Below are 72,089 nucleotides of genomic sequence, written 5' to 3'. Positions count from 1 at the left end.
CCCAAAGCCTTTGCCCAAACAGGCAGCAGCATCTTGGAAAAACAACAGGTAAGACGTGCACAGCTTGTGTGCCTGGTCAGTCACTAGTAGGTTGGTAGGTGTGAGCATGAGTGTGCGTGCGTGTGCATGTGTGTTACAGTGATGACCAGGGAAGACGATGGCCCTGTGTCAGAGAAGGCCTGTGATTTGTAGAAACAAAGGTGTTAATCACAGCACAAGAGCTCAGAGGCTGTGGGTCCATCAGCCTCGGATTACACGTGATAAAGGAGGACTTGATAAAAGAGTGAGTTTACCAAAGTGACAGCTCATTAATTTAGCCCTTACAGGCAACAACAAAATCTAATTTTTCCAGATAACTTGAGTTACCTCTGTAATTGCTCAAACTTGCAAATTAGCATTTATCAGAAACATTTTTATCCTTTGTTTTAAATTTTTTTTAAGATTTTATTTATTTATGCACACAAGAACTGGGGTGCAGGCCAGAGAGGCAGGGGTGAGAGGGTTCACCAGAGAAAGAGTGGGGAGCAGAACAGGAGGATCTACTGAAATAACTGCTATGAGGAGCAGCAGGAGAGACAGGAGAGGTCTGCTGTGCCATGTGAGTCAGCTCCCTGGCCAGATCGAACTCAGTGGCTGGTGATAGCTTGGTAGGGCTGAGACTTAACCCCTGCACCACCAGAGAGGCCCAACATTTTTATCCTTAACCAAAGTGCTCCAAACACAACTTCATTTTCCTTTGGTGATTCAGGGCCTGCCCGGTGGAAGCTTGGTCACTCCGTGGGTTGTGATCTGGACGGCCCCAGCAGTTCATCCCCAGCTGAAAACAGCTCAGGTCACTGCGTCTTCTGGCCTCAAGTCTACAGTAAGGCTGGAGCGAGCAAGGAACCAAGACCCATGGGATCAATTACAGCAAAACGGCGAAGGTGAACATCATCATAAGCAATTGGAATGCTCTGGCTGAGCTGAGATGTAATCAGTCACATTCTATGGAGTCGGGTTAGAGTTTGCGGAAAAAAGACAGGGGGCTGGAACCAGGCAAACAGGGACACATACCCATCTCGTAACCCTGAGGAGGTGGAGCCAGGGCTCTGCATGCCATGGGCAGCGATAGGTTTGTGCCATCCAACCTTCTAGCTCTGGGAGATCCCCCTGCAAAGCTTGAGAGCACCCCGCCGCTTAGCGTTTCTGGTTGGCTTTTACCCATCACAGTCCCTGGAGGATTTGAGGGGTTCCTGGTGTTGCACCCCTTGCCCACCAGGCAGCCTCTACCTTCCACCTGCTCCCCGGAAGACAGCCTCAGCAGGGAGGGCCATTCTCCATGGAAACACCATCCCTGCAATGCTATGGTCCTGCCCGCCTCCAGGAGTTGGCCAGCGGACAGAGTCCCCCAACCCCTGGCTCCCCATTAGCAGCCTTGATTAAACTGAGCCCCAGCTAGGGTGGGTGTGGGGGTTAAACATTGGCTCACAGTGGCGTCAACTCAGGGCACTGCAAGCTGTGAGAACAGCAACAACTGCTCCTGACAACAATAAAAAGAGCAAAGCTTACGATCATTTTGTTTGTAAATTAAGGGGATAATAAATATCACATGGAGACCACCTATTATGCAGTGTGGTTTTGTTTTATTTTTTTATTTATGCAAGAACCAGGGTACAAGCCAGATGTGCAGGAGGGTGAGAGGGTTCACCAGAGACAGAGTGGGGAACAGAACAGGCAGACTGACGAAATACACTGCTGAGAGGAGCAGTGGGTGAGACAGGAGAGGTCTGCTGCGCCATGTGGGACCCTCGCCAGCTGGCCGGGATCAAACCGGCACTGCAGAGCTGTGGACAGCCTCACAGCGCTGCGCTCAACCGCCTACGCCACCAGGGGAGGCCCTAATGCAGTGTTTTATATAGATTGTCTCATTTGGGTTCTGCATCAACCCAAGGAGGTAGCAGTAGTACCCCCAAGTTATAGATGAAGAAACCAAGGCTTAGCGGTCCCGTGGCTGTATCTGGGGGCAGCTGCTTTCCCCACTCTGCAGCCTGCTTCCCCATGAGCTGAGCCATTCCACTGCCAAGTCTGTCCCATCCCTGGCATCTGGCTCAGGAGAGGAAGAGGCAGTGCCAGCCTGCCCACTGAGCCTGGACTGTGCCCGCCCCCGTGAGCGCCACAGCCCAGCAACGATATTTAAATGTCTGGTTTCGTGATCGGCTTACAAAACGCTTCCATGATCACGACATAAGTCAGCTGAGTTGTTTGCTTTGCTCCTCCCATGTGCGGCCTGGACGGCAGTGCCCATTCCCTCTAGACGCTGTAGCAGGTCCATGGGGACAGGGCAGTCGGGAGCCGCTTTTGGCTGCTGGACAGCGGTGGGGTGAGCGAGCTGGACTGTGGCCTAGGGGTCTCCCACCCTTCTGCTCTGCCATCCTCAGGATGCAACTGGTCGCCAAGGTCATTGCCAGAGGGAGAAGGGAAGGAGCAGACAGAAAGGACATACACTCCTTCAGTAGTTGGTGTCTGTCAGGGTCTAGTGCAAAAAACAAAGCACCCAGAAACTTCCTAGGTATACCAAACGAGAGGGGCATAACACAGGCGGGTAGAAGGTGGGAGGAGAAAGAGCAAATGTGGATGCTCAGGGGACCCTAATATCCTAACTGCAAGCAGCAGAGGCCACTGCCACATGGGGACAAAAGAGACAGTGTGGCTGCAACTAGGAGCTCAGAAGAGGCTGTGCTGTTCCCCTGTGGCAGCAGCGGGGCCCCACAGCAAAGGCCATGCTGTCCTCCCACAATGGGGGTTCTCCGTGGCATCTCCTAGGACAGCCAACACCAAATGATGGCAGACGGGAGCAGGGCCCGCTGAGGGCTCAGCACACCAGGCATGAAGATGCTCCCTTGGCAGCGAGCTAAACAGCCACCCGACTGGGTGCCTGCCATGACTTTGGCTATTTTAGGTCAGTGAAAAAGGGAGTGCAGGGGGCTGGAGGTTCCTCCGTGAACCCCACAGAGACCCTCATTCTTGCAGTCAGAGCCTGACTCGGTGATAGCATGATATCTGGGACCCATGCAGGGATCAGATGTTTGCAGCCACCCTGCCTGGGACCGGTCACAAGGTATGTGTGAGTCTGAGTTCCAAATGTTTCACTGAGCGCCTCGGTGAACTGAGTGCTAGTTGACTGCTGAAGGACAGCTACGGGAATAGGGTGGATGTAGGTAAGGGAGTCTTTCTCAAGCCAAGGGTCATGCCCACCCTCCTTCTATAGACCATCTCTTACAGATCGATAGCACTCAAGACCGGGCAGATAATTGGAGGGTCCTTGGCTCTACAGGGTATGACTGGGGCTCTAGGACAGGTTCTGACACATGGGACTGCAGACACGTGGTCCTACCAGTCACCCCAGTTCTCAGGGGATCATCTCAGTCCAGGACGGCACCCCTACCAGGCCAAACGCCCTCTTACTCTGTATTTCCATATTTAGTCCAGCTCACATAAATGACGTTATCTTGCTGAGGACGACTGGAAGCCACAGTGGCCACTTTCAGGACTTTTGACATAGACAGGACTGTTATTTTCACAAACGTTAGAAAACAATCCTGAATAGCCAGTGGTTTACATTCTTCACCTAACAGAAAGAGACCTCTAAACTCAATCCAAATTCTGAAAGCGTCGACCCAAAAGATTTCCCAGATCAGATCAGAAAGGGAAAAAGTTCAGTGAGGAGTTCAAGCTCGTGCCCGGCATACACACCGCTTCTTCCCTCCAGTCTTCTGTGCTCAGACCAGGAGACACAAAGTCTGAGACGAGAGGAGCTAACTGGCATGACCTTAAGAAGGACACAGGGCTAACCAACCCATACCTGGTCACACTTACATGGTTTACTTGCGTTTACAAAGTGTGTTCATAAACGATCTCACTGACTCTTCATAGCAATCCAAGAAGCTGGTATTATTCTAAGACATACGATGGCCTCCATTTCTGAGCCGAGCTAACAGGTTCAGAAGGCGAGATAAATGAGCAGCAACTAAACCAAAAAAGCGTTACACTCCCCTGGCTCAGCCCCTTCCCTTTGTAAACTGCACAACCAAGGCCGACGGAGGCCAGGGCCGGAAGGAGGAAGTGCGCAGGCGGGTGAGGTCACACACTTCCGCCCGCCGGGTCTGCGCTTGCGCGCCAGAGGACTAACCGCTCGGGGAAGCCGCCTGGAACTCTGGGTTGGCGCAGACGCAGAGCAACCTCCAGGCGGAACTGGGGCGTCGCCGGCTCCGGGGACCGACACACCCGGTGGGAAAAGGTGGTGGCACGTGGAGCGGGGCGCATGCGCGGGCAGTTCTCGGGGTGAAGGGGTGAGAGCCGGACCGGGCGGCCAGCTGGGCTGGAGCGGAGCAGCGTCAGGATGGACGAGGACTTGCTGCCCGCCCTGAAGGTCCTCATCATCGGCGAGAGCGGCGTCGGCAAGTCCAGGTGAGGCGGCCCCGCGGTCGTGACGGGGGCGGCGGACGGGGCCGCCGTGGCAGCGTCTCCCGGGCCGGCCGGGAACCGTCAACGGCGCGCCCCGAGTGGCCGCGCGGGGTCCCCGCTTGTGCGCCGCGGGCCCCTCCGCCTCGCGGCCCGGCGGCCCCGGCTCCCGCGGCCTCGCTCCCCGCCCGCCCGCCCGCCCCGCGCCCGCAGCCCCCGCCGGCCCGTGCCGGCCCGAGTGGCGGGTCTTGCGCCCCCGTCGTGGCGAGAGCGCCCCGCGGCTGCCGCCCGCCGCGCGAGGCCTGGGCGCCGGGGCCGCGCTGGTCCCGAGGCTCGCCTGGGCGAGGCCGCGGCCCCGGGCTCAGGCCGCTCGTGCCCCGGCGAGCTGGAGTCGGGACTTTATCACTTCGGGATTCAGGTTGGACTTTCTCTAAGGACGTGACGCGCAGGGAAGCCTCGTGACGCCGCAGGTCGCCGTCCTGGCCGCGCTGCAGCGCCCGCCCCGGCTGCTGCTGTCGTGTGTCATGAGTCAGCCCTGAAAGATCTCTTTGGCCTTCCAGCTGCTTGAGTCACTCCCTGTGCTCTGAGATAGTTTTGCTGAAGCTGTGAGCCACCTTTTTTTTTTTTTTTTAATTTTATTTTTATCTTCCCCATACATTTGCAACCCCCTTATTTTGACCCCAAACCCTCCTTTCCCCGCCGCCCCGTAGTGTGTCTCCGGTTCATAGTTGTTTGTTGATTTTGATTTTTTCCTTTCTTATAGTTATCCTTTTTCCTTGGTCCCTTATTTAGGTTTTCTAGATTCCTGCTATGAGTGACACCATCTGGTATTTTTCTTTTTCTTTTTGGCATATTTCGCTGAGCATCATCCCTTCCAGCTCCATCCATGTTGCTGCAAATTTCATATGTTTATCTTTTTTGAATGCTGAGTAATATTCCATGGTGTCTATGTACCACATCTTCTTGATCCAGTCATCTATTTTTGGGCATTTGGGCTGTTTCCAAAGCTTAGCTATTGTAAACAGTGCTGCTATAAACATAGGGGTGCAGGTGCTCTTTGGAATTGATGTTTCTGTGTCCTTTGGGTAAATACCTAGGAGTGGAATTGCTGGATCATATGGAAAAGCCACCTTTAAAAATAATGGTTCCATTCTGCCGCAGCGTAGGAAGATAACAAAGAGTGTTCTTTTTTCTTTCTTGGGACGAGGAGAGTGATATTGACAATACTTGGACTTGAGTGTATGGTGGAGACATGGAGCTCGCGGTGTAGGAAGAGCGTTATGATTTCATCCAGGTCTGTGGAGCAGTTCCCCGGGTGAATTTATCCTCACCATATTTCATGTTTTCGCTCCTGATACACTTATATTTCAGGTCACTTTCTAAATCGCTTCCTACTTAAGGATTTTTAGAGACTTAAGGATTTATTATCTTATTCTCTAATATGTTCTGAAGTTTTATATGTTTTTTAAGTATGGTACTATATTTTCATATTTTTTCTCATTTAATGTACTCTGCACCGGAGTGAAGGATTTGTATTCAACAAAGATTACAGTCATGGAACACTGGGTTAGGGAAAGTATAGGGTGTGGGGGGCAGAAGAGGGTGGGAGGGAGAGAGAAAGGGCTACATAGAGCTATCACCATTCGTTTTGACGTTTAAAAGGTATATACTGGCATATATATACTCCATAGCCTTGTGACCTTTGTTTGTTTCTTGAGATGTGACTCTCATTTAAGTTAAGGCATATCATATTGCTAATTCTGAAGTCAAGATGAAAATCATGTGACTCCACCCAATAAATGGCAGGGCACTTTTTCTAAATGCCTGGGAAGGCTCTGCTAGAGGTTTTTTGAAGATTAACTGGGTGTACAGTGTTGATTTAATTGAGGTTCTTCCACCACACCACAGTCTTTTAAGTGATTTCTTGTTCTTCGTTTCCCTCCTTCAAAGGTATGTGGATCTAATCTGTTCCAAACTTTTCCTCCATACTTAATGGTGAGTTATCAGATGCTCACTGCAGTAGTTGAACACCTTCAATACCTCTTTCAAGAAAGGATGGCATTTGTGAAAAAGTTGTCTTATTTTTCTAGCTAGATAAACATTATTTATGATATGCTATAAAAAAAAAAAAAACCTTGACACTTATCTTTCTGGATAAGATGAGAATAAATAATTCCACTAAAATAGAAATATATGCTTTTTAAAGTGAGTTAGTATAAAAACATAGGTCATGGATATAATCTGAAAGGGTTCTAGTCAATAGGTGGTTTCTGGTTTTTTTGCAGATCTAGCGCTAGTGCCATTGAGAGATGACTTGTGTTGTTGAGAAATCGTTGCACAAGAGTCTTAACTAATTCAAATTGGTGGGTTATTTTTCAAGTTAATTTCAGACTGTTGGAGAATAAACTATGTGTGAGATCAGGATTTTGAAATTAATGCTTTCATTTATGTGACCTTCTGTGAACACTGAAGGCCTTCATTTTTCACTTTGACAAATGAGGGTAGAATAGAAATCTCTCAAATCCTGTCTGATGTTAAATATGGAAGATTCTTTGATTCTGTGGCTAGCCATAGTGAACTGAAGTAGCAAAGTGTTTCAGAAGGGGTTAGAGAAACCTATTATCTAAATTGCTTTCCCTCCAATGCCCTTTCTATCCCTTTCTTTCTGGCCAATTTCATACCTTATTTAAGAAGTATGGATTTGTTATAATTACAGTCTATTTATTAGAAATTTGATCTTCTCTGAGTGAAATGGTGGTGCTACCTCCATTTGTAGCTCTGCTTTGAGAGTATTTTGCTTTGAAAATATGAAGGCTTAAATATACACCCATTATAAAGTATTTGTTCTTAATCATTTTTAGGGTTTTGAATTCCTTTCAAAATCCAATAAAGAAATGTACTCTGCTTAGGGAAATGTGTGTAAAGAATTTAGGATACTTTTCAAGCTACCACTGTCCTCTTAGCTGAGATCTGCTGACTTATCCTTAGAACCTATAATCAAATTTCTTGCTCTGCACTGTACCAATTCCCTTCCTTTCCTAAGGACCGTTAATACCATAGGTTGTCTAAGAATTAGCAATTATGTAAGAAAACCCCCTAGTTGTCAATGTCCAATGAATAATTGGACATTGTCTTATGGCATTGTTATTACTGTCACTCTACAAGTTATGTTAACTTATGTTTGTATGACATTTTCTGTGCTGACCAAATACAGATATATACCTTTTTTGTTTTTAAATTAAGGGTAATTGAATTTTTAGTCTATCTTCACCTTTGTTAATTTGAAGTTTAATGTTGGAGAGAGAAGAAAGTTTTTATAAGTAGTCTTTTAAGATTCTTTTTAGTGCTGTCTCATAACTCCTATTGGACCTAAGTAAAAGTAATTAATAGTCAAGAAGGTTCAATGTTAGGTAGGAAATTCTACAATTTGACTCTTGTTTTGCTTTGCTTTTGCTGTGCTGGTTTTATAGTAAACACTATTAAAGCAAAGTCAAATCGAATTAACAACAGTGGGTTTCGAAACTACTGAGAGGCAATAGGGAATTCTGCAGTATACTCTGTGGGCGGAAGCAATCTCTAGCAGCAGTGATTACAACCTGTAGAAATAGTCATACTTTCTTCTGTAATTCAGATATCTGATAGCGATTGCCTTGATTTTATTAATGCAAATAGGTCAGTAGAATGGTCTTGTCCTACTTTAGGAGATAATATAGGGGTGATTGAATTATTTGATAAATCTTAGACTTTAAGAAAAGCTTAGATATTTTTAAAGAGTTTTGAATAACTGACAGTTCTGCCTAATGTTAAATAATTCTGGGAGACAGAAAATCTTAGAGTAGTCTTCTAAACTGGTGTCTGCTGCTTGCATTTCATCCCTTCATTTCTAGTATCTTCACCATTTCCTCGGTTTAGTCCTTTGTAAATGCTCATGCTAACCATGCCTATTGCTTTGTTTTGATTGACATGAACTTTTCAAAATGTAGAACAGTTCTTGTCATTGCTTTCTTTAAAAGCCTTCAGACTTCCTATTGCCTACTTGATTTTCTATCTCCTACCTAGCATTTGCCAGAGTGTATCTCCTGTGGGCCTCGTGATCTTTATACCTCCACTTTTTACTATATATTTTCTTCTCACTTAGCTAGAAGTTATATTAGTTGTTATAAACACTAGTTGTTATAAGCCACCCTTTTGTCCTTTGCTAAAGCATGACATGTTAATATCATTTTCCTTAGAAGGATATATCATTACAATTAAAGAAACAAAACCCACAAGCCTTTTCATACTTGGGGAATTTTCATACTTGGGGAACATATTTTCTAGTAAACTACTTTGCTCTTGGGGTTCTTCAAATGCCTTTACATAATTTAATTTCTCTGTGTGTACCTGCACCGAGGCAGTATTTCTGGGAGCAGGCCTAAATCAGCTGCTTTATTGGCATCTAATTTGTTACAAAAAATAGCAATAATGAACACTTTTATCAAAGGATTAGAAAGAAAAGTCAAATTCCTAATCTGTCTTTTTAATATCTCTTTTAGCCTGCTCTTGCGGTTCACGGATGATACTTTTGATCCAGAACTTGCCGCAACAATTGGTAAGCCTATGTTGAAAATTCAATAGAAATGCCAAATATTTTCTTACCTTCAGGCTGTTTTGTCTCATGTCCCTCAAAATACTATCCACACTCCTACTTCCCTGTCTCTTACAGTCTTTCTTGTCTTTCACAACTTAGCCCTAGTGTCATAAGGTTTCTGAAGCCTTTCCATATCTTACCAGGCAGTAACGTTGGTATCTGTTGTCTCATGGCACTTTGTTAACACCACTAATATTATGATTATCTGTCCACACAGCACATTTCTTTCCTGTACTGTAGATTATCTTTTATTTAGCAGCATACAATTGTTTGAATATTTGCTGTATGCCAACACTGTCGTAAGAGGTGGGGTTATGTGATGGCAGTTATCACCCAACTACATTGTGTTAATTTTGGTTTTTTTACTATTTGCTGCAATGTCTCGTGTGTATTATGAGAACTCATTTGTCTTTAAAATCTTATTTAAGGGCCTCCCCGGTGGCGGTGTGGCGGGTTGAGTGCAGCGCTGAGAGGCTGTCCACAGCCTCAGCAGCGCCAATTCCATACAGGCCGGCCAGGGAGATACCCACATGGCGCAGCAGACCTCTCCTGTCTTGCCCGCTGCTTCCCCTCAGCAGTGTTTTCAGTCCTTCTGCCTGTTCTGTTCTGTTCCCCACTCTGTCTCTAGTGAATCCTCACACCCTCCTGTGCCTCTGGCTTGTACCCCAGTTCTTGTGTAAATAAATAAATGTTTAAAAATAATCTTATTTAAGATGAATATATATTAATGTTGTGTGTGTGAGAAGTATTAACTGTTGCAGATCTTTTTTTTCCATTTGTTACTTACATTCACATCTTGTTTAGGGGTGGGGGTCTAGATGTTTGCCACACCAAAGCTTTGGTATTTATATGGTCAAATTAGTTAGTTTCTTCATGGCATCTGGGTGTCATGTCACATTTAGGAAGCCTTTCTCAGTGTTAGAGGAATCTAATTCTGGTCCAAATATCAAGTCATTTATCTCCCACTTGGAAGCTTCATCTAGGAATCAGATATAATATTCACGCATAGCCTTGTCCCACTGCCTCTTGGAAGTGCCGCATATACATCATGACCTACTTGACACCTGTAAGGAACAAGGTTTTGTTCCTTCTCTTTGTCATATCCTTCACTCACTTCCATTTCTAGATCCCTTCCAGCTCTTTTTTACTTCTCTATCATCAAGAATTTCTTTTCTATTTTCCTACCAGAAAATAAAACCACGGAAGGAAAATTAAAAGTTCTGTTTCTTTTATCTTACAAAGATGTCATTATACTCATTGCATATTCTTTTTTTAAAGATTGATTTATGTATGTATGTATTTATTTATTTATTTATTTATACAAGAACTGGGGTATAGGCCAGAGGTGGGAGGGTGTGAGAGGATTCACCAGAGACAGAGTGGGGAACAGAACAGGAGGATTGACTGATATCCGCTGCTGAGGGGAGCAGCCCACAAGTCAAGAGAGGTCTGCTGCGCCATGTGGGTAGCTCCCTGGCCTGGGATCAAACTGTGGATTGCTTCATAGTGCTGCGTCTTGACCTCTTGCGCCAACAGGGAGGCCCCGCATATTCCTATGTCGAAAACAAACACAAGCATAACTAACTTCTGACTGAGCGTATAAATCTGATAGTTGTTACAAATCCTAATTTAATTAATACTGTGGCACAGGCTGTTTTGCCCAAAGTGAATCTAAAAATGTCAAGATTAAACATTTGGCTTAGTTAAATATTTACTTGTAAACTGTCAAAATCATGTGCAGTAATATTTTGCCATTAAAGCAGTTTTTTTCTGTAGTCTTTCTCTGAAAACATTGGGGTTTTATGCATAATTCAACTGGAATTCTGTACTAATGCCTATTTCAACTTTTAAAATGTCTTTCTAGCCCTTAGCCTAGCAATAAAAAATAAAAATCAAACCGTTACTTATTTTAAAAATCCGTGTTGATAGGGGAATATTTAAGATTAACTTAGTTATATATGCCATTTTTACTAGTAACTGTTCTTTAGTCATCAGTCTATTAATATTTGCTGCAGTTTATAAAGGAATTAGAGAGTTTGTTGCTTAGTAGAATTTGTTTTGTCAGTCCGGAAAATAGTATTCAAGAGTAGATATATCACACAAAATTTGAAAACCAAATGTGGATTCTGTTCTTACTGTAAATTGTTGAAAAGTGCTTGTCTTAATAATTCTTGGGTAGCTGTTTAAAATGAATATTGATCAATTATAGGAGAAAGCTTTTCTTATATCATGACTTAAGTATGAGACTAGTTTCAAAATGTTAAAAGTTTAGAAAGTTTAGAAAACACTATAATAAGAAGCCCTGTATTATAATGCAGTTGATAACAGAGGAAGACAATTAAGACCCATCCACTAACTCTAAGTATTTTTTAAAAGCTGCAAATTTTGATCCTTGTAAGAAACAAATCAACAGAGTCCTTGTAAGAAATAAATCAATAAATGTTTTAATTAGTATTTGCTCTTTTGCCACAGGTTTGGACCTAAACGCTTCGGTTTTTGGACAAACCTCTTATTGTTACAAATGGGCACAGCTGTTGTTTTGTTTGCTTAAATTAATTTTCCCTGATCTTATAGGATATAATTTTTTCACAGTTTGTTAATAAAATTGAATATGTGTGTGTGTGTGTGTGTGTGTGTAAATGTATGTGTGTGTTATTTTGGAGGTCAGTTTCATCTGTCAGGATCAGTAGGCACTCATTGTTATGTTTTGAAGGGTTTTTCAGTAGACTTGCCTATATGGTGACATTAACCCCTAGTTATGTAAGAGAAATAAAATGTCATTACTTTTTATTTTGAATGATTATTAAGTAAATGACTTTTTTGGTTTCAGCTTATGATGTGACAAGAAGGGACACCTTTGTTAAACTGGATAACTGGCTAAGCGAATTGGAAACATATTGCACGAGAAATGACATAGTAAACATGCTAGTTGGAAATAAAATTGATAAGGTAAGAAGTCAGATGCTTGGCATTTGGGCTCTGTGTTTTGGTAGCCTTTCTTAATCTTTGCATTTGTCTTTTAGGAAAATTGTGAAGTTGACAGAAATGAAGGCCTGAAATTTGCATGAAAGCATTCCATGTTATTTATAGGTAAGTGTGTGAATATTTATGCTTTCATTGTTAATAACAATTTTTTTTTTTAAAGATTTATTTATACAAGCACTGGGTACAGTCAGAAGCAGGGGAGGGTGAGAGAATTCACCGGAGCCAGAGCAGAGGGCAGAACAGGCAGACTGATGAAACACACTGCTGAGGGGAGCAGCAGGTGGCAGGAGAGGTCTGCGCGCCATGTGGGACCCTCGCTGGCAGCCGGGGATCGAACTGGTGCTGCAGAGGCTGTGGGCAGCTTCGCAACCCAGTGCTCAACCACTGCGCCACCGGGGAGCCCATTAATCACAAATTTTTAAATGGAGTTTCTGCTAAATGTTTCTCTTTATGAACCATAAAAATAGGTATTTAGTTTATAGTTGTCTCAAGCTGTAAAATCTGACTATAGAAACAGTTCTTTATTTTTTTCTTCTATGAGAAAAAGAGATCCTATTATGTGACGTCCTGTAGAACACAGTGGACTCCCTCTAGGATATAATGGCGTTCAGTAGACTCAGCGCCCTGTGGTGAACTCGTACCTTGTTGATCTGGGCGCTGGCAGCATTGTACAACTTAGGAGCTTGTTAGAAATGAATGCTTCCTCTTGGGCCCTAACCCAGGTTTTCTAAGTCAGAATACGTTTTTAATAAGATCTTCATGTGATTTGTATGCACATTAATATTTAAGAAGCGTGGTGGAGCATGGTTGGCACACCACAGCATGGGTCAGGTTTGACCCACCACTTCCATTAGAACACAGCCATACCCAGTCATCTGCATATTGCTATTGTTGCTTTTGTGCTTCATAACACAGTTCAGGTGTGTTCATTTGTTATAACTGAAACCACTGGCTTTCAAAGCCTAAGCTGCCTGACCTTTTACCAACATTTTGCTATCCCATCATTTAGAAAAATGGACTGGCTATATCAAAATTCACCTGGGGAGCTCTTTATAATTATACATCCCTGGACCTTTCAGGGACTAGAAGGCAGTTTATAAAAAACTACTGTGGTCAAATCTGACAATTTCAACATTAGAAATTACTGATTTAGCTATTTCAGTGTTAGAACTAATTAAGAATCAGGAAATGGAAATGAGAACGTCATGCATATATAAGTAAAGGTTGTATAAGTGGAAGGTATGAGGAATTTCAGAAAGGAGTTGAAAACTACCTAATAACAGTAGCAGTAAGCTTACTTGCTGAATGTCCTTTATGTCTACACATAAAGGTTCGATCCTGGCCGTCCAGTGAGGGTCCCACATGGCACAGCAGACCTCTCCTGTCGCGCCCTCTGCTCCCCTCAGCAGTGTATTTCAGTCAGTCTGACTGTTCTGTTCCCCACTCTGTCTCTGGTGAGTCCTCTCACCCTCCCACACATCCAGCCTGGCGGCTTCCCTTGGTGTCCCTTGAAGAAAGCTGGCTGAAGCATCCAAGAGAGTGGAGCAGACCCGGTTTCAAGTCAAGGCCTCCTCCAAATAGCCAGGCATGCCCACATCCTTGGACAGGTCTTATCCCTCCCACCTTCTCCTCCCTCTAGACCCAGCCCCAGGCACCTGGATGTCCTTCAAGGCCAGGTGCTTTTCAATGGCGTGAATTTGGTCCAGGAACTCGAGCAGCCACTTCTGGCTGCGCTCGCTGTCCTCGGGGTCTGCGGTCTTCCGGTAGTACTGCAGCCGCATGGCCTTGGCTTGCAGGTGTAACCGGCTTCTCCCCGCCCTGGGACCCAGGACGGTTCCTCCCAAGAAGCCGGCCAAGTAGAGGGGCGCAGCAGAGGTGTTGTAAATAGGGAAGGTGATGCTTTTCAGGTCCATGTTGTTATTCTTGTGCCAGATGAACAGGAGTGGGTTGGAGGGCATGCAGGTGCCCTGGTACCTGTCACACACCTGAGGGGAGAGGACCTGGGTTCCATCTCCTGGGGCACGGTCAGCGTCTGCACCACCTCATCCAGTTGACTAATTTCTGAGATGACTGGATCCAGCAGATTGGCAGTGTTGGAGACCACCCGGATGGAGGCGAAGTTGACCTCGGCACTGGACCACAACAGGGAGAAGAGGTGAGACTCGGTGGTGGAGAAATGTGCCTGCACGAAGTGCCACTTGGCCTTGGCTGGGCTGCCCAAGGCTCTCTTCCGTCTCTCCTCCAGGCTCTCTTCCGTCTCTCTGGGCCGGTAAATCCACCCGGTGCCCAGGACAGCCGTCAGCACCGGGGCGCCAGCAGGAAGAGCCAGGGTTGCAAGCCCACAGCCAGCCCCATCCTCTGGAAGCCCCGGGCGAGGGGCTGCTCCAGGCAGTTGGTGTGGCAGCGGGGCCTCCCAGGGGGTGGCTGCTGCCCCTGGGCTTCCGGGACCGGTGAATCCCCTCAGATGGCTGGCGGGGTGGGTCTGAGGAAGGCCCCGAAGCCAGGCTAATGTCGGGCTCCCTCACTGGACCCCAGGACCTTGCTCTGGCTGCCCCGCGGAGGCGGGGAGCTGCTGGGGCGCAGATGCCGCCCCAGGGTCTGCTCTGCTCTCAGACTCTGGCTCAGGCCAGTCCTCCTGCTCTGGCCTCTGAAGCCTCCCCTTGCTTGAACCCTCCCTTGGGGTGCAAACTTGAAGGGATGGACACCCATTTCCGGAAGGACCGACCGGTTGTTCAACAGGAGAACGAGAAAGCAGTGACTGGATGGGGCGCCCAGTCCCCTCCCCCTGGCAGCTTCCGCAAGGAATCCACAGGGAGGCTGTGCTGATGGTCTCCTGCTCCTGCCACCTTTGACCTTCGCTGCACATGCCATGTCGGGATGGGGAGGGTGGAGGGGGGCGTGCTTTGCTGGAGAGCTGGGTCTTGACAGCTGGCCTAGTGGAGGGGAAATGGTTTCCAGGTGGGTCTGCTCTCCTGCCCTTAGGATTCCCCTGCCTGAGGAGCCTGCATTTGCTACACTGTTATCAGTTGTGCCTTCTGTGGCCCTGGCAGGAGTATTGATATATTTGCGGAGAGAAGGGGAGGACTCCAGAGAAGCCCAGAGTGAAGACCTGCGGGGGGGGGGGGGGGGGCTGCTTTTCATTTTATTTTTTTTTATATTTATTTTTATACAAGAACTGGGATATAAGCCAGAGGCATGCGGGGGGGGGGGGGGTGAGAGGATTCACCAGAGACAGAGTGGGGAACAGAACAGGCAGACTGACTGAAACACACGGCTGAGAAGAGCAGCGGGTGGCAGGAGAGGTCTGTGCACCATGTGAGTCACCTCCCTGGCCAGGGATTGAACTCATGCTGCAGTGGCTGGTGATAGCTTGATAGAGCTGAGACGACCCCTGCACCACCAGGAAGGCTCCCAATATGGGAACTTTAAGTGAAGGGGGAAAAAGACGTAAGAATGACCCAATAAGAAGTTGAGAACTGAAAAATAAGAAAAATAAAATTTTAAGACTTACTAAGTGGACTGAAATAAGATGACAATACTAGCAAGAATGAAAAAACCTGAAGATAGGTCAACAGAAATCATCCAATCTGAACACAATATTTTAAAAATGAATAGTCTTAAAAACATGTCAGGCAATAGGAAAAAAATCTAACATTCATGGCAATAGAGCTAGCAGGCAGGAAGAAACAGTATGGTATTGAGAAAACAAATTTAAAAAAAAATTTTCATCAAAACATATTTAAAGAAATGACTCTAAACTTCCCAATTCTGGCACGAGATAAAATTTAAAAATGCAAGAAATTAGGAAAAATCCCAAATAGGATAAACGCCCAAAAATCCATGCCTAGATATATCATAACCAAACTTCTGAAAACTAAAGACCCAAACTTTTACCTTAAGTAATAGGAAGTGGGCCTCCCCGGTGGCGCAGGCGGTTGAGTGCCGCACTGTGAAGCTGTCCGCAGCCTCTGCAGCGTGGGTTCGATCCTGGCTGGCCAGCAGAATCCTGCATAGCGCAGCAGACCTCTTCTGCCGCGCCCGCTGCTCCCCTCAACAGTGTATTTCATCAGTCTGCCTGTTCTGTTCCCAGCTCTGTCTCCCGCACATCTGGCCTTTACCCCGGTTCTTGTATAAATAAATCTTTAAAGAAAAAAAGAATAGGAAGTGTGTGTGTGTGTGTGTGTGTGTGTGTGTGTGTAGGGGTGGCAATGTGAAGAATATTGTTTGTATCCTGTGAGCATTTTCGAGGTTAAAATCAGATTGGCTATGCTTATTTCTTTTCTCAGCATGAACTCAAACTAGATGCCACACTTACTTTGCTGTGAAATGAGTTCTTTGATCAGAAGCAGTCTTGTAAGAAGCAATGAGTGCTAGAGAAAGCAAATCCACATCCAAAATGTGTCTATTCCAGTGAAGATAAATTAGGTGCGCGATTTGGTATTTATTCACTGAAGATTTAAGAGTTTGGTAACACAAAAATTTGCGGGGACTTTTCTTCTGATTTTTGGGTTATATTATCTTGAAAATGAGCTCTTTGTTTTACCCCTTTCCTGTCTTGTATGGTCATCATTCCCCCAGCTACAGTATGTACATACAATTGCTGTGCACTTTCTTTAAAAGCACTTTCTTGAGGGCTTCCCCTTGTGGCGCAGCAGTTGAGCACTGGGCTGCGAAGCTGCCTGCAGCCTCTGTAGCACCGTTTCCATCCCAGGCTGCCGGCGAGGGTCCCACATGGCGTGCAGACCTCTCCTACCACGCCCGCTGCTCCCCTCAGCAGTGTACTTCGTCAGTCTGCCTCCTCTGGTGAATTCTCTCACCCTCCTGCACTTCTGACTGTACTCTTGTATAAATAAATAAATCTTTAAAAAAAAAAAAAGAGCTTTCTTGATATATAATATTCATACCGTAAAGTCTACCAGCTTCAAGTTCATCCGCAGAAAGTTCACCAGCCAGGTAGGATGTCTCAAAGTTTCCTTCTTTTGCATAAGTGTTTTTATAGAAGATAATTTCAATATTTCAAATCTAAGAATTTACACCAAGTTTGCCTAGACCATAAAATTAACCTACATATCCCCTAACATCCTGGTGACACTTCAAAGGTGATTTTCATCAGATGTGGTGTGCAAAGAAGGAAAGCTTAAGTGCAAGAGTAAAGGAATCTACCTTCATTTTTAAATGTTCCTGATGTTGTATTTGAAGAGATGTAGATAGCTTTTTCCACTCATTGCTTTTGGAATGAATTTAAATCATTTGCAAATTCCTTAGCTGCTGATGTGCCAAAAATAAATGCAATTCTGGCAGATGGCAGAAGGTATAAAAAATATATAAAGTGTAGGGAAACAAACTTGTGTGCTGAGAAGACATTTACATTTTTAAATCAGAAAAAAAAATCTTTTTATAAGCACCATAAAGCAGAGTTGTTCCTCAGCAATTTGCAGAAATTAGATTAACATGGTGCTCTGGCCAATATAAACTTGAAGCCATTTCTGCACATCACCTCCCTGCATCCACAACTGCCAGTGCCCAGAAATCCACTCAAGTGCCACAATACTTTGAAGATACCTGGCATCAACTCAATATACATATGAAAGCCACTGTGTGCTAGGGACAATAGAGCAGATAGATGGAACATGGCACTGTCCAAGAGAAATTTCTGGGGCAGGTGGAGGAGCACTGGAAAAGCAAGAGATTTTTTTTTTTAAAGATTTATTTATTTATTTATACAAGCACTGGGTACAGTCAGAAGCACGGGAGGGTGAGAGAATTCAACAGAGCCAGAGTGGGGAGCAGAGCAGGCCGACTGACGAAGTACACTGCTGAGGGGAGCAGCGGGCGGCAGGAGAGGTCTGCCCGCCATGTGGGACCCTCGCCGGTGCCGGGGATCGAACCGGTGCTACAGAGGCTGCGGGCAGCTTGGCAGCCCAGCGCTCAACCGCTGTGCCATCGGGGAGGCCCCAAAGCAAGAGATTCTTAAGACAAATTAACGACATATTGTATGCTGCAGGGATAAATTTAGAATTCCCAGCCAACCATCTAACAGTGGTTGGTGATGATATGGTTCCCCACCTATGAAGAGGTTCCCTATCTAAGAGCCCCTTGTCAGAGCTCATAGAACACAGGAATGGAGTTCAAAGTTCAGACCTAAACACATTTTGCTGACAGCAGAGGCCAATGTAATTTTCTAGAGATCACACCTACCCTCTATGATACCCCTTCAAAATCATGGATGAGGTCACCAATCTGGTTTGTTTAAACTATATTAAGAAATCCCTTCAGTTCCCTTTTAGTTATGTCTCAATGACCATGTGATGTGCTCCATCAAGGAAGCTCCATTACCTTCACTGATAGAAGCATCCCTGATTTGCTTCTGTCCTTGAAGTTTCAAAGACTAGCCCCCTATAGAAAGGTTTTTAGGATTTGGGAACGAGTTCATTGCTTATTTCCTTTCATGGATTCAAACCCTTTTAGCTTTCTTCTTTCAAACCCTGGAGTTTAATTAAACTCAGGCCCCAAAGTCAAGAAAATGGCCACCTGTGAAGTAAGCTGTTACTTATTTTCCCCCACCAGCACTACACACTGCCAGTAACTCACATTATTTCCATGGCTGCTCCGAGTATGGTGGTAGCTCAACAGAGAAATGCTGGGAGAGTCTCTTGTACACAGACATAAATGCAGAGATCCAGGAGAAATTTTTTTTTGTTATTATTTAAAAGATTTATTTATACAAGCACTGGGTACAGTCAGAAGCGTGGAAGGATGAGAATTCACCAGAGCCAGAGCGGGGAGCAGAACAGGCAGACTGACGAAATACACTGCTGAGGGGAGCAGTGGGTGGCAGGAGAGGTCTGCGCGCCATGTGGGACCCTCGCCCAGCCGGGGATCAAACTGGCGCTGCAGAGGCCATGGGCAGCTTTGCAACCCAGCGCTCAACCGTGTGCCACCAGGGAGGCCCCAGGAGAAATTTTTATTAGTAAAGGGGCTGCTGCTTTGCAGGAACAGGTTTTCTTTCAAATACCTGCTCAGTCAAGAGCCTTGTGTACCCATGATGGTTAAGAAAGTGTGGTTTGCATGCAAAGTGGACCACTCCCATCCAGAAGTGCCGCCCATGCTCCCGGTCCTAGGAATAAGCAAGTTAAAAAGTTTCTGGAAATCAAATGGAAGCAAATGTAATGGAGACACACCACCTAGTGACCAGAGTTGGGACTGTTACTCAACTTCACCCACACACAGCTAAGTAGGCTCTGAAGTTCAAAAGCCCATTTTTAAATGGCACCTGATCACAAAAAAGTAATTCCAGTCTCCTTTCAGGTAGGCTGCAATTAATAATCTGGTGGAGGGCCTCCCTGGTGGCGCAGCAGTTGAGCGCTGGGTTGCGAAGCTGCCCGCAGCCTCTGCAGCACCAGTTCGATCCCCGGCTGCTCCCCGGCCACCGGAGGAGGGTCCCACATGGCGCGCAGACCTCTCCTGCCGCCCGCTGCTCCCCTCAGCAGTGTACTTCATCATTCTGCCTGCTCTGGCTCTAGTGGATTCTCTCACCCTCCCGCGCTTCTGACTGTACCCAGTGCTTGTATAAATAAATAAATAAATAAATCTTTAAAAATAATAATAATAATCTGGTGGAAAAAAATATGGTTTAGTTCCAGGTGATTTATGGATATATTCCAAAAAATTTTACAGCTCCTATCTCTGACAAGCTAATCTTTTGGATATTAACACATGTTTAAAAAGTAACAGGTGACCATTTTGAAAGGGCAAATGCTAAGAATGTGTAAATGTTTCAAAAGAAACCTTGAGTAAAATTCACTTCTCTCTCCAATAAAGATCTAAAAAGACACAAAAACATTTACCACACTGAAATGCACTTTTAAACACTTTCACTATCAGCCAACCAGCTAATTATGAATGTAGCTCTTAAATGGAGTAATGTCCTGAAAAGGAATCATTTTACCGGTTAATATCACTTGCTAGGATCGCTCAAGATTATATTTTAATATAGAAAACACATCTGCAAAGTTTCTTAAAGTATCTTGTAACTTTATTGATTTTCAGTATTTTTACAACCTTTTTATGTCACTAAGTTCGACCACAGTGACTAGACACAAAAGTTGTGCAGTTCACGTCAGTCACACAAGCCAAGACTACATACCTATTACAGTGCAGAACTCACAGGTCACTGAAGTTTACGTAGGTAACTTCATTGCGCTAAAGAATAAAAACAAGTCCCACTTTCTGCGACCAGAGCTGACAAGCTTTTCGAGACAGATGACATTCAGGCCAGAGACACGAGTGATACACTTTAACTTAAACAATATAAAACTAAAGTCATAGGAATTAAATAGATTTTCAACCACTGTAGTTTGTTCTTCTAGTTAAATTTTTCACAGAAAAAAATATATTTCAGGCAAATAAAAACAAATTTGAGACAAGCATGGTTCAGTGTTTGTTTTACCTTCATCAAGGCAGGCGAAGTACAGATGCTGTACATTAAAAACATATAAATAACCCCCTCACGGCACATTTATTCTGAAAGGCAAAAGGACGTGTTGTGAGCACTGCTCCTCTCTGAAGCACCTAAATGTACAGAGAGCCATCCGCTGGTCCAACATAGCCCACTCCAATTAGCAAGACATCTATCAGGGTCCAGATTCCCAGGCCACCGAAACTGAAGAGCTTGCCGAGGCCTTCTCGCCACTGGCCCAGGTAGAAGCGGTCGGCTCCAAACCCCCCGAGGGTGATGCTGCAATGGCAAACAGGCCAGATCCATCAGACAGAACCCCCCACCCCCTCCAGGTGTGGCTCAAGAACTGTGCTAACTCGTAGTTGTGAAAGGGCCTCTTACTCTTACACTAGTGACTATTTCACAGATGCAGACACCACATCACCAGGGGCAAGAGGCGTGTTACATGTCAAAAGAAAGACTGCAATTTTAATTCTACTGAAATCCGATGCTTCTCTTCTAAAGTAATCAATCTCAACACTTCTTCATCTTGAAAAGAGCTCATTCAGAGAAAAAAGCAGCAACCCCGTCTACCAGAAAGTGTGACAAGTCAGCAGTCAGCCTCGTGAGGCAGCCCAATGCCATCAGGCCGGCGGACTGACAGTGACTCAGCTTTAAAAATGCAGGGATAGGCAGAAATGACTTTTAGGGCCCTTCAAATTCTAAGATCTAACAGTAATGGACACTTTCCTTTTTACTATTTTCTTTTTGTCTTGTAAAATTTTTATCATGGAAAATTCCAAGCATATCAGAGTAAAGAGAACAGGCGCTCTAACAATCATCGACCCTGGCCAGCCCCATTTCATGTAAACCCTCCCATCCCAGAGGACCCCAAAGCAAGCCCGAGACATCACACTCACAGCGAACAGTCTGAAAGATGTCGAGCTCTGAGAAGCAGACTATTCTTACTTTTTAAAAGCCAAATGTTAAATAAGACGTTAACAATGTTGGGGGAAGTCGGATGAGGGGTGCCAGGAACTCTACTCTGTACGGCTCTTCCTGGAAATCAAAAATTATCCCAAAAGAAAGCTGCTTTTTTAAAAGTCGGTTTTCAGTTTGAATATGAACAGCTGCTGACAAAGACCCTGGACATTTGTCAAATCTTACTCTTGCTGTCTAATCTTCTAACTCGGACCCCTCTTTTACCTTCCAGCTACGCCTTCCACCAAGCAGGATCTTTTCTTGCCCAGGCCCAAACCCTAACATAGTGGTTCTCAACAAGGGGCCATTCTGGCCCCCTGGGGAACTGTCAGCAAATATCTGGACACTGTTGACTGTCACAAATGGGGGGGAGGGAGGAGTCACTGACATCTAGTAAGGAGAGTCCAGAGATGTCACTCACATCCTCCTATACCCCGGAGAGCCCACCACAAAGAACTATCTGGGGAGAACATCATCTGTGACCAGGCTGAGAAACCGCCCCACATCACCCTGCAGGCCTTGAGGTCTCAAGCCAACTCTAAAGCTTCTACTGTCGATGGAGCAACTTTAAATAGTTAATCATTTAATCAGTATCTCACCTGCTCTGCACACCCTTTAGTGACTTGGCACATTTTTTAATTATTGGAAAGTTTGAGAAATACAAGTATATCTTTATATACAAATTGTATCTACAATTATCTTAGAATGGTAGTATTCTAAGTGAATTTCAATGATTTTTTTGGTCATTTTCATTCTTCTAAGTTTTTAATACTGAATATTATTTTTACAAGAAGGAAGTTGCTAAAAATGCCCACTTACTGTAAATCCTCTGTGGCATTTTCTGTACTCATGGTCATTCAGGATGGGAAACCCTGACGGCCCCAAATGACCTACATTGATTCATTCATGTCATCCCTAAAATGGGCAAGCGAGTTGGGAGAAAAGTTAATACTAAATCCCACGAAGCTGCCGGGCTGACCACCTAAGAGCTCCTGCTGCTACAGTTTTCAAGAGTTTATTTAACACATGGAAGAGAATATGAGCTCAGTGTCTGGGAGATTCCACTGATCCCAAAGAAATGCAAGTGGCATTTATTAGTGACAAAGCTTACCTGAGCGCCAGAGCTGTAGACCACTTATAACCTCCAGTCCAGTTGCAGTACAGCATTTTGGGAAAAGTACGGTTACCTTGGGAAAAAAAAAAAAAGGAAACGGGTATAAAGACACGCCTACAAAAAGACATTTATCCATTTATCGCTAGGGCCTTGTTATTTAGAATTTAAAGTCGATTCTCTTTATAATGAAAAAAGGTTTACTACTACAGGAAGCAAAAAAAAAGTCCTTATCATTTATAAGCTTAGAATATTTAAATCACCTAAGAATGTGAGATGCCCTATAGGGCCTCCCAAGTCTCAGGGTTGGGTAAAGAGTGCCTAAGGCGGTGCGGTACTGAGCGACAACACAAGCAGTGGGGAAAGAGCCGAGACCACACACATATAACACTTCCCACAAGACATGGGGCACACAGGACTGGCCCAGAGTTATGAGGCAAGTGGCTGTTCACATGGGGAAAACGTGAAACTGAATCTACTGCAGCCCACACACCATCTAGGGAGAAAGATTTCTTTAACAACAAAGCACTAACAATGAACGACCAATAACTCCAACAATTAAAATTTTCAAGTTCTGTTTATCAAAAGGTACCACAGCAAAAATGTAAAAAAATAGCCAAAATCTGGGACAGAATTTTAGGGTGAGTATCTAAAATATAAAACTCAGCTTTCCTAGAAAGCTTTACGAAAAAAGACACAACTTAAGGACAACATACATGGGACAGGATTTGGGTCGTCAAAGAGTTATGCACCCGTGGTGGGAATGTAAACTGAAAAACCACTCTGGACAACAATGCACCCGGGGCACACAGGCTGCACACAGGAGACAGGCGCACGGAGGTGAGCAGCAGCTCCCCCTGAGGAGCATAAGGCTGTACATAAGCCAAGCACTTGGGGAAGCGCACACTGTTAAACACTCATACAATGGGTTATTAGACAGGAGTCAAAAACTTTAGAGAAGACACAGGGGGGAAACTCGGAGCCATAACGCTGAGAGGAGAGAAAGGCCCATATGACCATACACAGCCCATTATTTCATGTAACCATGAGACACGCACCCCTGAATATCACAGCCTCATCTGTCACATACATGTGATATTTAAAGAAAAGGAAGTGAGGGGGATTCAGAAGAGTCGTTACCTCCGAAGAGGAGGCAGGGCATGAGCCCCAAAAGAGCACTCTGGCAGTGGCTACATGATGCCAGCACTGCTTTAGTTGTTAACTGGTTGAAAATCCTTTACTGTAGACAGTTGTCTGCCCTTTACCTGCAGGGTATACATTTAATCCAAGACCCCCTGAGCATGCCTGAAGCCGTGGCTAGTACCAAATCCCATGTACACGAAGTCATTTCCTGTACACCCGAAACTGGATACACGATTATAAAGAACCAGTAAGATAGAAAAGGCATAGCAATGTACTGTAATCAAAATCACGTGTATGTGTTCTCGCTCTCAATCTCTTACTGTACATAATATTGACCACAGATAACTGAAACTGGATAAGGGGGAAATCGATGTATTATGCTTCATCATCTTACATATTTTTCTTTGTTTTGTCAAGTATTACATTTGAAAAGCTAAGAGATTTGTAAATTTTCTGAATGCTTTTAATTTTTTTAGTTCATTGAGCTTATTAATAACCTTGACAGAACTAAAAAGTGCCAATGAAATGGTTCTGATTAAATAATTCCAATTCTTAAATTTCTGTTTAAAATTTCTCTAAGCGGGCCTCCCCAGTGGCGCAGCAGTTGAGCGCTGGGTTGCGAAGCTGCCCGGAACCTCTGCAGCACCAGTTCGATCCCCGGCTGCTCCCCGGCCACCGGAGGAGGGTCCCACATGGCGCGCAGACCTCTCCTGCCTCCCGCTGCTCCCCTCAGCAGTGTACTTCGGTCCTTCTGCCTGTTCTGCTCCCCACTCTGGCTCTGGTGAATCCTCTCACCCTCCCGTGCTTCTGACTGTACCCAGTGCTTGTATGTATGTATGTATCAATCAATCAATCAATCAATAAATCTTTAAAAAAAAAATTTCTCTAAGCAAGCTTAGAGAAAAACATTGTACTCACGAACTGCGTGGAACGGACTCACCCAAGCAATGAACATGGTCTCGCGCCGTGCAGTTGGCGGTGTAGCGCTGCCGCGGGCAAGACACCGTCATGCAGTTGGTGGAATTGGAACACTCATAATCGGTTTCTGGAAGCTGCCAGCAAAATCTGCAAGTCATGTTGATGATGAAGTTCTTTTGGGATTTGAAATCTTGATCCTATGTGCCAGAGGACACAGCACTAGTCAATCATGATATTGCAGTTTGTTACTATGTCAATGAACTACACAGTGATCTGGCACAAAGCTTCTAAAATATTGAATTCTCACTTAGTTAGAAGTGGTGGAAAAAATAGGTACCAAACCCGCATATACAAATGTATGTGGAATGACCCTATAATCATAAAGATATACATATACCCTAAATGACTCTTTAATCATAAAAATATACACCCCCAAATATCTAGCTAAATTCTTATCAAAAAACGTTAGTTCATGGCATTAAGATTATTTCATCACTTTGTTTAAATTTTTAATAATGAACTTGCATATTTTTATAATACAGGAAAAGAAACTTATTTTATAAAGTTATAGAATGACAGAGTTGGAAGCGCAGATAATGTGCCATCTGTTCAAGGTCACTGAGTCGCAAGCTATGCAGAGAACACAGGTTCCCCAAGTACATAGAGGTTTGGCATCCCAGCATTTACTGAATCCATCTTTTCACTATACAGAAGTACAGACCCTTCAAAAGCTCATGAATAGTACGAAGATTTGCTACCTTTCCCTCTGCAACAGCTGTCACTACTAAGAGCCTAAGAGCACAGAACCCAGCTAAGCGACCATACCTGCTCAGATCCAGGAGTCTGACATCTTCAAGAAAGCAAAGTAATACTTGTGTCAAGCACGTTTCTAGCCTGCGTCAACTGGCTCGAGTTACTATTATAACCGGAACAGCAGTAATCTGATATGGAAAGGGTTGGGAGGTTTTTCCATGTATTTCTATACTTACATGATCATTATAAAATAACTGCTTTGTGTAGTGCAATCCAACTGTGATTCCCTTAGCCTGTGAGTCCCTAGTCAGTGCGCGTGGACTGCAAGGGCTAATGTCTTCCATTAACTTAAAAGTTCACAGTAAGGTTGAGCGCCCAAGGGCACCCACACATATCAAGAGAGGAGTTACACACAGGTGATGATCATAAATAATTCCTTACTGAGATGGTAGCTTATTTACCAAGAAGGGAACCTACAGGTCCTTATTAAACAAATAAGAACGGTGGCTTGTCCTAGGCTGGCTGGCTGGGATGCACATGTCCTGTCAGCCAACTCACCAGGTTTTACTGTTCTCATTTTTAAGAAGAAACAGACCCTCAAATTGCACCCTTCATATTCTACACCTGAGGAATGGGCAATATTACTGGCTATGGGGTCAATATTACTGGCTAGTAATACAGGAAACAGGTGACACAAAAGCACCTGGAGTAGGTGGAGAGAAAGAACCAACCTGGTACATCTTAGCAGGCTAAGGACTGTACCAGGCACCATGACCAGGGAGTTTGGGAACTTCCCTAAGTTTTGTAATTCCTCTACCACAGTTATTTTTCTTATCCTCTATTTTCCATGAAGTGAATCTGCATGATGTGGGGGCAACAAAAGAAGGAAGAAATTGAGCACTGTGTCTCACTCAGAACCAATTTTGGGAGGTGAACATCAAAGAAGCTGAGGCAAACCAAGGAATACCGGGAAAGCGCCCCTAAGTCCTTAAGTTCTCCCATTTCACACTAAAGACCTGCTACGCACCAGACCCCTGAAATAGCCTTCAAGTGGGTTAGCCACTAGGCAAGTATGCAGAAAATTCTAGTTAAGACACAGCAACAGACTGACTGATACCCAAAGATAGTCATGAAGACTACCTGGCAATCAGATGCATTTTCCAGTGCACTTTAAAGGGTAACACTGGGATTTGAAAATGGCAGATACTTCAGTTTATGAAAATGACATTCAGGCAGAGTCAGTATAAAATCTTCTTTTCTTTGGAGTGCGGCCTCCCTCACCCACTCCTAACACAAGGCCTCAAGAGAATTACAGAAAGAGCTGGGGAATGGAAGGAACTACAGAAAGATCTGGGGAATGGAAGGAACATTCTAGCCCTCTGCAGACCAAATGCCAAAAAACGGAAGGGAAAAGGACACCTTGTTTTTCTCCTTGACCATGTCCCAGAACAGGACAGGGTTACACAGAAAGACCTTAGTTGCAATACTTACAACACAGGTAACAGAAGGTTTGACTGTGCAGTCAAACGTGACAGGCTTCCCATAGACACAGGAGAAATTTGTCTTGCAATCTACACAGTCCGCAGGGAGTCTGCTGCACAAACCGTTGCTAGGGCACTTCATCATGTAAGGTGGAATATCGGTGCTTTCTGTGAAAGACGAACGCACAGCTTATATTCTATTATAACACTGGTCAGAACAAAAGAAAAACAATTTTCTTAGGTAAAGGGTAAGCTCATTATAAATGAGGTGCTGTGAGGAATGGAAAAAGCACAGAGTTGGAGTCAATCCCAAAATCAAAACTGGGTTTTGCCACCAGCTAGTTATGTGACCTGGAGCAAGAGCTAAGTAAAATATATCTAATTACTGTCTCCTAAATGATCATGCGACTCAAAAGTGCTTGTGGTTACACAAATATACATATATAAGAGAGAGTGTGTGTGTGTATATAAATTGCTAAGTCGAAGTTGGGGACTCAAAATCTACCACGTTAAGATAAAACTAAGGCTTAAAGCTGGTAGGGTTTGCTCAAGATCAACGGGATCTTGCAAAACTTGGAACCAGAACTCAAGTCTCTCAACTTCCAATCCAATATTCTTTTTATTTGAATGCATTAATTTAGAAATGAAACCACTGACTTTAACTGATTCAGTATGGTACCAATTCTAGAAAATGCCCCTTGTCATAGTTCACATTGGTACTTATAAGCTATAATTTGTTAACCCAATATCTACAGTTTTATACTACCAAAGTTGAAAATAACTCTATTATTAATAACTTGTCCTGCAGAGTGCATTTTTTCCCAGCCAACCTAGCCAGAAATGCAATGTATTTTTATCAGTAAACAAAAGGTCAAAATTCCAAGTATTCTTGGAGAGGAAGAGCAGCTTCCAAAAGTATCCAACAGTCAAAAATTCTTGTGCTTTCTCTATAAAATAATCTGTTTTAAATTCAAGTATACTATTGTCTTCTTGTAGTATTTCATAGTCACATAAGAATCAGTAAAATATCTCTGCCAGATTCAACTGCTTGAGATAACAGAACTCCAAAGGAAACAGACAAAGGTTCAATTTTGTAAAACACACTAAAACTCATTTAAATCTGATCCTACGTAGTGTCACTGCATTACGGAGGCAATTCTACAAATGCTGTTTTTCTTATGTTCGTATTACTACTGTAACTGGGAGTGGAAAGCTTCCTGAATCACACAGCATAAATGACTTTAGAGGGCCAGACTAAACTCAGCACTTTACGAAAGTGGAAACCCAAGCCCAAGCGGGGGAATAATTTGTTCAAGTTCCCAGTAGCACAATCAGACCTAGACTCCAAGTCTCTATCAGTTCCTCTGTGATGCTTCCATTCCACCAGCCTTGGGAGAGGGAGACTTTAATATCCAACATCACTAACAGGCTTCAAGAAGAAACAGAAGAGATTTTCTGATGGGGAAGAAGCACTGATGGTTATCTTGATGGATGAAGTGGAAAAATAACAGAACTCAGGAGATGGAAATGAGGAGTGTGAAACTGGAAAAAGAGATGAGGCAGAGATATATCCAAACGTATTCAAACATGAAAAGTGTCTACAAGGAAATTCTGTATATGCCGCCCTTGGCTCACGTAATCTAAAAGACAGTAACTATTCAAAAAATGGAAAAGAAATTGTATGAGAGAGAGAGACAGACTACTAGATATAAATAGACACACTTACTAGAATAGAAAATGTCTAGTACCTGCTGCTCTGGGAATTACTGTGAAAGTACGTGTAGGGCCCGGATCTTTTATTGACTGAGCCAGCGGTTGCGAATGCTCTAAATTTAAGGATCCAACAATTAGAGAAACATGTTATCCTGGGGGCTGAGAGTCTTGGTATGTAGGGTTAACACGCAGGGTCCACGCAGGTCAATAACTGCTCGTGAAAACCTCACAGCCTGATTGCCCAGAACACGAAAGAATCAACCACCACCGGAATCGACCCAGTTTAGATCTCTAGGCAACTGGGGTATTAACAAAGCTTGGGATCGGGATCCAGTTCCGCTTCCCCGGCCGCGCCCCGGAGCCCTCGGTCCCCTCTGCTCCAAGCTCCCCAGCCGAGTTCAGGGGCTCTGAGGTCCCTGAGGCGAGGGGCGGCGGCCAAGACGCACCAAACTCCGCTGCTGCGACCCTGAGCCCCGCGCCCCGCACGCAGCCTCTGCCCTCCGCCCGCAGGCCCAGACCGGACGCGCCCAGCAGTCCCGGGGAGCCCCCTGCCACCCCGCCTATCCCGGCGCAGACGCGGGCTTCAACTCACCACCGCCCGACAAGATGCAGAACTGCGAGAGGAACAGCAACAAGCGGCAGACACGGCAGAGGACATGCAGCGGGCCCGCCGCAGGCGCCATCTTGCCGGCCCACGCGCACTTCCGGGCCGCGGGGCGGAGCTAAGCCAAGGGGCGGGGCGCCGACATGCGCGCACCGAAGGGGGCGGGACGAGGCGTGTTCCCGGAAGCAAAGGCGCAGGCGCGCGCCCGGCTCCGCTGGGATCTGCGATTCTCGGCCGGTAGCTCCCCGGGAGAGCAGGGCGATCCTCGGGCTGCTGCCACCTGCGACCCGGTGAGCTTGCTCGGTCTTCAAGTGGCCCGCGCGTCCTGGGCCGCCTGGGACCGGAGTTCACCCCTAAAGTTGTACAAGAATCGCTGGGGCAGGCGGTGTGCGGAGGAACACGCGCCAGGGAAGCCGCGGCGCGCGCTATCGGCCCCGCCCCCTCTCTGCGCGCGGCACTACAACTCCCAGCATGCCCTGAACGCCACTTCCGGGGGGATGAGCGGGGGCTGCTGGGAACCGGGAAGGAGCTGAGCGGCGGTGGTGGGCTGAGACGAGGACGTTAGTAAAGCGGACACTGGTGTCTTCTTATTTTCTTAACTGAGTCCAGCCCACACCCTTCTCTTTGCCCACCTGCTTGACTTGGAAGTGCCTCCACCGGGAGTGAAGACCAAAGAAGCGTCTCTGGTTTCCATGGCCGGGGTGGGGCGGGTACCTGCTCTCCGCCCGGGTGCGACCCCCACCCCCACCCCCCGTGGGCTGTGGGTCGGGAGTGGCGCGGCGGTTCTGATCCGCTCCCCACCCACCGGGTGACCCGCGCGGACCCCTGGCAGGGGAGCTGCCCGTCGCGCTGCCAGCCTCCGCTGGTATTCTGGGCTCCTCTAGGCTGAGCTGTGTTAGTTGCAGATAGGGCAGAATGCGTTCAGCAGGCCAGTAATCATTTTCTTCCTCTTGCTCCTCCGCACTCTCTATGTAACTAGCCCCCTTTTATTAACCTTTTTATTTCCGGGTTTGCCCTTTTTTAGGGTGACTGACAGCCAGAGGCGGGCAAGTTTGGGAAGTGACACTTGAAAACCTGCCGCTGTGTGCTAGATACTGCGTGCAGGTGCTCCTTTGCAGATGAACGTGGCCCGGACAGCACGCTCGAAATGTACCAGCTTAGCTAGTGCCGTGGCCTGCTGTGGGTTTCACCACTAGCCAACTGCTTTACAAACAGGTACTAGTCCCAGAAAGTTTCTTTAAGATTGGGAGAGGCAGGACATTAAATATTACGAGCATGTCCTCAGATCCAAAGCAATGGGACCAGAGCCCAAGATGTGAAAGACGTCCAAAGCATGGGCTTCTCCCTGGAGAAGGGCTCTCCTGGGGAGAGGAGCTGCCCCCCAGGACCCTCTTGCTACCTGTGTAGTCATGGGAATCAGCACCCATCTCTACCACTGCTTCCTTTGTCCTCGGTGGTTGACTTCCCTCTTCACATCCACCTGCCACAAAATCATTTTTGGGAGGTGGTTCTGACTCCCCACTCCCTCACCAGCACCTTTGATGAATGCAAAAAAATACATATGGAATAGGGCCTGGTCTCAGTAGATGTTAGTTTAGGAAATTACACAGTTAGCACTTTATAGCACTACACAGGTCTGATGTAGAATACGCTTTATTTACCAACTGTTCAGGAAGCTAATTAAATATTCATGTTGAGAAGACAGGGCCTATATAAATTTAAATTCCACAGTAGTTAGCCAAGTAAACACTCAGTACTTTTTGGTTGGTAAATTCTCATTGGCATTAAGACATTTTAATTTGGTTCTGAGTGGTAAGGTATTTTTCTCAGTTAAAATCAGAAATTCAGCTGAGTATAAATTAGTGGAAAAGGAAATTTAGGAAATCATGTCATTATGGTATAAGCCCATCACTGAATCACCGGAAACATGGATGCATTTTATTTGGGAATTTATTTTTTCTAAAGATGAGCAAGGCCCAGTTGCCAATTAGAAGCATAAAACATAGCAACACTACAGGGCAAACAACAGTAGATTCCACAACGGAATTCCCGTGAGGGTTAGAATCCTGTGTTAGCAATCCAGTATTTCGTACTCGCTTCTTTTGTGCCTGTTGATTAAAACAAAACAGTGATTCTAATTTTGGAGATACAGTTTCAGTGTGAACTTTAGTAAAACGGCCATAAAAATACCTGAGACATAATGTTACTAGAAAATAAAGATTTTTCTCCCTTATTTAAAAAGCTCTGCAGATATATTTGAAGTATATTTTTTGAGAATCACAAATCACAGCAAAGAATCTCATAATTCTCATTTCCTGGTATTTCCCTCTTTCAATGACATGCTTCCATTTAAGTCTCAAGGCATTTGGAAAATTAAAAATCTCCCAAGTTTGTCCTCTTTTTGTCCTCAGACACAGTGAATTAAACTTTGTCCATTTTATGAACTTTGTCCATTATATGAAATGCTCACTCATATTCTCCTTTCTCATCCCCATCTGTGGACCCATCAGTGGAGCCAAAGTTCTTAAAAGTACTAACATTAATTATGAAAAATATATTTTCAAGGGTCAAAACAAAGTTACATATAATCAAGTACATATAATCAAGTACAAAGAAAGGACTTCAAAAATCTTCCTCAGCATTTAGTGTTCGTGATAGCTTGAGATTCTTCAATTTATCAATAGCAGAAGCCACTGAAATCTCTCCATGAATTTTCTTGTCTCTGGTTCGAACATTTACAGCATTATTTGCCTTTTCCTTTTCCCCAACCACTGTTGGAAAAAAAGATACATAAACTTTATAAATAATCAGCGATTTACTAAATTTTAGGTCAACAGTCACATGACAACATATCTTGAGTTTTTCTTCTATTAGTTGAGTTTTTCTTCTATTAGTTATTAACTATCAATCCAATGATCATTAGGGGATTATCTGATAAAAGTTTCTTCAGGGAAGGAATGATTTCTAATCCCATCCTTCTGTTACCCATTCCAAAGAACACCTATTGTAGTCTTGAGGTACACTGGGAGCAGGATGCTCTTAAAGATCCCTTGCCCAAGTTGGGGTCACCAAGCCCATGGTCAACCAGCCAATTCAGAATATTCTGGAGTCTTGGGAAAAACTTTTCTCCCCAGGAAGCCATAGAGTGAGATGATTCAGGAATGTACAGTTATGTTTCTTACCTTCTGGAAGGAAGAAGGTAGATATTCAAGAAAAGCATAAGAAATGCAAGCTAAACAGAACCAGAAGTGGGGAGAAACAGTCCCAATAAGGGTTGAGCTTCTCCTTCTCCCATGTACTTTTCTGATGGTCTGGCTATTTAATTCTATCTTCCATGTATGAGATACTCCAAAGCCTCCCAATAAATTCCAACTTTACCTAAGCTAATTTCACACAAAAAATCCTATCAACGCACAAAAAGTCCAACTGAAACACTCCAGTACCCACTACAGAATTAAACACTTGACAACAAACTGCTAGCAGGACAGCTCTACTTAGGTTGCCTCCTGCAGACTCTGAATTTGCAGGTGATAACAGTATGCACAGGTACATCAGTATCGGTTTCTTTTCATTTCTAACTCTTAAAAAGACTCTTAAATTCTGCATCCAGTTACTCCTGTGCCTCAGGATATTTTTTTTTTCACTTAAATCTTCTGATCAGTTTTAAATCTGAAAAATTTTTACTCATTAGTTCAATCCCAAAGATTTCTAATAAACCAGAAAAACAAGGTGGAAATATATCTGGTCTGTCACATGACTGAAACATAAAGAGTATAATTCTACAGATGAGATCATTTGCACATTTTCTTCATTGTTGGTCTGAGATATTAACTATTGCTGGTGATACTATACCATAGGAATCATGTAAGATTTTGTAACTTTTCTTCCAATGAAGAATATTTAGAAATGGCTAATCAGGAATCCTCTTTGTGTATAAGTTGAAATGTTATTTTCAAGTAGTTGTATCTATTCTTTATTTGTTTTTTGGAATTAAAGTGAAAAAAAATAAGCATTGGGAAAATATCTACAAAATTAAATTACCCAAAATAAAATTATACTGAGCCAGCTGCGCATTCCGTATTTTCTTATTTAGAGTACAACTATGATCTAAATCAACATCGGCCATGAATCCTTCTTCAAAAAATTCACTGGATACCTACAAGAAAATGAAACATTTTTATCATTACATTATTTGTGGTAGCCAGCACCCGCGGTCACATAGTGTCCCTGCCTTCTGGTGTTCACGTCCTGAATAGTTCCCTCCACATTGGCCTGTGTGACCAGAGAGAAGGGCAGAAGTGATGGCATGTCACTTCTGTAATTAGATTTAAAGACTGAAACTTCCATCTCTTTTATATAACCCCACTTGGGGAACTAGCTGCCATGCGGGGGAAATATGCCAGTCTATTACAATTTTCAATTTATGATCCAGTTTATTTTAAGAAACAAAAACTGGAAATACCATGTGACCCAGCAAACCCACTCTTGGGCACCTAGCCAAAGATCATGAAACCACCAACTCAAATTATATGCGCTACAATGTTTACTGTGGCATTATTTACAATAGCTAGAACATGGAAACAACATACATTCCCACTGATGGAGGACTGGCTGAAGAAGAGGTGGTCTTTCTGCACTGTGGAATACTATTCAGCCACAAAGAAAGGCAAAATGTTGCCATTTACAGCAAAATGAGAGGAATTCTAGGAACTTATGTGCAGTGCCATAAAGCAACTCAGAATGACAGAGACAAATATTGGACACATGGACCATTCAGGAAAGTAAAATACAAAGACTAGCAGACATTAATAAATGAAATGAGGTTTCTGAGGTTAAGTGGGGATGGAAAGAGAAGAGAGCTAAGGGGATACATCATGTGGAGAGGGAGGGAATGCTAATTTCTTTAAGATATTAAGCAATAAAACAGCTCTGACAGCTACATAAAGAGACATGATTCAGGTGTTACTCCCAATTCACTGAGAACGTGGGTAAATTACTGTGTTAGTCATGCAATATTTTAAGGCATGAATAACATTCTAAGTCAAAGACCTTTACAGACAACATGTCAAGATTGTGATGTACTCTCAATATCTCTGATTTTACCTGAAGTGCATATTCTTCACAAGTTGGCCCCACGGGGATGACCATTATCTGACGAGGAGACAGCCAGAAAGGCCTAAAAACGTATAAGATACATACTTTCATAATCTAATAAAATGATCACTTACAAAATTCTAAAAATAATCAGTAAAATTTGCAAAAGAGCAGATTAGGTGGAGTGGTATGGAAATAAACCAGTGTTTGGAGAGCTACAGGACAGCAGGGCAGACAAAAGGGGAGACAGGATTTTGATGGGACATGGAGGGAAGACACAGATAGGATGGCCAGACGCGCACTTAACTTCCGACCCACAACTGCGCTTCTGGACATTGATCTCAGAGAAATGGGAATTTAAAATTCACACACAGCAGTTTTACTGATAATAGCCCAACCTGGAAACACCCCACATGTCCCTCAGCAGCTGAATGTCAGATGGGTGCACCCACACCACGGACATTATTCGCAATAATGGGGAACCAAGGATTGAAACTCGAGACACTCTGGATGGGTCTCTTGGATAGATTCTCAAGGGAATCCCAATGATTTAAAAAAAAAAAAAAGCCACCAGTCTCAAATGGCTGCATGTGTGATTCCATTTATGTAACATTTTTGAGATTATAAGATCATAGATAATGGAAAACAAACTGGTGGCTGCCAGAGTCTAGTGCTGAGTGGGCACAGGCTACGTACGTGGCAATAAAACAATATAGCGAGGGGTCTTTATAGTAATGGAGCTGTTCTGTGTCTTGACTGATGGTGGCCACAGAAATCTATATATGTGATAAAATTTTATAAAACACACACATATACACACACACGAGTGCATGTACACTGATGAGATCTGACTAGGCTGGTGGAGTGTATCAATATTAATTTCTTAATTGTGATGAGAATCTACTCAATTGAGTCTTGCAAGTTGTCACCACTGGGGAAACAAAGGGCAAGCTGCGCCTCTCTGTATTACCACTACCTGTGAATCTATAATTATCTCAAACGAAATGGTTTTAAGCAATTTTTAAAGACAAAGGTGGGTGTAAGCAATGTTTGATGTGGTGTTTGTCTTTTTCATCAGCATAATGAGTATTTAGTTTGAAGGTGGAAGGAAAGGCAGTGTTTACTATTGCCAGATGGAGAATCTGGCAGAGCGACAGAAACAAGGGGCTCTGGAACAACGCTGTGGCGGTGACCCAGCATTACCATCTGGTGCTGGTGTCAACCGTGTGAGCTGCACGGTCTGTGCCTGCCAGAGCACAGCAGAGCCTCAAGACAGAACTAATTCAAGTGAATCTCATCGTGTCGGCTCAGTGACTCATTTCTTTTGCTAAAAAAAATGATGTTGGTGGCCAGGCATCACTGCGTTCTGACAGTGAGTAGGTTCAGTAAGTTATCACTAATCCCAGTGTGGTGTTGCTGGCAGAGGCCTGGCAGGAAGGGCAAAGCCAAATCCAGAGCTGCTGTCTATTCCAGTGAGGACAAGCCCCTGCTCTGCACGATGAGGGGGACCCCATCGACCTACCACTAGACAGCTGGCAGCTCCCCGGAGTCATGGTGCCACCAGAGGGTTCAGGATTCAGCACTACAGATGGGAAGTTGAGTCCTCAGAAGAGGTGCAGCCCCTGTTTAGACACTGCTGGTGCACCCACACCTTGCCCCTACTGGCCACCTTGTTCACAGTCCTCTGACAGTCACCGGGGGGTATAATCAGAGCACGGGTCCTCTGGGCTCTGAATACTGACATACCTGTGCTCACAGTGAGGGCCTTTGGGTGGGCAATATCACCTTCACATAGAGGGATCATCTACATTCCTCTCCCCAAAATTTATGTCCTGTTTTCCATTCTACTTGCTTCTGAGTCTCTGATCTTTTTGCAAAGCAGCTCCTGGAGTCCACACATCAGTTTAACTCCAACCTCCAGCCATTTACCCTTCCAGGCAAAGGGGACTCCAAGACGTACCCCTCAAATCCCTACACTCGCGGGCACCCTCCCTCCCCTGACCTGTGTCATCTCTAACAGTGACTGTGCTGCCATAGCGTTGTGTGGCCGTGTGTGGGCACCTGTTCAGAGCCATCTGTGAGCCAGGCTCGTGTGGTTTTCTCTTTCATCAGTGGTCACAGGGCACCGCCACGAAGGAAACAGCATGGGCTGAAGGAGATGTGGCAGTACAGTGAGAGATGATGTCTATTATAAAAATCAGACTATATCACAGATTCTTTCATCTTTCGATCAACATGTTTAAGCAATTTAATTTCAGAATAATCACTTCATTCTTTGACTTTGGGTGAATCTTTTCTTAGCACCTTTATAAGCCTTCATTAGACAGTAATGTCCAAAACATGCTCGGAGCACTCTTTCTACAGCAGACATTTAAAGGGCTTAAAATAGGCGGGAAAAATAACCCTTCAACTCTACTAAGTTCTCAAGAAGGTAACTTCGCAGGAAAGTAAATGAATATTACCTATTGATACCTTTTCTTATAATTCATTTTATGATTCCTATAGTTTTATGTCACTTTGTCTTTGTTTTCTTTGTTTTTGGTTTTTCATCAAGCTACGTCCACACAAATTCTTAATGTGCAGTTCGAATACTTGTTAATTGTAAGGCAGGAGCCACCAGTTTTGATATACTACTTTTATCTTGTTAGATGAGAGTTTTAAGAATAGACAAGAAGCTTTCCTTTTCTACAGCACTTACCATTTCCCCCCATAGTTTTCTGAGAGGATGGCTATCATTCTTTCCACTGATCCCAAAATGGCTCGATGAATGATCACAGGACGCTTCTTATCATCCCCATCCTTGCTGAAAAGTGAAAATTACATATTGATATCTTTCCTTATGATTCAAAAAGATATCTTCTTGCCCTGTATTTATGAATTGTTTTATCAAAATAGGTAAATAAGATGAGCTTCTTTTAAGTAATCATTAAATATGTAATGTTTAACTGTTTAATGTTTCACTGTAAGACAGTGAAAAATAAAAAAATGTGTTTCTGTATCGAAATTCTTTTTTATATAAACACTGAAGATGAATAATGCCGTAAAGTTTTTGTGAGTTAGAAAATGTAATTTTTTAAATTTCCATTTAATAGAAATAAACGCTTTTTCCTTTTAAATTATAATCTATTTTACAAACCAAAGGGAAATAAAATTTTTCTAGTTTTTTTTTTTTTAAGATTTCTTTATTTATTTATACAAGCACTGGGTACAGTCAGAAGTGCGGGAGGGTGAGAGAATTCACCAGAGCCAGAGGGGAGAGCAGAGCAGGCAGACTGATGAAGTACACTGCTGAGGGGAGCAGCGGGCGGCAGGAGAGGTCTGTTGCACCATGTGGAACCCTCGCTGGCAGCAGGGGATTGAACCAGTGCTGCAGAGGCTGTGGACAGCTTCGCAGCCCAGCGCTCAACCACTGTGCCACCAGGGGAGGCCCGGAAAATAAAATATTATCTAGATAATATTAGGTCATTTTCTCTATTATTCCTCTATTGATTTATTCTAAAGTAGTAATTTGAATTAATTTACTATTAATAAGAGGCAATCTAGAAAATCATAATTTTTTAAAATTAGATTTATTTTGAGCTATTGCTTACTCCACTTTACTGAACAATTGTTAGACAGTGAAAAAATAAAAAAATGTGTTTCTGTATCTAAATTCTCCTTTTTTATATAAACACTGAAGATGAATAATAGTTTAAGTTTTTTGTGAGTTAGAAAATGTAATTTTTTTAAATTTCCATTGGTGTAATTAGTGAAGCTGAATGGCATTTTATGTGTTTAATGATTATTTGTATTTATTTCAATTTCCTACTTGGGCCCACTGTAGGTATTGGGGGTAATTAATTTGTAAACATGTAGTGAAGACTATATAAAATGTGTCTAGTTTGAAGATAATTTTCTTACAAGGGATAAGTAGAAAATTAGGAGCAATTAGGGAACTTCCTCAATTTGATAAACAGCATCTACAAAGACCTATAGTAAGTACCATACTTAAAGGTAAAACCACTGTATTGTTTGCTCCTAACTGGGACCAAGGTAAGCAAATCCACTCTCAAACCTCTTATTCAACATAACATGAGATATTTAATTAATGCCAAAGGTGAAAGAAGGCAATAAGAAGCACACATATTAAACTATGCCAATTTGCAGGTGATATGATTGCCTACATAAAAAATTCCAAGAGGCCTCCCTGGTGGCGCAGCGGTTGAGCACTGGGTTGCGAAGCTGCCCACAGCCTCTGCAGCGCCAGTTCGATCCCTGGCTGCTCCCCGGCCACCGGAGGAGGGTCCCACATGGCGCGCAGACCTCTCCTGCCGCCCGCTGCTCCCCTCAGCAGTGTACTTCGGTCCTTCTGCCTGCTCTGCTCCCCGCTCTGGCTCTGGTGAATTCTCTCGCCCTCCCGCGCTTCTGACTGTACCCAGTGCCTGTATAAATAATAAATAAATAAATCTTTAAAAAAGAAAAAAATTCCAAGAAGTCTACCCAATAAATCACAAAATACCTAGAACTATTTGAGTGCAGCAAAGTTTCAAGAAACAAAATGAACATACAAAAATTGGTTGTATTTCCCAATATAAGCAATGAATGTGTGGATACTAGAATTCAGAATATAAGAAAATTTACAATTGTTCCTCCCAAATGAAATACTTAAGTATAAATAGGAAAAGATATAGTCAATTCTTCTATGAGATCTATAAAAATTAATGAAAGAAATCAAAGAAGTTCATGGATTAGAAGAGTCAAAATAGTTAAGAAGTCAACTCTATGCAAACTAATCTCTATACTTAATGCAATTCCAATAAAAAGTCCCACTGGGATTTTTGGTAGATCTATTTAAAACAAAACAATTAAAATAGCCAAAAGCATTCTTAAAAGGAATAAAGGATTCACATTACCTCATTTTAAGACTTACCATAAAGCTACAGTACTCAAAACAGCATGGTATAGACAAAGGAAAAAATCAATGAATCAGTGGAACAGAACTAAAAATCTAGAAATAGACACACACAAATATACCTGACTGAATTTTCAAAGGCTTCAAGTCATCTCAACTAAATTACAAACAGGTATACAAATATATATTTCACTCACAAGTGCTTATTTCTGTATTGCTAGTGTTCTAACAGCAAATAATTAGGATATTATTATTGCATTATCACATTCAATAACTCACCTAACATACGTAAGATTAAATCTAATAGGTAGTTGGAAGTCCAGCTGGATTGTAGCACATTGGTGGTATCTGCCAATAGCATCCTTGATTTTTATATCAATCTGTAAGTTAAATGATTCTTGCTTAGTGATAGTTCTGAGCCTTTTAAATTTCACTCTTTTTGAAGCATGTGATCTACTTACTAACTACTTACTTTAGGGCCATAAAATGCTCCATCTCCTGGGTTCATCTTCCATGGTTTTCCAAATTCCATCAAGCTATTCTGTAGTTGCTGTATTCCATTTTTTCAAAGAAAAGAACATTTAAAACTTCTACTTCATGCTATACTGTATCTTTTTTGTCATATAATTCACAAAAGTAAATTAGAACAGACCTTAATTACTTTCTATTTTAATTCAACGTGCATGTATTGAGCATCTATTATCTTCAATAAACTACTGAGCAGAGGCGACATAAAGATGATTAAGATAGCACTTGCTTTCAGGAAACAAATATTGGAAAAATTAAAATATAATGCAGTAAATAACCCTGTGAATTGCAGTGCTTAGGGCGGGATCTTTTGGCCCTCCTGCCGATGCAGGTGCCCTCTGCCCGCCACACATCCCAGCTCCTCACTTTGAAGGCTTTGATCTTGCTCCTTCTTGCATCCTGTATAAGAGGACCAAGGGACAAGCCTTGAACCCTCTCTCTTGTTTTCCCTCCACCACCTCTGTACAGATAGCTAGGGGAAGGTGCCCTTTACAACTTATAGGGTGTGGGAGAGGGAAGACACTTAAGCCCAAGCCATATAATTCCTTCAAGTTAGCATGCAGTGAAGGTAGTTAGCACTGAAGGTATGAGTATTAATAAAAGGGTTAAGTCTTTGGCTATTTTCTGAGTCCAGCTTTCTTGGAAAGCAGCTGGGCTTCCTTGGTACCTGACCAGAGGCTAAGACGCCACCCAAGTCCTGTCTTCACACCAATATACTGGTGCCCAGGAAGGAGGCTGACACTGGGAGTATAGTAAACACTGTGTCAGGGGGAGGGGGCTTGGGGCCAAAGTTGGTGTTCCAGAAAGCTGACTTCCAGGGTCCCAGCAGGCTTTTCTAGACTCTCAGTCAGAGCAGGGCAGGATCTAGCCTGGCTGAGGTCCCAGGAGGCTGAGGCTCCAAGAGGCTCCCTTCTGAGCCTAATTCCACTGCACCAGCTTCCCATGCACTAGCCCTGGGGAAGGTACTGGTCTCGCAGGCTGGGAGGCAACCCTCCTCCCTCACTGTGGTTCTGAAAGGAGAGACACTGGTTCACATTCCCAGAGGGAATGGGGCCCTGCTACAGCAGGTAACGACATGACTGAGGGAATTAAAAAGTCAAGGAAAAGCCAGGGAAAGAACATAAAGCTGAGGTCACTGGGTCTCTCACTGGGCCTGAGAACATGAAGAGGAACCGGGAGAGCAGCCAGGGCTAAGCAAGCTTTTGGTTTATGCAAGATCTAGAGAAAGTGTATGTCCTATGGGGACTTGAAGCACTAGCCCTCACAGGACATGCCCATGAGCATGGGAGGGCACCCTGGTGAAGGAGAAATCTCCTGCTGTCCTGCCCCAGGGGAACCAAGTCTCTGGCTCCCAGCAGCTCTGTGGTCTACACTGCAGGTGTGCTGGGTTCCCGCATGTAGGTGTGGGGCTGTGATGGTCTTAGAGACCTTAATGACACATTGCAACTTTGGAAAAGGGGGTGAGGGAAATTTGATGCAGGGCCATCCAGCTGCATGGGGCTGATGGCTTTCCATTGGTTTCAGTGGTAGAGGCCAGGGCAGAAGTGCTGAAGAAGCCAGAGGATTTCTTTTAAAATGTATGAAGGGGCCTTGCCTGGTGGCACAGTGGTTGAGCACTGGGCTGCAAAGCTGCCCACAGCCTCTGCAGTGCCGATTCAATCCCCAGTTCGATCCCCAGCCACAGCCGAGGGTCCCACATGGCACGCAGACCTCTCCTGCTGCGCCCGCTGCTCCCCTCAGCAGTGTACTTCGGTCCTTCTGCCTGTTCTGCTACCCGCTCTGGCTCTGGTGAATTTTCTCACCCTCCCGCACTTCTGACTATACCCAATGCTTGTATAAATAAATAAATACATAATTCTTTTTTTAAAAATTAAAAAATAAAAAATAAATAAAATGTATGAAGTTGGTTATTAGTGAGCAGCACAGAAAAGAATAGAAATGAAAACCTGATATACACTCTGACACAAAGGTAAGGCCTTGCTAGTGCCACTGCTACAAAGAAAACAGGATAACTACATTCCGCAATCTGCACATTTACCCCGTAACTTCCAATTTACATTTTCCTATTGCGCAGCATTACGACCACATGTAAAGTGACTACGATCCCTCTGGTATTTCACACGTTCACAAACTGAAGAGCAAGCATTTCCTTTCTCCCTACCTTTTCAGCTTCATCCCATATCTCAATCTCTCCTAGGAAGGTCTCAGGCCTTGTTGACAAATTTAATTGAAAGGAGAAGCCGAATGTTGAGTAAACAGATTGCAGAAACTGCAAACATCCCTTTATTTCTTCTTCAATCTGAAATGAGAGCAGATAAAATATTTTCAGTAAATACCAAATTAAATCCACATGTGGTACTTTTTAAATTAAAAAACAAGTTTTCATGTCAGTTAGAAATAAAGCATGTTTTTAGCAGGGAGTACAGCCATGACACTGCTTTGGTTCCTCCTCTTTTTCTCACTCAAATATTCATGGAAAAAGTGCCCACAATGTGCCAGGCCTATGCAGAGACTCCTCATCGAGTACACGCGGTGGACAGAGGCAGGCACACCAGGGAAGGGCAGCTGCCTAGGGGAGTGGCAATCATGCTGCAGGGGGCAGGTAAGCAGCATCCTCTGCAGAGTGGGGGGGGGCCGGAGTTCTTGGAGGGCAGGGAGTCACAGCAAACTGCTGGGAGCCCAGCTGCAAATGACGGTGAAGAGGAAAACAGCAGGAGGACAAAGAGGCATCAAACTTAGAGGGAGGCAGGGGCCTGAGGTAATTAAATATCTTCAAAGCCAAGGTAGCACCTGCACAGCTTTTTTAAAAGATTTATTTTATTTATTTACACATACTAGAACTGGGGTGTAGGCCAGAGGTGTGGGGGCTGAAAGGATTCACCAGAGATATAGTGGGGAGCAGAACAGGAAGATCTACTGAAATACACTGCTGAGGGGAGCAGCAGGCGAGTCAGGACAGGTCTGCTGTGCCGAGTGGGTAGCTCCCTGGCCAGGGATCGAATTTCTGAGCGCAGGATGGTGTTGTAGTGGGTGGTGATAGCTTGAGAGCATGAAGACTTTAACCCCTGTGACACCAGGGACGCCCAACACCTGTACTTTTTAGCCTGGGATGGAAAAGCAATGAAGCATTTTTGTTTTGTTAAGCAGGGAACAAACATAATGCAAAGTCTTTTTGAAGTTTGAAAAACGGACTGACAAGTCTGCTACAGAAGCCCATTAGGAAGCTGATGGGCTCTCTCAGAAGCAAGGTGATGGCGGCTTGAACCAGAGAGAAGTAGCTGGAATGCAGGGAATCTGATGCGTCTGCCAGACATGTATCCTTTCATTCAGTAACAGACAGTTGTCCATGTACTGAGCACTGTGCTGATGCTGGGAGCTCAGGAAAGAATGAAATAATCCAGGAATCAACCATATACTTAGGGAGAGCGATCAGTGGGGCTTGAAACAAAGTATATGAAGAGTGAGAAGTGAAGGACACCTGGGTGCCTGCCTGGGCAGTGGAGCAGTTATCAGTACATCTTCCAGAAGAGGGGATTGGCAGTGTGGGTGGCAGAAAAAGGGGTGAATTCTGGACATGGAAAACTGAGGGTACTTGTGATGCCAAGCAAACACGTTCAGCATCATGTAGGGTTGAGGGTCAGAGCAGAGAAGGGAGAGTTGGGATGCAGATGAGACTTTGGGCTGAGCACAGGACTAAGCCTGAACCAGAGCAACAGAGTGAGAAGAGCAGAGCTGGGGCTATGAGGTAGGGAGAGGGGTTCTGGGTCCGTAAGAAGAGGATACATTTACATGCAAAAGGGCCAGGGCCAGCAAAACCAGAGTCTTGCTGAATAGGTTGCCATTGTTTGGCAGTACCATGTTTCTTGATATATTCGGCTATTACTGGGCATTAGCGTTGTTTCTATGCCATGACTATTACAAATAAAGCTGCTGTGAACTTTTGTGTACAAGTCTTTGTGGACATGTGCTCTTGGAACGAGAGAGGTGGCAGATGGATGTTTAACTTTTTAAGAAACTATCAAACTGTTTTTCAAAGCAATCGCTTCCTTTTATACTCCCACAACCAGTGTCTGAGAGTTCCAGTTCCTCCGCATCCTCAACAACATTTGTTTTGGTCGGTTTTGTCAATTTTAACTATCCTAACAGGAGTATCGTGTAGTTCATTATCCATTACATTTTTGTTTCCTTGGTGGGTAATGGTCTTAGACATCTTATACATGTGCTTATTTGTGTATCTTCTTACATGAAGTAAAATTTTAAGTCTTTTTGTCCACTTTTTTGAAATTAAATTTGTTATTTTGAGATATACATGCAGTTTTGGGAAATAATACAGAGATCCTTCTACCATTTACCCAGTTTCCCCCAAAGGTATCATCTGGTCCCTGCCTTCATTTAACTTGATGGAGATTTTCTAGGCAGCTTTCTGTTAACGGCATCTACTTTAATTTCGTTTTGGCCAGAGAACATATTTTGTGTACTCTGAATCCCTTTACATTATTGAGACTTGTTTTATCACCTAAAACATGGTCCATATTGGCAGTTATTTCTTGTGCATATTCAAAGAACACATATATACTCTGTTGTTACTGGTTGAGTGTTCTATAAATATCAATTAGGTCAAATCATTTGATAGTAGCTCCTTGCATGACAATTTTAATTTTAGTTAATGTGAAAAGCCTACAAAGTAAACTCTAACTTCCAGGCAATATTAAAATACAAAACACTCAAAATTCTACCATATTTCTTAAAAATATAACACTTAACATGTTGAAAATTGGGGGCGGCATAAAAGAAAACATAGTAAATTTCACCCTGATCTATGACCCAAATTAGAGCTTCACAAAATGTTAGAGAGAGGTGAATGAGACTCATACATTTGCAGTGAGGCTGAAAGAGTAACAGACTTGTCCAAGGCAGCACTGGATTTGTGTCAATCCTGAGCGGTTCACCTGCTCCCATGGGGCAGCTTACCCGCTCCCCAGGGTCGCTCACCAGCACCCGGGAATGGCTTACCTGCTCCACTGTGCAGAAGATGTGAGCATCATCCTGCTGGAAGCGCCTAACTCGAGTCAAGCCGCTCAAAGTCCCTGACAGCTCATTTCTGTGTAGAACCCCAAAATCAGCAAATCGAATGGGCATTTCCCTCCAAGATCGTGGACGATGGGCAAACATTAGACTAGAAAAGATGCAATAATACACAGTGTTTGTATACACAGACAAGACTAAGGAAATATCCAAATATTAAGAAATTACAACTAAGCCATAAATTTGTAAACACCTATTCTGGTTCGTAGAGCACCAGTTTAAAAAAAAATATGTTCTTCATTACAGATTGAATCTCAAAATTCTATCAAGGCAGTGCTATTTCTTTTCCAGAAATGCTGTATCTATCACTTCTCGGGCATTTTGTTAAGATCAAGACAGAAATGTTTCTATCTCCTTCCACCAGAGAATTTACACTTACTGTTTATCATTCATTTCAAAGGCCTTTTCCTAAGTGCAGCCTTCTTGGCGACTTCCCCAAACAGGGCTGGTAAGTCTCTCTTCATGCTCCAAGAATGCCTGGAACATGCCTATGATGTCACTGATGGTACTTTTTATAACTGACTCTATATCTGGTTCTGCCCCACTCTGCTCATCAGCAAACCGAGCAAGTGTCAAGTCACCTCCGCATTTCCAGCAGCAAGCACTGTGAGGCCTCAACTAAGTGTTCTCTGCTGATTGCAAGATCTCATCCCCACTAGGCCTCTGTGGTCCTGCTGCCCAGTTCTGGGGTGTGAGACACAAAAGTACATAGTTCACTTTCATTCAGCCTTATTTAAAATCGTTGTTGAAATCACAGGCTACAGTTTCAAATGGTACCTAATAGGAAACTGAGTGAAGAAGTTGTCAACACAACAGCAAAGCAGGTCTCTGCAAAGACAGCACTGGAAGACAGCAAAGCTTCCACTTTCTGTTTTAAATGAGAGGTTATGGAATATTTATATCCAGTTTTCAGGAAATTAAAGGCAAATATATATTTTGTTATATGCTATCACATAAAAGTCTTTACTGAAAAGGCTTTTTTCAGTGTTCAGAGGTTTGGTTGTTGTTTTTTTTTTTTTCATTTATTTTTGAGTATTATTGATATGCCACTACACAGCTGGATACTTTTGGGGGTCCATATGTGACAACATGCCTCACTCACCCTCCAGTAAAGCTCCAGTGCCATAGCCCCTTCACTTTCTCCACTTTACCTCCCCACCCACTCCCTCTGGTCACCAGTATATTATTCATAGAATCTAAAAATTATTCTTGTTGTTTTGCCAATTTGTTCTCTTAGGTTATTTATAGTTTGAAAATGAGTGAGACAATCCAGTAACTGTCTGGCTAATTATTTCACGCAGCATAATCACCTTCAAGATCCATCCATAAAGGCACTACTTCACCTTTTAAATAGCTGAGTAGTATTCCATATTTTACAATTTCGTTATCCAGTCAACCGTCAGGGACAGTAGAGGTTTGTTTTAATAGTTACCTTCTAAGGTCAATTTACTCGAAGTTATGTATGTTGATAACACAAAGCTACATTAATTGGAATACATTTTTGTATTCTTTTGTAAAATCTTGGAATTACAAGGCTGAATTTCCATATCAACTTTATAATACTTACAATCTTTCATAGACTCTAAGACAACATTGACTGTAAGATCTACCACTGTTTTATGTACCACTAAGAAAAAATAACCTATTAGTAAAATTATTATATAACACTAAGAGACATTCCGATTTCAGGATGTCAAAATATGGGGGCAAAAGGTATCTTGGAATCAACAAAATCTAACAACTCCTTGATTATGACCTTAACAGTCTTGTTATAATTAACCCAGACAGTATATATATACACACAAGAATTAAATGTTCTGAAAATACGTATATTTGAGGTGTACTGCTACTTGGAAGACAAATATTATAATCATTTATAAAGTTACTACATAATGCTATCCTCTGTGAAGCAGAAAACACTAAATGGTTTCCAGCTAACATTCCACACCTGCCAAAGATCAAACTTTTTTTTAAAGTAAATTCAATCTCCAGAAAGAAATAATTTGGTAAAGAGGATCAGTAGTCACTGAACTCTAAAAAGTAAGGTAGGGCCTCCCTGGTGGCACAAAGGGTTTTAAGCACAGCACTATGAAGCTATCCACAACCTCTGCAGCTTGAGTTTGATCCCCAGCCAGCCAGGGAGCTACCCACATGGCACGGCAGACCTCTCCTGTTTCGCCCGTCAGTGTGTTTCAGTCAACCTACCTGTTCTGTTCCCCACTCTGTCTCTGGTGAATCCTCCCACTCCCCACACCTCTGGCCTGTACCCCAGTTCTTGTATGCATAAAAAAATAAATCTTAAAAAAGAAAAAGAAAATTAAAAGCAAAGTAGTAATAGTAGGAGCTAACTGCGGTGAAGTGTGCTAGGTGCGCTCCTGCAGAGACCTGCTTCACTGTCACCACTCACCAGTGCCCTGGGCAGTTCATGGGCTTAAGGGCAAAAGTGTCCTTTTCAACATCAAAGCTGAACATGTTCTCGCTGTAATGCTCCCAGTGGCCCGAGGCTTCCCAGAGCTTACTGTTGAACACGTTGGGAGAGAGCACTTCTGTGAAGTTACGTCGGTGATATTCCTCCTTTTAGGAAAATGCGTGTCAAGTTAAAATCTGCTGTGAGATTCACAATTTCATGCAAAGTAAACACTGTAAGCAGATATTTTAAAATTCAGGATGTTAGCTTATATTAATTCTTGATTCATGTGTTCTCCATTTTAGCTGTGGCTCTTTCTGGGTCACAAAGGAAAGATTAATGCACACTCAGTGTCATTTTCAACTGGAGCATATTTACTTTATAGTATTCAATAGTATATAGTATAGAACATTTTAAATCTTTGAAAACTAGTAACTGAAATACTATATATATATATATATATATATATATAAACTTTCTGTAACTACAAATCCATAAGTCTTTCTACATTCTAGATAAACAGCAGGGAAAAAAAATTCTGTGACTCAAGAGATCACTCAGTAAGCCCGGACGCTGTTTATAGTAAGCTGTTTATAGTTTGTGCCTATTTAGTTTTAAGTAGAAATGAATTTGAGCTGCTTCCCTCATCCAATCACTAGAGACAGAAAAAGAGTCTTTCAAATAGAGTTTTCGTTTTTCTTAGACTTTGATGTTGTTGTTTTTTCTTACCATAGTTTAGCTAAGTAAAAAATATTTCTTACAATTAAAAGTAAAACATAATATTTTAAAATTATTAGCAACAATAGTGTTAGGTCACCGAAAGGGACATTATGTCACTCTGCAGCAGTGTCTTTCAGCCCATCAGGGAGAGCCTTGGTCTTAGCGTCCTGCTTGCAGCTTTACCTACCCTTTGTTTTCACTAAAAGAAAATGTTAACAAAGTTATAGGTCACTAGGTATGACAGTAATTGCTTGGCGGCTGTGTCATGTGGTTCTATACATTCAGATTAAAGTAGGTTCCAGTTTGTGTGTGTGTGTTTGCTTGTTTGTGTTCACGAGCCGCTATATTTAAAGCTTAGCCCAGAGGTAGTCACCAATGGATTTTGAATCTACTCTGGATAGAGTCATGATAGCAATTTATGGTTTCTCAAGGTGTCTGGAAATTATTTGAGCCTATGCTTTATGAGGGGATGTATCATTATGTCTATAGATTACTTTGTGCTGTTTAGCAAAAAATTACTATATTTAAATACAAAATGTATTTTTTTGTCCCTGGATGCTGCCAAATAAGCCTTGTAAAAGCCTCCCCTTCCACTGATATCATGAATGAGTCACAGCCTCCCAAGGAAGTGGACAGCTGCAGAAGCTACTCATCGGAGGTGTGGAAGCATTCAGAGGCTGTGTGGGAATGAGAGAGCCAAACACCAAGCACTCCAGAGGCTCTGGTTCTGTCATGTATGCCACCATGGAGCAGGTGGATGCAGCCATGAGTGGAAGGCCATACAAAGTGGATGGAAGAGTTGTGGAACCAAGAAAGATTATTTGGTTTAGGACAAAGATTCTACTCTAATAGTAAACAGAACTGAAGCTATTATATTAGGCTATTGGTAAAAATGAACCTTGACCCCTACCGTCCACAGAATCTAAAAATGAATTCAAGGTAGATAAACTACGAAAGGTTTTGCCTCTGAAAGCAAATGCAATCAAGTTTCTAGAACAGAACAAAAAGAATAACTTTGTGACTCTGAGGTAGGTAAAGAGTTCTTAACCAGGACACTAAAAGCACTAAGAGAAAAGAAACACTAAAAAACTGAATTCCATTAAACATAAGAGTGTTCATCAAAAGGCATCGTTAAGAAAATGAATCAATAAGCCACAGCTGGAAGAATATACTCACAGGACATATATTTAACAAGAGACTCATATTCTGACTATAAAGAGAATTTCTATAATAATCAGTAATTAAAAAAACTTGATTTTTTAAATGGGCAAAATACCTAAACAGAAACTCCTCCAAAAATAACATAGAAATGGCTAATCAGTGTATAAATAGAATTTCAACATCATTATTCATGAGGGAAATGCAAAATAATACCATTATACTTGCCAGAATGGCAAACTGATAAAACCAAGTATTGATGAGGATGTAGAGGAACTTGAAAGCTCATATATTTCTGGAAGGAATAATATATGGCTCATCCACATAAAAACTGTTTGGCATGTTTTTAAGGAGCCAGTTAATGCTACCTTATGACCTGACAATTCCACTCCTAGGTGTATACCCAAGAGAAGTGGGTACTTGCATGCACATAAAGACATGTACAAAGATGTTCACAGCAGCTTCACACCTAATAGCTCCAAACTAGAAACAACCTAAATGTACAAATATAAGAGAATGAAAAAATTGTACTATACTCATAAAGTGGCATATCTCAAAAACAATAGGGGGGAAAAACTATTACACAAGACTTGGATGAATCTCAGACAGAAAGTTAAACAAAAGGATCCAGAAACACAATGGCAAATACTATGATTCCATTTACAACAAGTTTAAGACCAGGTACAACTAATCTATGGTAATAGAAATCAGTGCAGAGATTATCTCAGGTGAGAGGAGGCAGGTACTGACTGGGAAGAGGCCCAACAGGACATTATGAGAGGATATAAGTGTTCTATGTCTTGATTTGCACATGTGTGAAAATGTCCAAGCTATGTGCTTCAGATTTGTGCATTTTAATAAATGCAACTTACACTCTGGCCGCAGCTTCCACTTGAGTGCATAGATGAATCAGAGGTAGACTGTCTTATCAAAATAGAAGCCCTACTCTGCTCAACTTCTGCTTGAATTGAGAGGTCAGTCTTCAGTCCCAGCAGAGAGGAAATGCTTTAGTGGAATATAACAATATCTACAGACTCTGCAGCTATTTTTATATATAATATCTAGAATATTAAAAAAATTACTAGATATGGGAAGAGGCAAGGCCATACAACAGAAACCCAAGAGAAAAAATGGGCGATGTCCCAGTTTTTCTTTGTTTTTGCACAGAAAGGCCAATTTCTTCAGACAAGCATTATCTGCGAGTTTGAAGTTCTCTAACTCATCTGTTAAATATTCTGTTAAATATTCCCATTCCAAGCCTTCCCACCAATACCCTTACCTTGGCATAACAGACCATTGTGGTTCTGTGTGTAAATGGCTGTATAATTCAGCAACCCACACAATCAGACCTTGGGCCTGACCATCAGCCATATGCATCTTGCATCTATAAAATATAAGAGATTCCTTTAAGGCCACTATTTGCTCTCTACACACTCCACACCCAATCTAGCGATTTCAAGGTGCCAGGGAAAGTGTTGATTTTCTGGCAAAAACAATACATCCCAAACAGCAGCTGTGCTGATCACTACCAACTGCTGACACCTCTGATAATTTTCAATGAGTCTTCAAGTCTCACCTCTCCATCCCCTGACTACCCTGGCTAAGCACTGACCAGTCCCTACAGAAGGTATGGAGCCCAGGTGAGAGAGCCCATACTGGTTGGCCTCCAGGGGCACCAGGATAAAAAGAGAAGGAAGGAAAGGGAGTCTGGTGATGCAGACAAAGAATAACCAGTTCATTCCATGCGCCCTTTTCTCAGGAAGCTCCTAAAGAAAGTGCTCTCCTAAATGAGAGGGGTGAGCTGGGAGAAGGAAGATACAGCATCAGGACAAATGGGATTCAGCAGAGGAGAGATTTGAGGGAAGTAGCCAGGATGCTGATGAAAAGAAGGCCTCAGACATAATTTGGCAAGAATCTTAGCAGCAAGTTAGTTCTGGAGCAAGAGGACCACATGGAAAAACAAATTACCGAGAAATTATTTGAATCATCAGAAGATGCTGTAAGGAGTTTCTTAGTTTTAATAGAAAGTTGCAGATGAATTAGTGATATGCAAAAAGAAAACTGGGTAAACCAAAAGTTTATGTATTAATTATAGTAAAGACCAAAAGCACACGAAAGGAAATGCAGCCCTAATATTGCACAAGGATCCCCTAGAGTATCCAAATAGTCCTAGTGGAGACTTTCTAATCTATGAGCTTGGATTACAAGTAGGTATTTTACTGAATTGTTTTTTCACTCTGTGCTTTGGAGCTGTCAAGCCACCGGGTAGTCACATCAGACCACAAAGGAGCACATTTTGAGAAGCAAAGAGTCACAGTTTAGTATTCTGTGCCAGATAGGACACTTCCTCCTTTCTTCTGTCTCATAGAGAGTTCCATATTTGGTCTAAGGCTTATCTTTGTATTGTAAGCGCTAGAAATTTATATGGATAATAGGCACACTGACTAAAATCCAAGAATGAATTTTAGTTAGGGAAAATACCATTTATCTCAATGTTTTTGTTAGAAGACATCATTCAGTATTTCTCTTTTAGGTACAAAATTTTAAATATTACTAAAATAAAATTAAGGGAAATGTTTGCCCATTTTACTACAAGAGAAGATAGTAAAATATACAGTGCAGGTAAGAAATAAATAATTTCTAAATTAACTTACTCGTATGAAATCCATCAATGTGTTATAAATGAACGCTCCTCTAGGAAGAAAAAAACAGCTTCCAGGACTCAGATCATGGAAAAAGAAAAGTTCTTGTTCCTAGATTAAAACAATAATTGCACCTCAAATTTCACTGCCATTGCTTAATGTTTACTGCACACATGTGACATGCTGGGAACAAAACACATTTTAGTTTATAAATTTTTCATTCAATTTGGTAGAATATTTAGTTTATAAATTTTAGTTATAATTTCCACCTTCTAGTAGTTGACATTCCAAAGTCTGCAATACGTATGTCTAACTATATACACCACAGTATGTGTGCAAGTACAATTCATATTCATGGCTACTTAGCTTTAAACTAAGCTTTTATTTTGCCTTTTAATTTACTGCTAATTTCTTACTGGATAGCAGGCAAAATGATCAGATAAACCCACAGTCAGGCGTGGGCTGCAAGCAATGGTGACCATTATCACCCTGTCACGTGACCCTGCCAGCCACATCACCCCGCATCTGTCCTCTCGTCAACCCCACAAGGTTAGCAGCAGCAGGGACATTGAGCAAGCAGTGCCAGGGCCACCTGCGGCACAGCTCACAACTGGCAAGACTGACACCCAGCTCCACCTGCCTTTAAATTTTATTCTTTCTTTCTGCTCTAATTCCCAAAGTCTTATCAAATATACTCAATTTTTAAAGAAAAAGCTATGGGGCCTCCCCTGGTGGCACAGGCGGTTGATCACAGCACTGTGAAGCTGTTCGCAGCCTCTGCAGTGCGGGTTCGATCCCAGCCAGCTGGGGAGAAACCCACATGGTGCAGCTGACCTCTCCTGTCTAGCCTGCTGCTCCCCTCAGCAGTGCATTTCAGTCAATCTGCCTGTTCTGTTCCCCACTCTGTCTCTGGTGAATCCTCTCACCCTCCGGCACATCTGACCTGTACCCCAGTTCTTGTATAAATAAATAAATAAATCTTTTTTAAAAAAAAGACACAACCTATAAAAAAAAAAAAAAGAAAAAGCTGTGGTTATAACATGACAAAAACGAAAGAAGAGTGCAGTTTTAACACCTGATGAAAGATACAGGAAGAAAGAGGTAGAAGACATGTGGGGTATCAGCATGAAAGAACTTAACAGCATGAGCCCCAGCAAAGTGGAAGACAGAGAGGACAAGAAATGACATTCTAAGGCAATTATTTTGGAGACATAACCATAAGCCAACAAAGGGGTGTCCTGCTCAGGGGTGACTGGGACCGGCAGCACACCTTCCCGATTTTCCTGTGGTCTCGGTTCTTGGCTTCCTCTTGGAGCTTTTCCCAGATCTTCATCATCTTGTTATCAGGAAAGGACACTCCATAGATCCTCTGCAGGGTTTCCATCTCGGGACGGCCCTCCCAGTATGTCGAGGAATTCTGGACATCAAACCAGATTGGGGCAGCACGTCACACGTGAGGTACCAATAAAAGCCCCCCCTAGTTAGGTCCTCCAGCCCCTCCTGCCGCGTGAGCACAGCTTACTTAAAGGCAGCTTATTGTAGCGCTGGAGAGGCTCTAGCCTCCATTTAAACCTTCCCAGCCCAAATTATGCCACTAGTCAGTAAATTATGTGAGGAGTCTGCGTGGAGTCGAAGAACAAAAAATGAGAAAGGGTAGAAAGGAGAGAAGGCTAAAAGCCACTGCGATCACCAAGGAGGGGAGCAGCAGAGGAAGAAGATACAGGAAGTGAGCGTTGGCCTCGCTGATGCACAGTGAATGATTAAGCAGCTGTATCACCCCTTATTTACCTGAGAAAGCCAAGGCCCAGGCAGGTCAGGTCAGCAAAGTCAGCCCCAAGCCTCCTGATTCCCTCCATCACGTCATCGTACCCCCCTTTTTTATTTCTCCATCATGTCATTGTATCCCCATTTTTTATTCTTTTCCTACAGTAGCTTAGTCTCACATGCAGATAAAAGTTCTGGCTCACAATAGGGTGACCCAAGAAAACAACAATATGCCCAACTATGTCTTAAATATCACATGCAAAATAAATGCACTGTATCACTTACAGAAAGCGAATGATAAACAACGAAACTACATATGAAGTTCTAATTCTCAAAATTCTAAAAAACTGTTATTTGTAGAATACCACATAAAAATTAAAAATGAAGTATTTTAAAACAGGGTGATGTTCAGGTTATAAAAGATACAGGTGCAATTCCATATTTTCTAGTTCAACCTGGGTTTTCATATATTTAAAAAAGAAATCAATCCTTACCTTGAAAATTCTAATGGCTTTAATTTTTCCAGTGTGTCTCACGTGGGGGCCTTTACAGAGGTCAATCAGTGGACCGCACCTAGCAGGAGATATTTAAGACACGCGCAGACACAGTTGTATCTTTTGGGACTATTTGTTATAAACCATGTTGAGACTCCTATTTTTTAAGTGAAAGATTTCACTTATTTGTATATCTAGGGGTAATTTTTAACTTAGGGGCAATTTAAGTGAAATAAAATTTTAATTTTTAATTTAGGGCAAAGGAGAGAGGCAATTCATCGAGCCTCAGGTCCCAGTCTTCCCTCTCAAATTCCAAAGCTGCAGAATCTTTGGAAAGAAACTGCCTACAGAGACAGCACTTTTCATTGTCACGTCCCAAGACCCCCCAAAAACTTCCACTGTCATAAAAATCAAAAAGCTATTCCCTTGCTCTAAACTAATATCAAAAACCAAAATCATCTGTAATTTATACAAAAGGCATTAAACCGACACTTTAAAAATAAACTTCACCAAACCCCAAGAATGAGCTATTCACAGCTCTTAGAGTGAATAGTAACACAAACTGTGGGGTGCAGGGGTGATGTGTCAGCATGAGTTCCTCAGTGGTAACTCATGGACTCTGGTGGGGGATGTTGATAGTGGGGGTGACTCTGCACATATGTGGGGGGGATATGTGAAGTCTCTACCTTCCTTTCACTTGCTCTAAAAAAATCAAGTATATGGGGCTCCCGGGTGGCGCAGCGGTTGAGTGCTGGGTTGTGAAGCTGCCCACAACCTCTACAGTGCTGGTTCCTTCCCCTGCCCATTCCTCGGCCACCGGGCGAGGGTCCCACATGGCGCGCAGACCTCTCCTGCCACCCGCTGCTCCCCTCAGCAGTGTACTTCATCAGTCTGCCTGTTCTGCTCCCCGCTCTGGCTCTGATGAATTCTCTCACCCTCCCACGCTTCTGACTGTACCCAGTGCTTGTATAAATAAATAAATCTTTTAAAAAAAAATCAAGTCTATTAAATAAGTAAATATCAAAAAGTTTTTTATTTGTTTTTGGCCCTCTGGTTTTATGAAAAATGCCTGCTTGCCTTGCAGTTTATTAAAACAGTAAAGTTATTTAGGATGCAAATCTCAGGCAAGAGTTTAGGTGAGAAATGACACCCAGCTGAAGCTGGGGACCTGCTTATGCTTATAATGAACAAGAACCCCCAAACCTTAACAAGCACAGACTTTTCTTAAGTGCAGGAATATTAACAGTTACATACTAAGAACAAAGGTTAGAGGGAAGGGCACTTAACACCACCCAACTTAAGAAAACTTTAGCGAGGAAAGTGAGTTGTTCCTTAATGATTCCAACCAATTTTAAGTATTTTTAAAGTTCACTGGTTAAATAGTCAACAATTACAGTGAATAATTTATGTAATTATTTTTATGTATTTTATGTATCTTTCTGTAAAGGAATTGGCTTATTCACCAAACTAGGATGAAGCTTTAAATATGAAATGTCACTTCTTTGAATGACCAGGCTTAATATAGAGTTCTCTGTCCAGATGGAGGCGTAGTCAATGCTCAGAGGAATGGAGGGAATGTCTAGTTAGTAGCAAAGATGCAATGCTCCAAGTTCATACAGTCCCATTAAAAAAAAAGATTCAATTTCCAAAATTTAAATACAAATCGTTCAAACTGATAAATAAGTGTCAATGCTGACGTAAATAAGATTTTAAAAAGAGCAAGGGTTAGAAGCCAGAAATTTAACTTGACATATTTTTTTCAGTTTCTTCCCTTATTTTTAATTTTAAAATGGCCATATTAGCATTTATTTGTATTATAGGTAAAATCTTACCAGAGAGTGACAAAAAGCAAGATAAACATGGTATCCCACTTCAATGTCAAATGGCAAGGAGTTATAATTAAGAAAAGCATTATGTCTGACTTTCCATGAAGGGAGTGAGTTTTTACTTACAGTACAATAAAGCAGAGAACTGTCAGTACCTGACTGTGGAATAAAAGTACCCTGCTGGAGGATATTTGTGATTGGAACTATACAGATACTAGATCTTCTAAGGTGGGGCCATAACGAACAGAAATGGGGGACAGCATCCCCATCAAGTGGCTTAACAAATGGGTGAATAAAAAGGGGCTCAGGGGCCTCCCCGGTGGCGCAGCGGTTGAGCGCTGGGTTGCGAAGCTGCCCGCAGCCTCTGCAGTGCCGGTTCGATCCCCGGCTGCTTCCCGGCCACCGGAGGAGGGTCCCACATGGCGCGCAGACCTCTCCTGCCGCCCGCTGCTCCCCTCAGCAGTGTACTTCGGTCCTTCTGCCTGCTCTGCTCCCTGCTCTGGCTCTGGTGAATTCTCTCACCCTCCCGCGCTTCTGACTGTACCCAGTGCATGTATAAACAAAACAAACAAACAAACAAATAAATAAATAAATAAAGCATGCCTCTATTAAAAAAAAAAAAAATTTAATAAAAAAAAAAAAAAAAAAAAAGGGGCTCAGAAGCCTGATGGGTAGAAAACACAAAGTCATTCTGGTCTTGCTTTCACTTCTCTCTTCTTTCCCGTCTAGCTATGTTTTTGTTTCCCAACAATTTCTTTCTGCTTGATCATGCGTGTCCTGCTAACACCTGAAGGTTGATGGGTTTGGACTCTGGGGAGCATAGCACGAGGCTGAGAATCAGTGTGTGACAAGATGACCCGTAGAAGCTCCCACGGCCACATTCATAAGAATGTGGAAGGAAGAAGCAACATTCCTTTCCCTGCAGCAAATACAGTCTCACCCACATGGAGAAAGACTGTGTTAAAGTTCACATCCAGAAAACAAAATTTGGATTATGGTACCATCCTGATAAATAAAAATGAGAAAAAATTTTTTTTTCTTTTGGTGGTAATATTTCAAAGTCCCTAACTGAAGTCTGTACAGCAACCACACAGACTGGTAATTAGACCACCCACCCAAAGCCAGATTGCGTCTACTGCGGATGTCTCCAGTGAACAATGTTTAAAATTCACACACACCCCTTACCTGTAAATTGTGGTGGTTGGAGTGTTAACCTTCTCATTCAGGATGCGGCATTTAAACTTACTGTACTATAAAGAAAAATATATTCACATGTTATTTCAGAAAATGTTTAAATTTTTTTTTTTTTACTTTGTTCAATAAGCACTGAAGGGCATCTTCTATATTCCAGGTGCTGAGACCCTGGGGATGTAGAGTTCACAGCCTCAGCTGTGCCTTCCAGCACCAGAGCCAGGAGCCCATCACAGAGGACTTGAAATGTAACGAATCTGAAATGAGACTCACCGTGAGTGCAAAGCCACTGCATCTCATGGGCATCCTGGATTAAATAGTTTCTTGACTATTTTTTATATGGGGTACACATTAAAGATATTTTTGATAGATTAAGGTTTTATAAAATGTTATAAAAACTAATTTCACCTATCTTTTAGTTATGAAATGCAACTGCCAGAAAGCTTTGGATTATACATATGGCTCAGATTTGTGGACTGCATTATCTTTCTATTGGTCAGCCCTGTTCTGGAAGATTCCAATTTTAACTATATGCAATAAATTCAATTTTGAGGACACAGCTACAGCACTAATTTATATGAAAATGAAGTTTATGGTAAATGATTATATCTTTACATGTGAAAATGTAGAGAGACTTCCCCTTTCTTTTCACTTTCATCATTATTCTCATGGTGCCAGATTCTTTACATTAAGTAAACTACTTAAAGGAGGTGGATGCTGGGAGGAAAAAGAATTGTATGATTTAAGTTTTCAGACTTCTATGTTGAAATCAAATCAATTTTCTTTGCTGTGATCTAATTTAGATCTCAACCCACAGAATGGGAGAAAAAATTGCAAATCACATATCTGATAAGAGATTAATATCTATGACTCCTACAACTCAAGAATAAGAAAACCCAATTCAAAATGGGCAAAGGCCTTGAGTAGACACTTGTCTAAAGAAGACATACAAATGGGCAATAAGCACACAAAAAGATGCTTGGTCTCACCGGTCATTAGAGAAATGCAAATCAAAATCACAATGAGATACCACGCATACCGACCAGGATAGAGATCATAAAAAAAAAACCAAACAAACAAAAAATCCCAGAAAATAGCAAGTGTTGGCCAGAATGTGGAGAAACTGGAACAATTGTGTACTGATGGTGGGATGTAAAATGGTGTGGCAAATACCATGGCAGTTGTTCAAAAAATAAAACACAGATTTTTTCCCACTTTTTCAGTAATTCCACTTTTGTGTATACATCCAAAATAAATGAAAGCAGGAACTTGAACAAATATGTGTACATTCATGTCCAGAGTAACATATTTCACATTGTCAAAAGGCAGAAGAAACCCAAGTGTCTATTGACAGTTGAATGAATAAACAAAAAGTGACATATACACAGTGGGACATTATTCAGCCTCACGAGGAATGAGATTTTGACACATTCTACAACTTGAATGAACCATAAGAACATTATACTGAGTGAACAGTCACAAAAGGCCAGCTACTGTGTGACTCCATTTATATGGAAGTTCCTAGAGAGAGAGAGGTGTCAGTGTGAGAGCTTCTGCCGAGAAGATGAGGGAGCCCTGGAAATGGACCTTGGTGATGGGTACACAGCAATGTGAATATCACACAACTATGCCTTTAAAGATGGTTAAGATGAATCATTTTATGTTTTGTCACCGAAAAAGAGGAACTCTAATTTCACCAATCCAAATCTATTTTTAATGCAAACTCACAAAGCTAAAACAGCACCTTCAAATTATGGGCTTCTTTGATGTGTATGATTTCAAAACTCAAAGGAAGGATATTTAAGTACATTGGTCAAAATAATATAAAGCTGACATTTGATTCTAGGTTATTCTAAGCTAAAATTAAAAAAAAAAAGTAACAGAATGCCTCAAAGCAAAAATACAGAATTTCATATGGCATGGTAAATGTTATTGGATAGTCAAAGTATTAGAAATACTAATCAAATCCTAATCAGATTTATAAGGACACGTATGAAAACCACACACCTGGCCTTTGACCTACCTATGTCTGCATGAAAATTTTTAGGAAATCGGGAAACACCACATGGAGTGACTGGTAGCAACCTCACACCGGTTGCTGAACTGTTTGGAACAGCGCAGGGAGCAGCAATTATTTATAAAAAAGAAACAAACATTGGCTATGATAATTATTTGTTATATTCCTAGCAGCCAGGTTTCCGTATTCTAAAGAGTTATTACCTTAAACATTTCCAGGAGGACGTCCTTGCTGACCTCCAATCTCTCAAAAGGCTGCTTCTCTTTCATGATGGCCCGACACATGTCCTCCAGGGCCAACAGCTCTGTGCTGGACACAGCTCTGAAAACAAGAGCAGGCAGGGATGAACACAGATTTTTCAGACACGATGATGCTCTTTCTAGTGACCTTTTGCCCCCTGGCCTTTTTTCTCTAATTGACATGCTTTCTAAGCTGAGGGGTCGGGTATTTTATTGTCCAAGCCAAGCACTCGCCCACAAGGCAAATAATCCAGTGTCACAAAGTGGGTGGCTGAGGCATCAATGGATGATGCCTTCAGTTCTCTCTGTGATGAGCTATGCAGTTTGGAAAGTGCTAGAATAGAGGATGTTAAATGTTAGCTCCTCTAAGCCTGTTCTAGGCAGTCTCCTTCGCACGTTTCTGCTCTGTTCAGGAGTTGTATACAATGGTCCCTGACCGCGGGGTCCAGGTTGGGAGAAAGATCTGTGAGCTTGAACTGCAGCATCAGGTGCTACCAAGGGCAATTGGGATCCGCTCAGCATGCCTGACCTCCAGTCACACTGGCTTCCCCACAATGCCTCAAACAAGCTTCATTTGTTTCACAGCGGCCTGGCATGTTCCTCCCCCAAATTCCCAGTTGTTTCAGTACTTGCTCCCCACCTCCACCTTGGCACCTGCTTCAATGTCACATGATGTTTTCCTGACCCCCCTGCCTGGCAAGGCACACACCTTCCATGCCTGGGAGCTCCTGTCCCCACCTGAGAGTGGTACCTGCTGGTTCGCTTATGGCCTGTCTTCCCCCAACTAGACTGTTGGCTTCACGAGGACACAACTCATCTGTTCAGGGCTCCATCACTGGCCTCAAGGCAGCACATGAAGCAGGAAGTCAGTCACAAACCCAGTGGGATGAGAGCTGGGGTGGGGGTAACCAGAAGTGAAGTTGGACACCATGAAAGCAGGACACCCCAGAGGACTGGAAGCTCAGTTGGGGACATCGGTTAAGCTGGGTGTAGGGGTCAGATAAAGGCAAAACATACCACAGTCATCCAGGCAAGAGACTGCGGGTCTAAGGTAAGGCTGAAGTAGAGAGGAGCAGAGGATGGGAGATTTAGAGATAACACTGGCAGACCTGGGCTGAGTGGCTGGGTGGTGGGGAGGTGGGGAAGGGCAGGAATGTGAAGGACCCTCAGGTTTCAGTTCTGGCAACTGCAACTATGAGAAATATAGGGAAGGCTGGAGCAGGGCCTGTTGCTAATGACTTCCAGTCCACACCTATTGAACGTGAGCCTCTGAACTGCCCTGCCCAATATTGGTATGTGTGAGACTTGGTTACCATGGCACAGAGAAAGTTCACTGCTCCCTAGGGGTTCACTTGTGATTCTAATCTCAGTTAGTATTATATTCGAGCAAGTCCCGGATTAGATAAATAGCACAATACTTCCTTCTGGGGCAAAGACAGAAAACTATTTGTGAAGTGGCCCTGGTATCTAAACTAATAAAAAATATTTTTTCAAAAATGGTTAACCCATGTGTCATCACATCATGACATGGAATAAGATGTGAACGTTCAGTGGCGTTACCTGTCTTCCATGAACATGTCATAATAAAATCCATTTTCAATGGGGGGGCCATAGCACAGGTGGCCGCCATAGTAGAGCTCCATGGCCTCCCCGAGGACATGAGCACTGGAGTGCCAGTACACCTGCAAGCACAGACACAGAGCCACGGGCTTTCAAACTTATGTCATAGAAAATTAATCATAAAGAATATGAACAGGGCCTCCCTGGTGGTGCAGCGGTTGAGAGCTGGGCTGCGAAGCTGCCCACAGCCTCTGCAGCGCCGGTTCCATCCCCAGCCGCCAGCGAGGGTCCCACATGGTGCGCAGACCTCTCCTGCCATGCCCGCTGCTCCCCTCAGCGGTGTATTTCGTCAGTCTGCCTATTCTGCTCTCCGCTCTGGCTCTGGTGAATCCTCTCAACCTTCGTGCCTCTGACTGTACCCAATGCTTGTATAAATAAATAAATAAATCTTAAAAAAAAAAAGAATATGAACAAGCAAGCGGATATGTTGCTGAACTACTGAATGGCTTTATTCTAAAAGCCATTATGATATGGTTCTAACAGCCTGGAATAATAAACCAAGAAATTTAGCCTAAGTGTCACAATTAATGTACCTGCGCTAATCATAGGTTTCTATGCAGATAATGGACAGCTTGAAGGGAGTCTGCAAGGCTAAGGAGACAAGTATACCAGAAACCTATGTGGTAATGTCTCTATTTATAGGCTATTACATTAATAAGTATTTGAAGGATATTTGAGTTTTGGTAATTTTTTCTAATTCTCATATATAGAAATCCATTTTTAAAAGTCCTTTGAAATTCATTTCGAATACACATCGATTTAATAATTACAGCATTCTAACTTCAGGAAGTAATTGTTTTTGGTTTTTTTTTAAAGATTTATTTATTTATTTATGCAAACAGTGGGTACAGTCAGTAGCGCAGGAGGGTGAGAGAATTCACCAGAGCCAGAGCGGAGAGCAGAACAGGCAGACTGACGAGATACACTGCTGAGGGAAGCAACGGGTGGCAGGAGAGATCTGGGCGCCATGTGGGACCCTCGCTGGCGGCCGGGGATCAAACGGCACTGCAGAGGCTGTGGGCGGCTTCACAGCCCAGCGCTCAACAGCTGCGCCACCAGGGGAGGCCCAGGAAATAATTGTTTTAAGAAATGACAAATATGGGCACCTTAAAAAACATTTCTAGACATCCATTCCATTAAAACTTATTATATATTTATTAAATACCATGATGCAAATTTTAAATCTTAGAAGGCCACAACACTCATTATCCTTGACTTTGATATGTGGCTTCATGTATATCATAGTTTACAACAAAAATATCCAAAGTTTGGTTGGTTGGTTTTCAGTACTTACAGCTTGAGCTTCCTCGTTATCAAACATAAGCAGCTCCAGGGTAGAATCCCCTTCCAATGGACGGTCCAAATCCCATAATTCACCGTTAACTTTGGCTACTACTGTGCTTTCAGCCAGCTCTTGACTAGTGAGAGAAAATCACTGGAGAGTTAACCTGATCATAGGCTGGAATGACTCATTAAAACAAAAAGTTAACATTATATCCAGTTTTTGAAAGTGGATAGAAAGTACAAATGTAGGGCCTCCCTGGTGGCCCAGAGGGTTAAGCACAGCACTATGAGGCTATTTACTGCCTCTGCAGCACGAGTTCGATCCCCCATAGGACAAGGAGCTACCCACATGGTGCAGCAGACCTCTCCTGTCTTGCCCGCTGCTCCCCTCAGCAGTGTATTTCAGCCAGTCTGCCTGTTCAATTCCCCCTCTGTCTCTGGTGAATCCTCTCACCCACCCCATGTCTGACCTGTAATGCAGTTCTTGTATGCATAAATAAATCAATGTTTAAAAGAAAGAAAGTACAAATATAAACTAAGAGAACAATATGATTTTGTAATATTTATCTCAAGTACAAAAGTAATACTATATGTTTTGGAAAACAGAGAAAGCACAAAGAATAAAATTACAATCATATTTTCTTTCTCCACCCAGAATTTTCTGTAACATTTTGCCATGTCTTTTCAGTTTTTTTCTACTGGACTCCCCTGTAGAAACACACACACACACACACACACACTCACACACAATCTGTTTGCTGAATTCAAAATGGACTCATTTTACTCACATAATGTGAACTGTTTCTGCATCTTACTAAGATTCTGAGGCTCCTAAAGCATGACCATAGATGCCAAGAGGGATGGCACTGTCCCTGCCTGCAGAGCACAGAGGTCTGTGAGAAGCCACTAAGTCACTTTATATGTCATTATTCAGACACATATAATTTTCATTTTTATTTTATCTGTCAAAAACTGAGAAAGACATGTTGATGTCTACTACTCCTGGTTCCTGTAATTTTGTATTTCTTTTCTGACGTTACCTTCTTTAACCCATAAAGGTTCGGGATAACTAATCAGACTTCTGACACAGTTCAACCGTTGTTGTTTTTTTTTTAAGCCTCAACATCCCAGTTGACAGTTTTGGTACTGAACTCGGCTGCTGGACAGTCTGTAGCCATGCAGCCTGGTTTGTCTGATACAGCTCTGCCTGCCCTTTAGTTTCGGGCAATTTTATCTTTCAGAACCTCCTACAACCCCTTGGTTAGTAAAGTTGAGGGCAGTGCTTTTAAATTTGACTCTATGGAGACACCTCTCACCGGTGCATAATGAAGAACATGTTCGATCATCAAATAACTTTGTTTTCCTGAACAGCTTTCTCCAGATAGGGCTTCTCAGTCCTTAATATGCTAACTTGCAACCTGACTCCCCATGAAGACACAGACTTAATTTTGCTTCAAAGCCCATTTTCCCCTTTTCCATCTATTCCTCTGTCCTGGAAAACATGGGAACAGGTTGGGAGAGGCCTTTAGGGTACATGATATGATAAGATCAAGAGAAATATATGATCTTATTTCAAAGGAAATCTGAGGATTTCAATTGTTGAAAAGTTTGCTTTTTCAATAATAAAATTTTATTTACATGGCAGTTTTGTATTATAGTTTCTGAAGAACTGTACTTAATGCTAGGAATTAACATGAATCAAAATGACATAACTTCATTAATGTACCTAGTTTTCTAGGGCATTCAAAGGACTTATTTCAGGACTGATAATAGCCATAACACATAGTCATCTTCAATCTATCATTAGAAACCTTTTTTTTCCAACCTGTCTGATGATGTTTCATTTTTCAGAGTGTTTAAGGAAATACAGGGTTTTGTTTAACCTTTACAACTTCATAAGGTAAATGGGAAAAACAGGATTTCCACTGAGATGTAAGAAAACAGACTTGAAAAGCGTAAGTGATCAGCCTGAAGGACCAACCGCCCATGGTTAGTTACTGGTGGCACAACGGCTTGGACTTAGGTTTGCAGACCCCGACTCCAGCAAAAGACCTAGAAAGGCTCACAGGAATATCTTAACGAACAAAGTCAATATAATGTGGCCTATCAAAGACTATATATTTTTCTCTACTATACGTTTTGACTACACCTTTAAAATTTTGGCCATTCAAGGAGGAAGAGCTTATTTTCTAAGATTCATTTACTTATTTGTTATTTACATATTTTTAGAAATCAAAGAGAAAGAATTAACTAATTACATTTAATCAACTAAGCAAGAAAAAAAAATAGTTTAGCAGTCCCTAAGAACTCATATTGCCCAAGGTTTGGTGCCATAATACATCTGAATACCTTCTCCAAACTACAGTTTACCTGATTTCAGCAGCCACTTGATACGGTGTTGTTTTCCAAACTTCCCCTTCCACTGTCTTCCCATCAGCCATTCTTATTGTGATCGTGTTGCTGGTATTGCCCTTTTTTCCATATGAGGCAAGTAAGAGCTGTTGGTCTTTCTTCAATATTTCAAAAAACTTCAATCTTTCCTTTATAAAACTTGGTTGATTTTTCCCCTGGAAATCATAAGAATACAATAAGGTTAACATACCCAGTCCACTTTTTCCTAACTGTTCAGCTCGAAATAAGTTCCATAGTCAGCAAGACATTGGTCATTTCCGGTACTAGCGGGCACTACGGCTCTCAACTCCTGAAAATTCCTCTCCACTTCGTTGACTTCTTGTCTTAATATTCTAGGTCCAGCTCAAAGCCCACCTCATCTAGGGCCTCCCTGGTGGCGCAATGGGTTAAGACACAACCTATGAAGCTATCCACAGCCACTGCAGCACAAGTTCGATCCCCAGCCTGCCAGGGAGCCACCCACATGGCGCAGCAGACCTCTCCTGTCTCACCTGCTGCTCCCCTCAGCAGTGTATTTCAGTCAATCTGCCTGTTCTGTTCCCCACTCTGTCCGGGGAATCCTCTCACCCCCCCCCCGCCACACCCCTCTAGCTGTACCCCAGTTCTTGTATACATAAATAAATAAATCTTTAAAAAAAAAAAAGCTCACCACTTCTAACTACTACACCCAGCTTTCCCCCGTGTTTCACATATTATGTATGCAGTCACATGCACTCAGTTAAAATACCATCTTAATTTTTTCTCTAGTTGTTTCTTCACATTTGTCGTAACTCAACCAGACAGACCTTAGAGGCCAGGTATTCCTCCTTAGATCTTACTAACTGTTGATGCTCAGTAAATACTCTGGTTGTTTTCATGAGTTAAATAAAAAAGCAAAGAAGCTAGCTTCCTCCAAACAAAAGAGCTCTGCTCTCTCAGCTTAAATTCAGGAACAGCTGTTTGGCAAGCTCATCTCTAAGTTAAGACATATTGTATCTAAGCCTGACAAAGTTTAAAATATATTATTGTGGTCAGGTGTAATTATGTTCTAATTTAAAATCAACTCTAGGGCCTCCCCGGTGGCGCAGCGGTTAAGCACTGGGTTGCGAAGCTGCTCGTCAGCCTCTGCACCGCCGGTTCCATCCCCGGACACCGGGCCAGGGTCCCACATGGCGCGCAGACCTCTCCTGCCGCCCGCTGCTCCCCTCAGCAGTGTACTTCGGTCCTTCTGCCTGCTCTGCTCCCCACTCTGGCTCTGGTGAATTCTGTCACCCTCCCGTGCTTCTGACTGTACCCAGTGCTTGTATATATAAATAAATAAATCTTAAAAAAAATAAAATAAAAGCAACTCTATAAACATACTGAACTATATAAGCAGATAACTATGTAAGCATTTTTAACTTACGGGTAGTATTTTCCATCGTTTCCATAGCAATGCCTTACCTCATTGTCAAGGCTGCTTTCCTTCTTCTGTTTAATGTCCTTTTCTTGGCTTACACTAGAAGGAGGCTGAGAAAGATGGGTAGATTATAAACTCTTACCAATGACAAGAAAGAGCAACACCTTTGTGAAACAGGGTGGTGGAGGGGGCAGGGGAGGGTGGTGTTGACATAGGGCCAGCAGGCCAGCGGGCAGCAAATGTCCCATGTTTGGTGACCCCCCCAACCACACCCCCAGTGGGCAAGTCTGCTCTGGGCCTCAGTCTTTTCCCTTTGTGCCTTTTCACATTCTTGCTAATTACACTTAATATATTTTCCTCCTTAAAGTTTTCCCTCCTAAACTTTAACCAAATAATGGAGCTGAAAAAGGGTGGGGGGAGCTGAGGCCAGAGACCGCATATGGACCATTTCATGAAGATGTTGCTAGTCCACTACAGTCACCTTGAGTTAAGAAGCACAAAACATGCAGCAGTCTCAGAAAGCCTTCAAAACTTAACAAATGCAAGTCACAGGGAGTCAATGTGTCCCTAAACGAACCCAAATACTACAATTCTCTATTACATAATTAGAACATATACACAGATTTCAAGACAGCCCACCCAATGCAAACCACCACCACCACCAGCCAGCCAGTCCCTCAAGGCCATGGAAAGTTTGGAGATGTAGCTGCTGGTTTTCTGCCCAAAGAGAGAACTGAGAATTTTTTAAACTCCTGCAGTTTTTTGCAAACAAAGGAAAATGCTATTTCTGCTCCAGGAGAAGTCGGGTGACAGGCGTCGCTGGAAGGGCTGGGCAGCGACAGCCTCAGATCTCCCGCAGGAGCCCCAGGGTGCCCCGGCCCCGGGCTCCCCAGGCCGCGGCGGGGCCCAGGGGGGCCGGGCGGGCGCCCTCGTGGGGCGCCGCTTGCACCCCGGCAGCGCGGCCGTGGGGCGCCCGCTGCCCGGTTACCTGCGCGCCGGCCACCGCGCGCCCGGCCTCCTCCCCGGCCAGGCACAGGCGCAGGCGGCACAGGCGGTGGCGCAGGTCGCGGTTCTCCGCCCGCAGCTGCGCCACCTCCGGCGAGGGGCCCGGGCCCTCGGCCGGGCTCCGGGCGGGCGCGGCCAGCTGCTCATCCCTCAGCCGCCGGACCTCCGCCCACAGCCAGCGGATGTCCTCCTCCTGCCGCCGCAGGCGCGAGGCCACGGCCTCCGCCGCCAGGGCCTCGGCCGCCATGGCGCGGTCCTCCCGCGGGCACCGGAGCCCCGCAGGCTGGTGGCCGCGGCCGCGAGCGCCGGGCAGCAGCTGGGCGCACGGCGGGGGCGGGGCTTGGGCGGCGGGGGCGGGGCTCGGGCGGCAGGGGCGGGGCTTGGGCGGCAGGGGCGGGGCTAGGCCAGCTGTTGCGGGCGACGCAAGGGGCGGGGCCGCACGCTGCAGGGGCGGGGCCATAGGGAGGCGGGTGGGCGGGGCGACTGGAGTGGGCGGGGCCTCTAGTGGGCGCGGTGCAGAGGCGGGGCCGAAGCTGGGCATCTGTCCAGGTGCGCCCCCCCCCCCCCCCCCCCCCCCGAGCCCGCGTCTAGAGTGGCTTGGGGTCTGAGCAGGCTCTGTGTGCCTTTAGGGGTGCGTCGGCGGGCTGCCAGGGTGTCGCCACTCGTGACTCCTCTCCTCTAGCGAGTTCTGGCAGTCACCATTCTTTCGTCTTGCAGCCAGTTTCTAAGAAGTGGCTGTTGAGAATAGAGCTTCTTTGACCTTCATGCCAAGTGTGCCCAAGGGTCAGGGTACACAGAAGATCTCTGCGATAAATTAAATCTGAGCAGATCACGAATTGATTTTTGTTAACTTTTCTAGGGCTTAGAACGTGGCAAACACTGTTCTAACCTCTTTACAAATATTATATCCTTTAATACTCATAACATATACTATTATATCCATTTCCAGATGGACAATCGGAAGCAGAGAGGATAAGTGACTTGATAGGAAAACACAGCCAGTGCATGAATAGAGCTGAGATTCAAATGCAGACAATCTGGAGCTTTAGGATGCCATTGTGAACTGCATATTTTCTGACCCACAAAACCCTAAGTTTGGGCATATACAGCATTACTCAACCATCACATAAACAGGTATGTGATGGTCAAGTATACACACGTGAAAATGTAAAAGAGGTTCAAAACACAATAAGAATGAAGGCTATATGGATATGTGTAAAAAAAAAAACCCACTGCCTCATTATGGAGGATACACGACATACTGGGAGAAATAGTCTCAATGTTCATCTCACATAAAGGAGTAATTTCCCAAATTTAATTCAGCTTTAAAAATTAAAGGGGGGCTTCTCTGGTGGCACAAGGGGTTAAAGCACCGCACTATGAAGCAATCCACAGCCTCTGCAGCATGAGTTCGATCCCCGGCCAGCCAGGAAGCAACCCACATGGCGACACAGACATCTCCTGTCTCGCCCACTGCTCCCCTCAGCAGTGTATTTCAGTCAGTCTGCCTTTCTGTTCCCCGCTCTGTCTCTGGTGAATCCTCTCACCCCCACCCCCATCTCTGGCCTGTACCCCAGCTCTTGTATGCATAAACAAGTCTTTAAAAAAATAAAAGCAATTTGAAACTTAATTATAATTTAATGAATGCCATAGCCAAACTGAAGGGGGGGAGAAGCAGAAAGAATGAATGACTGTAGAGTGTATTCAGTCTTTGTCAGGGTAGGAAGAGTAGGGTAAGAATTTGTAACAAATACTGAACTCTTGTTTATTGTAATGGTCTGGGTGAAAAAATTCTGATTTTTTCCAACAACTTTTGATGTGTTATAAGATGTAGCAAATGTGTTCATGCCATTGGAAACTGGGGTTCTCCATGTAGAAAAGAGATCTCCATGTGGAATGTGAATGGGTGGGAACAAGCCCTATAGGGAGAGACTGGAATTGGAGGCATATAAATCATGAGCCCATGATTTAAAAATTGCATATTCTTGGTTGTGTGTACATGTGCATATATGGGCATGTATATATATACGGGCATGTATATGTGTGTGTATAATTATATATACATGTTTATTTCCTAACTCTGGAGTCTAAAAGAATTAAGAAGCAAAGATACCAGTACCAATAAGCACATCTAGCATCAAGGTCTTGCTTTCAATACCATTCACTAAAGGAATGAGAATTCCTGGGACATGGGCTGACACCAGGGCTGGGGCATGCAGATTCAAGATAAGCCTGGAGTCCCCTGTCTAGTCCCAAGTAAGCTCACCCCACCCCAAATGAAGGCGCCTACAGTTGTGATACTGAGGGAGGCAGAACCTCACCTAAGCAGAATCCATATCCCCAACGCATATCCCAATCTTGTCACAAGGAAACACTGAATAAACACAAAATGAAAATCTAGTGTTTTTCTAATGAAGCGGTGTGAGGAAAGAGAAACCGCTTTCTTCAAAAATGTCAAGACAAAGCGTAGAAATGTTCCAGGCTATAGTCTCACTCATAGCAGGAATCTAGAAAACATAAATAAGGGACCAGGAAAAAGAATAACTATAAGAAAGAAAATATCAAAATCAACAAACAACTATGAACCAGAGACCCTCTATGGGGGGTGGGGGGTGGGGAAAGGAGGGATTGGGGTCAAAATAAGGGGGTTGCAATTGTATGGGGAATATAAAAATAAAATTGAAAAATAAAGAAAGAAATGTTCCAGGCTAAAGGAAGGTCAAAGCTCATGATAGCCAGATGCAATGACTGATTCCAGGGGAGGGAGGGTGGTTAAGAAAATGATAAAGGACATTATTAAATCAAGACAAAGTTGGAATAGGAATTGTATATTTGATAAAAATGTTATTTTTTTAGAAAGATTTATTTATTTTTATACAAGAGCTGGGGTACAGGCCAGAGGTGTGGGAGGGTGAGAGAATTCACCAGAGACAGACCAGGGAGCAGAACAGGCAGGTGACCAAAATACACTTCTGAGAGGAGCGGCAGGCACGACAGGAGAGGTCTGCCACGCCATGTGGGTATCTCCCTGGCCAGCCGGGATCGAACTCGTGCTGCAGAGGCTGTGAATAGCTTCACAGCACGGCACTCAACCCGCTGTGCCACTGGGGAGGCCCTAAAAATGTTACAATCAAGGGAATTTTTGAAGTTTATGATTGTTCTAAAGGGTTCTAAAGCTACATAAAAATGAGCTGAACTATTTAGGGGTAAAGGATGATGATGTATGCAACTTATGTCCAAATAGTTCAGGAAAAAATTGTAGGGGAAGGAGAGAACAAATGATAAAGCAAGGGGTTAAATGTTAATGTTCTCAAATGTGAACTTCTGAAAAGCTATCAGATGATATCACTCCCCTGGGTAAAGCCCTCAGGACCTTTTCTACTGCAAAGTAGAAAAATTGGGAGTAAAATCCAAATTCCTTATCTGGACCAACCAGGTTGGCAAGATTACACTCCTGACAGCTCTCCCATGAGCCCACACCCTCCAACCCCATTTCACAGGGGGCCTCAGTTTCTCAAATACATCCCACTCTTTCCTGCCGTTGGGATTTCTCCCATTCTGAGCCTCTGCTCCTAATATATCCTGTACTCTCTTCCCCTGTGATCTTCAACCAGGCAGTGTTAGTTTATGTGCCTCTCTCTACTCTGTTTAAGGGACCCCTACTCCCATTTTTCACTCAGCATCTTTTTCAGCTATCATGTAATGATTTTGTTTATTTACCTATTTATTTATCTACTTGACTCTTTTCTGACCTGACCTGTACTCCTTCTCTATCTCTCCGGGGTAGGGAACTTGTCTGTCTCATTCATCATCATTCTATATCATGTACTGACACACTGTGGGTGTCCAAACAAAGAAAATCGTAGAGTAAAAGTGACTTGGGATAAAAATTTGGTGACAGTAAAACGACCCGTGGGCGTGGGGCCGAAGCACATAGGGGGAGCACACAACTCCATATGGCACTACAGTGGTGGACACACAACTGCACATCTATCCAAACCCACAGAATGCACAGCACTGAATAAGCCCTAATGCAGACTCTGGACTCTGGGTGATAATGATGTGTGAATGTAGGTTCACAATTGGTGGGGGAGTTGGCAGTGGCGCAAGCTGTGAGTGGGGTGGGGGATAAGCATTCTATGAGAATTCGCTGTACTTTCTGGTCAACCTTGCTATGGACTGCTATAAATAAAATTCAAATCTACTTAAAAGAAAAAAAAACAACCTGATAAACCACAGAACACCACAAGATGGCACAATTTCCCTCAGCAGTTTCAACATGGGGCTCATTTACCTTCCTTGATGGTGCTGAAAAAGATAGTGGGGATTCTGTGACGGCCTGTCCTATTCTTCAGAGGTTCAAAGTGCTTCACATATTGTCACAGCCAAGCCTCAGGCTTTTTCTTTCACTGGAAGTTCTTAAATGTGGGGTCTACTGTAATTCAGGTCAAGTGAAGGCAACAGTTTAAAAACTACCATTGAAGAGATGCCCATTCCCAACAGGAGGGGTGCTCCAAACCACAGAGGGTGTATGGGAAGCACTTGGTCAGCCAGTTGACCAGAAAGTACAGCGAAACAAGGAAATGTGGGGAAGAGACTTTATCATGGTTTCCTGGCCAGGTAGGGTCAACAGGCTTAAGGTTGGCTGGTTTGACTCATTTCAGTGGGCTCTAAGGCCTAGGCATTATTCCTAGCTGTCTGGAACCTGGTGCTGGGTGATTAGGTCGGAGAGAGAATGACCCCAGGGTGGTCGCCCCATAAAGGAGGTGACTGGGGATCTGGGCTGTGGATTGGCTACTTGCATCTGACACTCACTTAGAGTCAGGGGTCCGAGGATCTGTAAGGATTGGTAGCCCTGAGAGAGCAGTCTCTCCAGGGTCAGCAGGACCCAAGTGTCAAAACATCAGAAGGACATGGTTAATACCATAATGACGTAAACTAACTTTCTTAACATCATACAGGACATGAGCAGCAAAATCAGGAAAATATTTTCATTGGTTTCCACTACCAGACCATTCCAATGTAGTTTTGACATCTGAAAAGTAAATCTTCCACACAGAGACTACAGAAAAACACCTAAATGCTTCTATAAACCAAATTTGCAAGCATATTATGAAAAGCAAAGATCTTTTTATAAA

The 72,089-nt window shown here is 43.3% G+C and overlaps 2 protein-coding genes across 3 annotated transcripts; both read right to left on the bottom strand.

Annotated features, from left to right (window-relative positions):
- Window positions 1-20,626: 20,626 nt before the first annotated feature.
- On the bottom strand, window positions 20,627-29,275 carry TM2D3 (TM2 domain containing 3; the record flags this gene model as incomplete). Of its 2 annotated transcripts, none has more annotated exons than XM_084253507.1 (6): window positions 20,627-20,792; window positions 22,585-22,660; window positions 24,668-24,842; window positions 26,890-27,047; window positions 28,628-28,705; window positions 29,185-29,275. In XM_084253507.1, 6 exons carry the CDS (start codon window positions 29,273-29,275, stop codon window positions 20,627-20,629), a joined length of 744 nt encoding a protein of 247 aa, XP_084109633.1. The 2 variants fall into 2 exon arrangements, with proteins under 2 accessions (XP_084109633.1, XP_084109632.1); XM_084253506.1 differs by having other exon boundaries at window positions 28,628-28,723; window positions 29,188-29,275.
- Window positions 29,276-31,818: 2,543 nt separating this feature from the next.
- Window positions 31,819-67,198, bottom strand: TARS3 (threonyl-tRNA synthetase 3; the record flags this gene model as incomplete). Its single annotated transcript, XM_084254191.1, has 19 exons — window positions 31,819-31,967; window positions 33,238-33,352; window positions 34,300-34,372; window positions 36,989-37,093; window positions 39,461-39,561; window positions 39,654-39,731; window positions 41,871-42,008; window positions 44,723-44,885; window positions 47,202-47,368; window positions 51,734-51,832; window positions 52,992-53,138; window positions 53,980-54,058; window positions 56,991-57,055; window positions 59,217-59,334; window positions 60,813-60,934; window positions 62,167-62,290; window positions 64,527-64,723; window positions 65,991-66,056; window positions 66,935-67,198. The coding sequence occupies 19 exons, from the start codon at window positions 67,196-67,198 to the stop codon at window positions 31,819-31,821; spliced, it is 2,370 nt and encodes a 789-aa protein (XP_084110317.1).
- Between the last annotated feature and the right edge of the window lie 4,891 nt (window positions 67,199-72,089).

This window comes from Talpa europaea, assembly GCF_964194135.1.
Source record: "Talpa europaea genome assembly, chromosome: 14".
NCBI lineage: Eukaryota > Metazoa > Chordata > Mammalia > Eulipotyphla > Talpidae > Talpa > Talpa europaea.
Note: the sequence above shows the minus strand (reverse complement) of the source record. Positions and strands in the feature narration are given on the sequence as shown.